Source organism: Malus sylvestris, chromosome 13, assembly GCF_916048215.2.
Source record: "Malus sylvestris chromosome 13, drMalSylv7.2, whole genome shotgun sequence".
Lineage (NCBI taxonomy): Eukaryota > Viridiplantae > Streptophyta > Magnoliopsida > Rosales > Rosaceae > Malus > Malus sylvestris.
The window spans coordinates 16,676,477-16,737,424 of record NC_062272.1 but is presented as its reverse complement, the minus strand read 5'-3'; the positions used below and the strand labels follow the sequence as shown (position 1 = coordinate 16,737,424).

General features: G+C 41.0%; 3 protein-coding genes and 1 long non-coding RNA gene across 6 annotated transcripts; 2 read left to right on the top strand and 2 right to left on the bottom strand.

The window, feature by feature from the left end:
* Positions 1-10,206: 10,206 nt before the first annotated feature.
* LOC126595926 (uncharacterized) lies at positions 10,207-38,660 on the top strand. Of its 3 annotated transcripts, none has more exons than XM_050262331.1 (2): positions 10,207-11,398; positions 38,245-38,660. In XM_050262331.1, the coding sequence occupies exons 1-2, from the start codon at positions 11,140-11,142 to the stop codon at positions 38,658-38,660; spliced, it is 675 nt and encodes a 224-aa protein (XP_050118288.1). In that variant the 5' UTR covers positions 10,207-11,139. The 3 variants fall into 3 exon arrangements, with proteins under 3 accessions (XP_050118288.1, XP_050118285.1, XP_050118287.1); XM_050262328.1 differs by lacking the exon at positions 10,207-11,398 and adding an exon at positions 23,011-23,269; XM_050262330.1 differs by lacking the exon at positions 10,207-11,398 and adding an exon at positions 23,011-23,463 and having other exon boundaries at positions 38,439-38,660.
* Positions 12,268-13,386, top strand: LOC126595937 (uncharacterized). Its single transcript, XR_007613766.1, has 3 exons — positions 12,268-12,695; positions 12,779-12,876; positions 13,052-13,386. It is a non-coding gene; the product is annotated as an uncharacterized LOC126595937 (long non-coding RNA).
* LOC126595927 (uncharacterized) lies at positions 18,437-26,618 on the bottom strand. Its single transcript, XM_050262332.1, has 6 exons — positions 26,351-26,618; positions 26,072-26,227; positions 19,638-19,721; positions 19,376-19,501; positions 19,175-19,270; positions 18,437-18,770 (listed from the first exon to the last, which is right to left on the bottom strand). Exons 1-6 carry the CDS (start codon positions 26,469-26,471, stop codon positions 18,694-18,696), a joined length of 660 nt encoding a protein of 219 aa, XP_050118289.1. The 5' UTR covers positions 26,472-26,618; the 3' UTR covers positions 18,437-18,693.
* LOC126595293 (uncharacterized) lies at positions 20,419-42,599 on the bottom strand. The gene is made up of 3 exons (XM_050261634.1): positions 42,418-42,599; positions 38,154-41,763; positions 20,419-23,178 (listed from the first exon to the last, which is right to left on the bottom strand). The coding sequence occupies exons 1-2, from the start codon at positions 42,597-42,599 to the stop codon at positions 41,001-41,003; spliced, it is 945 nt and encodes a 314-aa protein (XP_050117591.1). The 3' UTR covers positions 20,419-23,178; positions 38,154-41,000.
* Positions 42,600-60,948: the final 18,349 nt, after the last annotated feature.

Genomic DNA, 60,948 nt, shown 5'->3' with positions numbered 1-60,948 from the left:
AAATAAAACTTAAAATTTTTAAATTTGTATAGAATAGTAATACAATACATAATTTAATATACAATATATACATATACACTATGACTATTGTATTTTATAGTAAGTCTTTTTTAGTAGTTTAAAAAATTAAAATCATAAAAATAACTTTTCTTAACGTGTCAAAATGGATACCCATGTGTCACTTTCGTGTAAACTTGCAAACCCGTTATTAACGAGTTCTTATCGTGTAATCCGATAAAGACCTGATTAGTTATTGTCAGTCCAAACCCCATTATTTTTATGTCGTTTATATGTCGTGTTAACGAATCGTGTAAGAAATTACCGATGTGACCCGATAAAGACCTGATTAGTTATCCTGTTAGTCCAAAACCCATTATTTTTATGTCGTTTACATGTCGTGTTAACGAATCATGTAAGAAATTGCCGGGTCTAAGTAGATTCTCCGACTCATAGCTCCAAATGTGGACAACAATGTGAGTCTCCTCCTTTCCATATTTGTTGAATAACAAAAAAAAATGATGGGAAACGAACCTCCTATTTTCTTTATAAATAAGCTATCCATGAAGTCTTGGCAAACAGCAGTCGTTATCTTAGGGTTTTATTTTAGGGAACTTTAACGAAAAGCATCCGGTACTGTTCACTTTAACGAAAAATCACATTTTAACACTAAAAAGTCAATCCTGGTACTATTCACTTTACTCTTTATTTTGTCCTTATCATTAAAACTCAAAGTTTTCAAGCCATTTTCATTAGTTTTCCTTTTATTTTATCCATCTCACTATATGCTCGGCTATTAGTTATAATAAATGTTCGCCATTGATTTCGCCATTGATCGATACAACTACAATTTGTATCACGTCTGCACTTAATTATCTGAGACTTAATAGTCAAAGAAAATTACAACAAAAATTGATAGTTGAAAGAGTTGGGCAGGCTTCCCTTAAACCATACACATTTTTTTTTTTTGGTAAACAACCCATACACACTTGACTGGCTTTAGATAATAGTACCATTCTCCTACACTTGGAGGACATGCAAGGGGAACCGAGACTGGTATATGGAGAGAGAAGGAGTTTTTCACCTTTTTATGTTGCTTTCAATTGAATCTTTCTAATTCAAGTCATCAAGGAATAATGGAATCCTTGATTGGGATTTAGGAGCCATGTTTGCAGAAAATAGCCACACAGATCTTGCATTACGCATATTCTCTTTATTTAATTAATTAAAACATAATTAGTTATTTAGTTAAGATACGAGTTTGGCTCCTTAAGGTTGATGAGGAGTTCCTCCTTATAATACTTCATGGCATATTCACATAATTTAGTGTTTATGATGGAACCATTATATTATAAATAACTTTGTAAAGATTATCTCTTCAAATAGATAAATGGTTCATAATGTTTTTAGCGAATCCGTCGATCTGTGTTTATATAGTTCTATAACTAAACGATATTATCGAAAAAAACTAAACGATATTGATTTTAATTATTATTTTTATATAAATTTAAATTTACACAATGATTTATAAATAAGCCGTAAGATATTTAGAGGATTTTTTCCTCATTCTTTAAGGAGCCAAGTCTTTCTCTTTAGTTAAAGAGATTAAAAGAGGTGAGTTGACATATGTTTGCATAAACCCTCATCAAACATTGGCAAGAATTGATAATTTTGTACCAGATGCTCAACGAAATAGTCTAATAAAGTTTTTTTTAGGTCGAAAATGATCTTATTATTTGAAAATTCTAGCTGTGTAACTGATGCATGCATGAGGTTGGACGTTTCATCAAATTTGTGTTTGTTTTTCGTGTTATGTAATCAGTAAGAAAGTTCTAGCACATCGGTAGTAGATTCTGCGACTCATAGCTCCAATAGTAAATATGGACAACAATATGAGTCTTCTCCTTTCCATATTTGTTGAATAAAAAAAAAATTGATGGGAAACTCACCTCTTATTTTCTTTATAAATTAGCTATCCATGAAGTCTTGTCAAACAACGGTCGTTATCAGGCCTCGTTTGGCAGCTCGGACTGTACTGACTATTTCTGTCGGATAGGATAAATAGCCACCGGATAGTACTGACTAAATTAGTCGGGCGTTTGGTGCAGTATCGGATTAATGACCGTATTATTTATACTGTGTTTAGTTTTATACCGGATAGGCTAAATCAAACTTAAAATTAAATTAAACTTATAAAAATAAAAATAAAATCTGAAACCATCCCTTCTTCTTCCCTGTTCTCTCCGCCGAACCCCTCAAACGCCCTCCTTCTCTCTCCCTTCTTCTTCCCCGCCTGCCTGCACATTTGGTGAGCAACCATGAGTCATCAGATCCACATCAACCCAAATCAAGATGCAACAAACGAAACAAACTAACGATTTGTTGACAAGGTTACCTCCTGCACTGCAGCATCGCAAGTGGAATGGACTGGCGGCGGTTTGACAAAGAGAAGGAGAGTAGTTTGTTGGCGTTTTGAGAAGAGAGGTTTCCCAGACACCATGCCGGGCAAGAGAGTGCATGCTTCTTTGCAAGACCCAGTTGCAGGGGAGGACGACGACGTCAACGGGGAGGACGACGACGGCGACGGGGAGGACGACGATGGTGAGAGAAGGTGACGGGGGGGGGGGGGGAGGACAACGACGCCTAGAGAGAGAGAGAGAGAGAGAGAGAGAGAGAGAGAGAGAGAGAGAGAGAAGGCCGAGAGAAGGCGAGAGAGAGAGAGGGCCGACTAATAATCCGGGCCTTTTGGTTGGTTTTATTAGTCCGGTGTATACCGTACTAAATAAGCACACCGGTTAATTTAATCCGGCGCTTATTTAGTACGAGTGAATGCCAAACACCCGCGTCCGTATAATTAGTCCTATCCGATCCTCTATCCGATCTGCCAAACAGGACCTAAGGGTGTTATTTTATCCATCTCACTGTATGCTGGGCTATTAGTTGTAATAAATGTTCGCCATTGATCGATACAACTCCAATATTGTATCACGTCTGCACTTAATTATCTGAGACTTAATAGTCAAAGAAAATTACAACAAAAATTGATAGTTGAAAGAGTTGGGCAGGCTTGCCTAAACCATACATATTTGGCTGGCTTAGATAACAGTACCATTCTCCTACAATTGGAGGACATGCAGGGGAACCGAGCCTGGTATATGGAGAGAGAGGGAGTTTTCCACTCTTTTGTGTTGCTTTCAATTGAATCTTTCTAATTCAAGTCATCAAGGAATAATGGAATCCTTGATTGGTATTTAGGAGCCATGTTTGCAGAAAATAGCCACACGGATCTGGAGGCATTTTTGCTCACCACAATAAACTATGATGTATACTCACCATACACCTAATCAATTGACATGTATCATTTTACTTAACTCTAGTTAACTTTCATATTAAATGTTAGTTTTTCAATTTTGAAAAAAAAAAATCAAGATTAAGTGAAATGACACGTGTTAATTGATTAGGTGTATGGTGAGCATACACCATAATTTATGATGGTGAGCAAAAATGCTCCCATGGATCTTGCATTACGCATATTCTCTTAATTTAATTAATTAAAAACATAATTAGTTATTTAGTTAAGAGAAGAGTTTGTCTCCTTAAGGTTGATGAGGAGTTCCTCCTCATAATACTTTGTGGCATACACATAATTTAGTGTTTATGATGGAATAGTTATATTATAAATAAATTTGTAAAGATCATTTCTTCAAAAATTAATTATACTAAAATCGTTTAGTCAATCAATTGTAACAAATAGATAAACAGTTCATAATGTTTTTACCGAATCCATCAATTTGTGTTTATATAGCTCAATGACTAACAATATTATCGGAAAAAAAAGACTAAACGATATTGATTTTAATTATTTTTTTAATGTGAAATATACATTTATATAATAATTTATAATATAAATGAGTTACAATTATAAACACGAAATTTTATAAATAAGTCATAAGATATTTAGAGGATTTTTTGCTCAATCTTTGACAAGTTGTCTTTCTCTTTAGTTAAAGAGATTAATAGTGCATTTACATAAGGCTAATGGGAATAAAAAAACGGAATTGAATTTTGATTACGGATTATTCTGGTGTTTACTAAATGCCAGGGAATCAATAGTGTGGTGGACCCCACCCGAAACAAGGAATGCAATTCCTAAAATTGAAGGAGTGAGATTCTTTTGATAGATGAGGTATTTGAATTCCAGGAGGTTGAGGGAATCAGAAATGCAATTTTTCTTTCTATTATGCCCTCATTTACATTATGCACAACTCCATACATATGCCAAAGAGAAGAAACTACAATTTGAGCAATAAAATTTAAATATTAAAGTAAATACTTAAATTTATAAAAAAATAAAAAAAACATTTTAGTGTGTTTGTGAAATAAAAAAGCAATTTAATTTTTTTCTTACCATTATATATTATATCAAAATTTATTAAAAAAAAGTATTCAAATATTTGATTTGGGACAAGGGTATTTTAGTAATCATACTGGTTTATATTTTGATTTTGTTGAATTAGTAAATAGTTTTATGGAATCAGTATTATTTCTAGTTTGATTTCATAACATTTAAGTAAACATCTTCAACAATAATTTGATTTTGATTTCTCCTCATTTCAACTTCTCCTCAATTTAATTCCTCGTTAATTTAATACCTCATATTTTTATTACGGTTATGTAAACGCGCTATAAAAGAGATGAGTTGGATTGTCGAGGACATACGGGATGGAATGGGATTCTCTCTAGATCCTTTCCTCCTAAGCCATCAAATCAGAAGATCTGGATCATTGAAATTTGATCCAACAGTTAAAGTTATTATAACTTTTAAAATGAACTCTTATTTATAATCGTTGAATCAAATTTTAATGATCTGAATTTTTTAATTTGATTGATTAGGAGGAAAGAGTCCAGAAAAGATCTCTTTCCATACGGGATCTCATTTTCATCATTAAAATTCATATATTATACTACGTGTTCATCTGATACCCTATATTTGGGTGAAAGAACCTAGCTAGCTTGCTAGGTCTATTTCATTAGTACAATATCACAGGTAGCTTCGGATTACTCCCTTTTCATGAACTTCCACTTCAAACTTGAAGTTGTTGTATAAGGTAAGGACGAAACAGGATCATCTCTGTATCCTTTTATTGAGAAATCTAGAGATCTGTGAATTGTACATTATACGGTTAGTTTTTGTCAAGTACTGTTTATATTTATTTTTAGATGAAAATATTTAAAATAATTTTTAACAGCACGATGTACGATGAACAAACACAATTCACGGATCTTCGAGATCCTCATAAAAAGAATTCGGCGAGAATCTGGACTCATGACGAAGCATTAGTAGCCCCTTTATACGAGATTAGTGCTAGGTTTAGTCGCGCACTCTGTGTGTTAGTGATGTTAATGGTAGATGCTATAGCTTATCAATAATGTTTTTTTAGTATACTATTTAGCAATGTAAAATGTTATTTTTTATCTTAATATGTAGTTTTTATTTGTAATGTAACAATATATATAAGTCTCGCAAGAAAATATTTTCAGCTATTCTTAATCAGCTGTAAAGTTCTTTCTTTGGTTTTGTTCTAATTTTTGTTGGGTGAAAAATGTATTCATATGAAAGGTTTGTTCTACCTTCCGTCCCACCTCATAAATAGCCTCACTAACTCTTTTGTTGTTTATTGATGATGATTATTGAAATGCAATCTTGATGCTTGGAAATAAATTTGTAAACATTTTGATAGAATTTTAGAGTTGGTTTGAAATGCTTTTAAGATTACTAAAATCGTTTTTTAGAAAATATTTTTGAGTTTTAAAAGCACTTACATGTTTTTTGCAAGAAGCGTTAGTAATGTAGTTCTTTCAGAAAACACTTTAATTGCTTTTCTAGAATTTATTTGCATTTATTTTAAAGATTTGATTTTAAAAATATTTTTACCAAAAACGTTTTCAGTCATTTTGAAAAACCGTTAGCTTTTCTCTACATCTATACAAGATTAAGATATGCTTTTAAGATTCAACGTTATGGCGTGGTGTGATGGGACATGAATATGACTCAATGGAAGGATATGATTTTTATGGAAACATTAAAACCCACCACCAACTTACAAGAGAGTGGTCTATGTGTGGATGACAAGGACTCGTATAAGTAAGTGAGACCCCCAATATCCATATCATTGATCATCCCACGACACGAGCATCCCTAAGCGCTTGCAGCTTCAAATTCATTGGTTATCACCACCACCACCTTCTGATAGTAATACTAGTCAACAAAATTTCTCACTAATCATATTCTGATTTCACCGATTTGTGAGGGAGCACAATTGCGAGGACGTGAATTTAAAGTAGTACGTGGAGTTGGGGTAAGTTGGATATTCTCGCTTATTATTTATTAGATTGTCGAGTGAGCAAGAATATTAGTTCTTCAATTCAATTATGACGGTTTATTTATAGTGCTACTAAGTAGATCAAATTATTTAAAAAAAATTCAAGAGTTGAGTTACTCTTTCTAGCCAATTAGTTTTAAAATTCAACTTTCTTTATATTATCAAAATAGATCAACATACATATGAAGTTCAAGAATCATAGTATTACCACATACGAAAAGACATGTGAAGAAGATGTAAAGTTAAAGTCTGCACTCCCTGCATTAGAACTATTGTTATCAAGAGATTGACATATGAAGTGCTAAGTTGTCAATTGTCATATCGTTTATATATTGAATCTGCTTAGCAGAAAATTGGCTGTAATCATGGCATCTTGGTCCAGAAACGAATGGAATTGTGATTAAATAAGAGGCCAACCTCCACGCCATTTGCTAATTATTCCATTCTCTTTTTTTCCTCAAGTAGAACTTATTTGGCTAGTGGGAGCCTTACGCCCCCCCCACAAAGCCAATTCAATTTGCTAATGATGAAGTTTGCGCCTTTGCGGGATCAAGCTATATGCACTTCCTAGGTTCACAATGATTCTTTTCATTGTAATAGAACTATTAGCCTAATTTTCCAATCATGATATTTGCCGCATCGGTAAGACTTGGTTTGCTTTGATGACATGCAAACAAGTGATTTTCCGACCTTTTTTTTTTTTTAATATTAAAATATATTAAATCAAAATAAAAAACATAAAGATGAGTAAAAAATATTGAAGTGTGAAATCAATATTCTTAGAATAAATCCCATAATTTTATTTTTTCAATTCTTGGGGGTGAGAATGTAGTTGTGAATCTTAAATAAAAAGAGGCAGAGACATGATTGACAATGTTTGCGGCAGAGAAATAGACTGTTGGACATGACAAAAACCACCAGTCTTTTAGATCCAATTTCCAAAGGCCACTACCACCCACAGCAGAATCCAAAGATATGAATCTCACAATTTTCACTGATACAAGGACAAGGAGGAGGGGGAGGAGTTAATACTAACACTCACTTTAGGGGAATACCAAAGAGTTCAAAAAAGAGCAGAAATGCAGATACATGAAGGCCATGAAAATAATCTAAAAACAAGAAGGGAAAGTTTTGTGAGTCGGGAAAGCGGAAGAGGAGAGGACCAAAAGCCGAGAAATATTGAAAAAGCAGAGGCCAAGATATCAAGGGGGATGTCAACATGTCAAGGTTGAAGTAAAACCACCAATAATTCACACGACATTCCAAGAAAAATAAAAAAAGAGAGAGAGGACTGTCACTACTACTCAGTAGCTAGGTAAGCTGACTGCTATAGTTCAGATGGAAGTGAAGTGTTTAATATTATAGGATTTTTGTGGTTGCTCTGGCTCGAAACCCTACACTGTGGCATAAAGGGCTATTTGATGAACCAGGATTCTCTCCTGAGCATTTCTATAGGGATCCTAGGAATTCCGTAATCTTGTCCGTTCATTTTATATTGTACGGCCATTTTTTGTTAAGGACTATTCATATTTGAATTTTAAAATTTAAATTTTAAATAATTTCTAACCGCACGGTACACGATGAACGGATAAGATTGCGAGATCCTTAGGATTCCTAAGGAATGCTCAGGAGAGAATCCTGGTTCCTATTTGATGATGGAGGTGGCTGAAATGGTGGGCCGTACGCCGCCGGTTGAGAGAGGGTTTTGTACATTTGAGGATTGAGGTGATGCGGCTGAGATTGCAAAAGATTTAATGGGATGGGATGGCTTAGATTTTAGGTTTTTTATATGTTGTTTTTGTATCGGCTTGTAAGTCTACTCACTTTTTCAAGGGATTTGATGAGGGATTGATTGTTCAACTTTGAGCAAGTGTGAATTGAGGTGTGGTGCTCATATCTATAAAGTCTGCAGTAAAGCAAGAAATGTGACTACTGCCTATAAAACAAAAGTTTAGGATGTTTAAATTGCACTAATGGTTTATCTGAATTTTCATTTACATGTTGCATTTTGTATTATTCCGCTAACACTATTAGTGCAATTTGTCAGGCGAGCAATACCTTTTCGGTTGTACAAAATTGGGGGTTTTCATGCCAAATTCATGATTTAATTTCAAGCTTAGTTTTGATTCGTTAAAATAGGGATTTCAAGCTTGTAACTTACGTATAGTTTTCGAGTCGTGCAAAAAAACTGAGAATTAACAAAAACAAATCAAAATGGATTATACTAAAAAGATGAAAATGGAACGAAACTTCAAGAAGGAAAATCTTAGGAAAAAGGCTTCGAGCATGTTTGGATGTGCTTTTAAAATGACTGAAAGCGCTTCTGATGAAAATATTTTTAAAACCAATTCTTAGTAAAAATGCAAATAAATTCTGGAAAAACATTTAAAGTTCTTCTTGGAAGAAGCACCAACCCTTTAAGTGCTTTTAGAATAAAAAAAACATTTTCTCTAAAAACGCTTTTAGTCATTTTAAAAGCACATCTAAATGACCAATTCCTTAATCCTTTATGCAACTTCGGCTTTGTTGATGCACAAAATCAGCGAAGACTTTGGTACAACAGAAAGTGTCAGGTTTTATGACCTTCGCTTGGTTGCTTGGTTGCTTCAGTCACTAGTGAGGATAAGTACGTAAATGAATAGAGACAGAGAAGCAAACACAGGATGTACGTGGTTCACCCAGATTGGCTACGTCCACGGAGTAGAGGAGTTCTTATTAGTAGTGAAGGGCTTACACAAGTACAAAGGATCAAGCTCTCAATTTAGTGAGTTCTTGTGAATGATTTAACACAAATGGCATTAGGCAATATTGTGGGGGGATGACCCCTATTTATAGAAAAACTTGTAGCTTTGTCACATTGACATGTGTCATGTTATGATTGGTTCTTGATGTTGACACGTGCTGCGCTCTGATTGGCTTCTAATCTTGACACGTGTCGAGTAGTGATTGGCCTCCTGGTCGGAGGGGAACTCTTCTGGGTCCTTGACAGTATAGCGTTGGCCGGTGCTCGGTAGTTTCGGGATTGGTCAAGTATGGTACAAACAGTGCTCCCCTAAGTTCCCGAGTGAGGGAAACTCCTCGGTTGGGGACTTGCAAGATCCAATCCCTTGAGTAATCACGAAACTTCTAAGTACCAAAGTGTGGTCTGATCTTCATCTGCCCTTCTCTGGAAGTACCTTTCCTCCATCCGGGAATGGTGTATTTAGTTGATGTTGACGCACAAGGTAATGTATCAATTTCACTTGAAGCTTAGTTGTAGTTTCGGGCTTAGTCAAGTGTGATACAAACCCTATAGTAGAAGCCCCCCAAGTCGCCGAGCTAGGAGATCTGCCGAAAGAGGTGACAGACAAGGTAAGCAGTCAAACTTCCAAGTAAGCAACCCAGGATCAAAGGTTTGACTTCGGCTTCCGGTTGATTGTTCTCCTTCTCCTTGTCTCTCATTCAACTGCCAGGATAAGGAGAAGCAAATGGATAAGAGATGATATGAGATACTTTTGCTTTTGAAGAAGTAACTTTCCACAGGCTTATTCTTGAACTGTGCTGGAGGGTTTTCTGGTGCCCTTCAGAGTATAAGGCCGACTCAAAAATTTGAGGGTCAAAACAAGTCCATCAAATCTAGAGTATGTTCGACCTTGATGATATGGGATACTCTTGTTCTTGGTGTGGCTTATTTGCTGAGGCATTATCGGGGGGAAATAAAGCTGAGTATTTCGAGAGGTTATGTTGAGGGTGCCTTTTCGAATGCGAGAAAGGGTTGAGCATTTTTGCAGGTTTTTCTGTCCGTTGAGGAGGGAGGTCAATGTATATAGGGATTTCCCAATAACAAGTAGTAATGCTATTCCTTTACCCTTCTTGGTCACAGCAATGTAGTGGGAGCTGCCAGCTTCACGTGTTTTAATTTTGTCAGAGCACTTTGAAAAAGTGGTATGTGGTATCTGGAAAGCTGATGTTACGTGTGAAGATTACAGACAAGCTTTATCTAAGGAAATCTGGCTCTCGAAGTTCTGAGAGTTGTGCCTCTTCGGTTTTCGAACAAGCAATCCCGTCGAGGATCTGACTCTCGAGATTCGGAAAGCGGTGCTACTCCGGTTTTTTAGAAAGTAATTATGTTGGGAGTCTTTTCTCGAATGTGAGTAAAGGTTGGACGTTCTTGCCAACCTGTCTTGCCGCAAAACACGGAGGTCGACACACATAGGGACTTTCCAGTTGTCAAGCAGTGGTGCTGTTCCTTTACCCTTATGGGTAATAGTAGGGTAGCTGGAACTTCGAAATTCTCGTGCCTAAACTTTGTCAGAGATCTTTGACAAAGTTATATGTGGTACCCGAGGAGTTGATGGTGCATATGGAGAGCGGTGATTGAACAGTAAGATTCACGTGCTTTCTACTTCACTAGAAATCTTCGACAGATTGCCCGTAATTTCCGCAAAGCTGAGTGTGCATGTGACAGGTGCTGACGAGGCTGAAAAAGCAGGTGCTTCTTCGATTTCTGAGATCGGCCCTCGTGGTCTCTGAGCAGCCCAGCTTTTGAGAAAGCAAACGCCTCTTCGATTTCTGAGATCGGCCCTCGTGGTCTCTGAGCAGCCCAGCTTTTGAGAAAGCAAACACCTCTTCGATTTCTGAAGCTCCGTCGAGTGCAGATTTTTATAGAGGCTGGCATTAAGTTCCACAGCACACTTGAATCTCTACCAGTAGAAGCTCATTTCTTGCACTTCTAAGATCTTGATTTGTCTGACCTCTTCCTTCTTCAACACATTTGAAAATGTCTGGACCCTCCGACCGTCGTTTTGACTTGAACCTTGGAGAAGAGACAGCCACGCCTTCTCCAGACAACATATGGCGCCCATCCTTCATATCCCCTACTGGTCCTCTTACCGTTGGGGATTCTGTGATGAAGAATGATATGACCGCTGCAGTGGTGGCCAGGAACCTTCTCACTCCCAAAGATAACAGACTACTTTCCAAACGGTCTGATGAGTTGGCTGTTAAGGACTCTCTGGCTCTTAGTGTTCAGTGTGCAGGTTCTGTGTCTAATATGGCCCAACGCCTATTTGCTAGAACCCGCCAAGTTGAATCATTGGCTGCTGAAGTGATGAGTCTCAAACAGGAGATTAGAGGGCTCAAGCATGAGAATAAGCAGTTGCACCGGCTCGCCCATGACTATGCTACAAACATGAAGAGGAAGCTTGACCAGATGAAGGAATCTGATGGTAAGGTTTTACTTGATCATCAGCGGTTTGTGGGTTTGTTCCAAAGGCATTTATTGCCTTCGTCCTCTAGGGTTGTACCTGGTAATGAAGCTTCAAATGATGAACCTCCAATGCCTCATCCTTCTGGGGTTTTGTCAAGTACTGAGGCTCCGGATAACCATCCTCCGGTGCGTTCTCTTTCTGGGGCTTTACCGACTGCTGAGACTTCCCCTAAGCAACCTTTGTGAAGGCTCCCTTTTGTTTGTTTATTTTGACTCATGTATATGTACATATTTGTGGCTTATCGAAAATATTAATAAATAAGCTTTGCTTCATTTCAACATATTGTGTTAAATACACCAAAGCCTTCTTCATAAAGTTCTTTGAATTTTTGCTTTTGTTGAAACCTGTATTGTTGAAGCTTTGTGAGTGAAGCATGTAGTTTGAGGTAGTGTTCCCTTAATTTCCCGAGTGAGGAAAACTTCTCGGTTGGAGACTTGAAAAATCCAAGTCACTGAGTGGTTGTGAGACTGCCGAGTATCAAGGTGCAGTAGCATATGGTGGGAGTCCCCCAAATCTTCAGGCGAAGAGAGTTGCCGAATGAGGTGTCTCGCGTGTTACTAATTTGTCAAAGTAACGAATCCTTGTTTCGATGTCACACATTCGTATATGCTTTATCTAAAAATATTTCCAACTTTTGTGTGTTTGATGCTGCATGCTATTGACTAGACAAGATCAAGTGCAATTAGTAGCTTTTCTCTCTTTTTCATCTTTTCTTTGGTGGAATTGCTTTTCGTTTCCACTAATCAGCCTGAGTGGATGCAAGATAACACCTTTCTCTATAGCTCAGATTGCAAAGTCATCTTCATGAAAGTTTTTCCTTATCTTGTGAACTACAACATATCCAAATTTGAGATCCATCGGAGTAGTACAACTTCAGAAATTCAAGTATGATGAGTAACTGTTCATCAATGTTCTGTTAATCCGTCAGACTTGTTGTGAGCTTCGAAACTCCATTTTCTCTTGTTCAGATCAACATACTTTCTTCATCGAAGTTGTTCCTCAGCTTGTGAACTACAACATATCCAAATTTGAGATCCCTCGGAGCAGTATAACTCCAGAAATCCAGGTATGATGAATGACTGGTTATTATTTTTCTGTCAACCCGTCAGATTTGTTGTGAGCTTCGAAACTCCATTTTCTCTTGTTCAGATCGGTATGCTTTCTTCATTGAAGTTGTTCCTCAGCTCGTGAACTACAACATATCCAAATTTGAGATCCCTCGGAGCAGTATAACTCCAGAAATCCAGGTATGATGAATGACTGGTTATTATTTTTCTGTCAACCCGTCAGATTTGTTGTGAGCTTCGAAACTCCATTTTCTATTGTTCAGATCGGCATGCTTTCTTCATTGAAGTTGTTCCTCATCGTCTCTTTCATAACATATCAAAAATTCAGAATGAACTAATGGTTAAATATTTCCAGATCTTCGAAACATCACAGCAGCTTCGAAATCTGCAAGAATCCGACTGTCATGTTTGGAGCTTCAACACTTTAATTTCCGTCGCTCAAACAGAAATGGTTCCTTCTTGAAAGTTGTTCATATGCTCAAGAACTATAGGGTGTCCAAAATTCAGCTCCATTGGAGAAGAGCAGAGGTTGCAGAAATTTGATAGATGAAAGGAGGCGGAAGAGGGAGAGAGAGAAAAAGTCTCTTGGGTTGGATTTCTATTTTGGGGCAGATTCCAATTTTTGTAGCACCTTCATTATTGATGAATTGCTTGTACTTTTGTCCATTATGAAACTTGGGACTTTGGCTTGTTGTTGGATCTATTATAATATGTTTGGGAACATATATAAGTGAATAAATAAGAAGGAAAATTTTGGGCCCTTGTGGGTGTCAAACAAAAAATGTTTATGTTTACCCAAGTGTTTTTGTACAAGTTCAAGGGCATCTTGGGTTTTGTGAACAAAATTTGTTTATTTGGAGCAAGGTTTTGTGTTGAAGCTTTGTAGGTGAAGCTTTGGTGTTGAAGCTTTGAAGGTGAAAGTATGTAGAGGGAGCTTTCTAGGTGAAGCTTTTTTAGGTGAAGCTTTGTAGGTGAAGCTTTTTTAAGTGAAGCTTTTCGGGTGAAGTTTTTTGGGTGAAGCTTTGTGGGTGAAGCTTTTTAGGTGAAGCTTTGTGGGTGAAGCTTTTTGGGTGAAGCTTTTTGGAGGTGAAGTTTTTTTTTTTTTTGGGTGAAGCTTTGATGGTGAAGCTTTGATGGTGAAGCTTTTTTAAGTGAAGCTTTTCGGGTGAAGTTTTTTTTTTGTGAAGCTTTTTAGGTGAAGCTTTGTGGGTGAAGCTTTGGAGGTGAAGCTTTGTAGGTGAAGCTTTTCGGGTGAAGCTTTTTGGGTGAAGCTTTTTAGGTGAAGCTTTGTGGGTGAAGCTTTTCGGGTGAAGTTTTTTGGATGAAGCTGTTTTTTTTTTTTTTTTTTTTTTTTTTTTTTTTTTGGCGCTTGACACGGTCTTCATTTGCTTGTTTTGTAGTGACTGTGGAAGACGGATTGCTTTCTGATTGAGAAGGGTTCCGGCATCGCTTGCTATGAATGTAAAAGAGTGAGGGCTGAGTTGGCTAAATTACCTCTTTATTGAATTCATTGCCAAATGGCCTTCATTACATAGGATGCCGAACGGCTATAGCTCAACACTTGTACATCGTGAGTCTATTTGTAGTAGTACTTCAAGTGATCAGCGTTCCATGGATGGCCAAGGGTCTTGCCATCGGAGCTTCTAAGTGTGTAAGAGCCAGGGCGACTGATGCCAATGACTTCATACGGTCCATCCCAGTTTGGACTAAGTGTGCCTTCACTCGGGACTCTGTCGCAGAGTAATCTTTTCTTTAAGACCCAGTCTCCTATTTTGAAAGAACGAGGCTTGACCCTAGAGTCATAATAGTTGGAGATGCGCTGCTTGTAGGCGACATTCCTCAAGTGAGCTTGGTTTCTGTGTTCCTCGACTAAATCCAAGTTGAGGGTGAGTTGTTTGTCATTTTCACTTTGAATGTAGTTCTGGACTCGGAATGTTGCTTGCTCGAGCTCAACAGGGACAACCGCCTCTGTGCCAAAGGCAAGTGAGAATGGAGTTTCTCCTGTTGAAGTCCGATATGAAGTGCGATATGACCAAAGAACTTGGGGTACAAATTCTGGCCAACAGCCTTTAGCTTTGTCCAAGCTGGTTTTCAAAGTGCGCTTGATTATTTTGTTGATGGCCTCAACTTGTCCATTAGACTGGGGATGAGCTGGAGAGGCAAAGCATAAGTTGATGTTGAACTTAGAGCAGAACAACCTGAACTTCTTGTTGTCAAACTGTCGCCCATTGTCAGTGACTATCGCATTGGGAATGCCGAATCTACAAAGGATGTTCTTCCACACGAAGTCTTCTATCTTTGCCTCAGTAATGGTTGCCAAGGGTTCTACTTCGGCCCACTTTGTGAAGTAGTCCACTGCAACGACTGCGTAACAGACTTTGCCCTTCCCTGCCGGCATTGGGCCGATCAAATCAAGTCCCCACTGGGCGAAGGGCCAAGGGCTGATCATAGGAGTAAGAGGCTCTGGAGGGGAATGAGGAATAGTTGCATATCGTTGACATTTGTCACATGAGCGGGATACTTTGATGGCATCCTGGTGGAGTGTTGGCCAGTAATATCCTTGGCGAAAAGTCTTGTGTGCTAGGGACCGAGATCCAGCATGATCTCCACAGACTCCCTCATGTATTTCCCAAAGGACGATTTCCGCCTCGGCAGGCGTAAGACACCTTAAGTATGGCAGGCTAAAACCTCGCTTATAGAGTTGATCATTGATGATCAGGTAGCGGGTAGACTTGTATCGAATTTGCTTAGCCTGGACTTTATCATTTGGGGGACTCCTGATATGTCTTTGCCTCGGCGGAGGCATGGTTATAAGCCTGCGCCATCACCTCAGAGTAAGTCTTCCAAGTATTGGCATTGATCATGTATTTAAAGAAACAATCACGTAGGCCTGCCGTGAAGGCTTTGAGGGCAGTCTTGTCGTCTGCCTCGGCACACCGGGAGTATTTATGGCTGAAGCGGCCAGCATACATACGTAATGACTCGTCTGGCTTCTGGCGGATAGTGTACAAGTCATCTGCAGAGTGCAAGCGATCGGTTTGGAAAATGTGTTGGGAAACAAATAGTTTCCTCAATTCCTCAAATGAGTCTACCGTCTCAGGTGTAAGACGACAATACCAATTTAGAGCTCCACCAGAGAGGGTGGAGGGGAAGAGAAGACATCGCTCTTCGTCGGTGTGCATCCGGTATGCCATGGTGGACTCAAAGAGGTTAAGGTGCTCAATCGGGTCCTCTTTTCCAGTATAAAGTTGCAAGCCAAGCTTTTGCTTTGTCTTTGCTTGAAGGGGGGTGTTGAGAATCCTCCTTGTAAGAGGGCCAGGCCTGGGTTGGTTCCAGTCAGGTATTTCAGCCTGACGTTCAGCCTTCAACTTGTTTACTTCCTCAAGAAGTTGTAGGACAAGGGGGTCCTGAGCGGAGTTATGTGTCACTGGAGCTTTCTTTCGTAAATCTCCATCTCCTATTGGAATTAGGAAGGTTTGATCAAGGGCATGTGATTTTTCCCTGGACTCGTTGTACTGGCTTCCAGGGTATGTTTGTCGGAACACCTCTGAGTCCCCTGTACCCTCATGTCTCTCTAGGACTTGTTGCCCCTTCCCCAAATTGGTGGCCGGTTTGGGCCGTGGCAGGGGACCGAGTCTCTCAGAAATCCTTAGGTCATTAATCTTTGAGCTTATATGGATGGAATTCTCTCGACGTTGCTTCAGGAAATCCCGACAATCGCGAAAGACGGCTTTCGATCCTTCTGCCCCTTCAGCAAAGAGGTGTCTCCCTCCACTTCTTATGGTTCGGGTCGAAGCAACTGGGTTAAGAGAAGCCTCATGTTGATTATCAAGTCGAGGGGTAATATGTTCCCTATCAGGGATATCTATGTCGAATGCATGTGACCCTCCATGTTGGAGGGCACCCAGTTGATGGTTGACTTCCACGGGGGCAACAAGCTCGCGTGTCTGAGCTTGCCTAGCTTCGTGGAGTGTCTCGAAGAGCTTCTCATATTGCTCCTGGAGGACCTCATTCCTCATTGCTATCTTGTTGTTCTGAGCTTCCAACTCATCGACTTTAGCTTGAAGAAGAACTCGTTTTCCTTCCTTCTTTCGTTGTTTCGCACTATGTGCAAGGGGGGTGTCATTCTGTGTGCTGTGGCTTCCTTCGCTTCCCATGTTGGAGAGGGATGCCTGGTCAAAAGAAAGTGTACGAATGATAGAAACCAGCTTGACACAGCTGAAGAGAGTAGGAATAAGTGTCGTTTCCCACAGACGGCGCCAAATGTTGATGCACAAAATCAGCGAAGACTTTGGTACAACAGAAAGTGTCAGGTTTTGTGACCTTCGCTTGGTTGCTTGGTTGCTTCAGTCACTAGTGAGGATAAGTACGTAAATGAATAGAGACAGAGAAGCAAACACAGGATGTACGTGGTTCACCCAGATTGGCTACGTCCACGGAGTAGAGGAGTTCTTATTAGTAGTGAAGGGCTTACACAAGTACAAAGGATCAAGCTCTCAATTTAGTGAGTTCTTGTGAATGATTTAACACAAATGGCATTAGGCAATATTGTGGGGGGATGACCCCTATTTATAGAAAAACTTGTAGCTTTGTCACATTGACATGTGTCATGTTATGATTGGTTCTTGATGTTGACACGTGCTGCGCTCTGATTGGCTTCTAATCTTGACACGTGTCGAGTAGTGATTGGCCTCCTGGTCGGAGGGGAACTCTTCTGGGTCCTTGACAGTATAGCGTTGGCCGGTGCTCGGTAGTTTCGGGATTGGTCAAGTATGGTACAAACAGGCTTCTTAATTTCTTTTAGTCTATAGTGTTATAGGTTTGGTATGGACCATGGATTGGGAAAAAGAAACGGAGAGGGGATCATTACTTTTCTTTCCTTTCCCCTTGTTTGCCTTGTAACAAGGAAAAGTAAATCTAGTTGCATCAAAAAGTACCAAGTTTTAGATCTCAATTCTCAGCGAGTCAATGACTAATTGTGAAGAGGGAATACTTGAAATTTTACCTCCCAAACTTCCTTATCAGTACTGAGGCAGTCTATAAACTCTTTTTACCATTCCGTATCTATCTCAAGCGCCTTCTTTTTAACATATCTTGATCTAGGATAAAAGACGAGCCCCTCCTCCGTAGATGGATGTAAAACTATTTCCTTTACTTATCCTTATTAAGATTTTGATTGAATGTCACTTAAGGTACTTGTCCACCGAACACATCAATCCCTTTCCTCTCAGAGTGCTTCGTTTATCCTTCTTGATTTACTATAATTGAGTCTTTGGAGTACCTTGGGATTATATTCTGTGCCGAGGATTTGTGCTTGTGGTCTAGGGTGAATATTACATACCAACGAATCTTGGGCCTCCATCTAATGATTTGCTAAAGGTTATATCTTTTTCAAAGTCCCAACTAAAGTTCTTTCTAGAAAACCCTTATGCTCAAAAGTGCTTTCAGTAACAACACTTCTGTTGGAAGCACTACGGAATTTTTAATAAATATGCAAATCCTTCTTGAAATGACCACTGAAGTGCTATCTGTAAGAGCTTCTTTCAAAAAAAACACTTCATGTGATTTTTTGAACGTAAACACTTTTGACTTATGATGTCATGTCATACTTTTTTAATGTTAAAGATGGGCTTACTGTCGACAAAAAGATACAAACGTTACTTGGGCCTTAGTCTTCATGCCTCCAATGACAAGAGAAGCAGATCCAGAGAAAGAATAGTAGGAAGAGAGAGCAAAAACATGGTGAACAAGGTTACTAGAGCATTTTTATGTACAAATCAACCAAAAATCCTCTTCACTCTTTCTATTGGTGAAAAAACAAGTATAGGAATGCGATGAGCACCTCCGTGAATATATGCGGCAGCTTGCTCATCGCGCAGGAAAATATACGTGCAAATGTGAGAGTTAACGAAAGGTGGGAGCGTGATATCAAATAAATACTGCAGTGATCAACCACGTATTCAAAGATGTGCAAAAAATAAGCTGGAACAACTCATTTTATTTCCAATGAATCATAGCAGCAAACATCATCAGAATCACAAATGCAGCAGGGTTCACTTGGACCATCGAGCTAGCTGCAAACGAGACAAAAGGCAGAACAGATGGATTAAACATGTGGTCATCAATATGAAATCAAACAGCTATTTTAATTGAATTAGTGTAACTTGGAGGTCCGCATTCAACGGAAATTAAAGCGGATCAACTTATACAAATGTCGAATTCAAGTAAGAAAATGCTGTTTGTCAATGTTTTTAATCAAAATGATCTTTTTAGAATGCCGGTTTGTAAATACATCAGCAGAAAAACAGGATTCGGACATGTTGCTTTCTTTAAGAAAATTGTCGTTCTAAGGTTTTGGTATGTCCTAAATTGAGATTTATTGTACTGAATCATAGTTCTAATACAAATACCTTGAGGCAATTACCACCATTCAGTCAAAAAATACGTGCTGATGTGGTAATTGAGTCTCTAGCCTCACCTTGATTCTTACCACTGCCAGATGATGCTGGTGGTGAAGCAGTAGACTTATTCGACATTGAAATCCCAAGGTTTGCACAGTTCAGTCCAATTGCACCTTAACGCATGAAATGAAACTTAATCAGATACCATCTTCTGAAACGAAATTGGTGCGTGGTTCTTCATCATCATCAATATTAAAAAATTTCTAGGTAGTGCTTACATTCTTCAAAGCAAGGGAAAGTAGTGACATTAAGAAGATTAGAATAACCGTCAGCACATTTGCAGCTGTATGTGAATTTTGATGTCTTGTTGCACGAGCCGCCTCCACAATACGACCAAAAGCAAGCTGTAACACCAAAATCACAAAATGTATGAAGGCATGCTAGAAAAAAACTCCAACATTATGCAGTGCTAGTGCTGGAGATGGTATAATAGGTAAGAGTTAAACAGTTTATTTCTTATATAAATATGAGAGTTAATACGGTTAAAGATTGATGACTCGTTGGCTTTGCTCGCATTGTCTGAAATAGGGGCTGGAGCTTTTGTGCAGGAAAAATCCAGATTACCTACAACAACAACAACAACAACAAAGCCTTTTCCCACTAAGTGGGGTCGGCTATATGAATCCTAGAACGCCATTGCGCTCGGTTTTGTGTCATGTCCTCCGTTAGAACCAAGTACTCTAAGTCTTTTCTTAGAGTCTCTTCCAAAGTTTTCCTAGGTCTTCCTCTACCCCTTTGGCCCTGAACCTCTGTCCCGTAGTCACATCTTCGAACCGGAGCGTCAGTAGGCCTTCTTTGCACATGTCCAAATCACCGGAACCGATTTTCTCTCATCTTTCCTTCAATTTCGGCCACTCCTACTTTACCTCGAATATCCTCATTTCCAATCTTATCATTTCTTGTGTGCCCACACATCCCACGAAGCATCCTCGTCTCCGCCACACCCATTTTGTGTACGTGTTGATGCTTCACCGCCCAACATTCTGTGCCATACAACATCGTTGGCCTTATTGCCGTCCTATAAAATTTTCCCTTGAGCTTCAGTGGCCTACGACGGTTACACAACCCGCCGGATGCACTCTTACACTTCATCTATCCAACTTCTATTCTATGGTTGAGATCTCTCTAATTCTCCGTTCTCTTGCACGATATATCCTAGGTAGCGAAAACGGTCGCTTTTTGTGATCTTCGCTAGATTGCTCCGATCATTAGTGTGGATAAGTATATAAATGGATATAGATAGGAAAGCAAACACAAGATGTACGTGGTTCACCCAGATTGGCTACGTCCACGGAATAGAGGAGTTCTCATTAATTGTGAAGGGTTTACACAAGTACATAGGTTCAAGCTTTCCTTTAGTGAGTACAGGTGAATGATTTAGTACAAATGACATTAGGAAATATTGTGGGAGAATGATCTCGTAATCACGAAACTTCTAAGTATCGGAATGTGGTATCGTCTTGACTTGCCTTATCTGTCTCACAGGTAGATGTGGCATCTTCTCTGGAAGTACTCTTCCTCCATCCAGGGGTGGTATCTTTAACTGGTGGAGATGCACAAGGTAATGTATCAATTTCACTTGAAGCTTACTTGTAGTTTCAGGCTTGGTCAAGCGCGATACAAACCATGTAGTAGGAGTCCCTCAAGTTGCCGAGCTAGGGGATTTGCTGAAAGAGGTGACAGACAAGGTAAGCAATCAGAGCTCCGACTGATTGTTCACATTCTCCCTATCTTGCAGGCAGCATGAAGGATAAAGAGAAGAAAAATGAGAAGAGATGATATGGGATACTTTTGCTTTTGAAGAAGTAACTTTCCACAGGCTTATTCTTGAACTGAGCTGGAGGGTTTTCTGGTTTCCTCCAGAGTATAAGGCCGACTGAAGAATTTGAGGGTCAAAACAAGTCCATCAAATCTAGAGTACGTTCGACCCTACTGATATGGGGTACTTTTGCTTTGACAGAGTAATGGATGTATCGGCACGTGTGCTGTTACGCTTGTCTCCACATGCTTCCTTGTATCCTTCTCACTTGCCCTATCTGTTCCTCAGGCAGATGCGGTATCTTCCCTGGAAGCATAAGATGTTGAAGATGAGTACTCGAGAGCAATGCCAGGTAAGTAAGTTCCAGGCAGTCAGTTCCTGGCTGGAAGCTTGATTCCAAGTGCTGACTGATTGCTCTCTTTCTCCTTGTCTTGCAGGTAAGAACAAGGCCAAAGGAAAAGACAAGGAAAAAGCATGATATGGGATACTCTTGCTTTTAACCCTGATGATATGAGATATTCTTGCTCTAGTATAACTTGTTTGCAGAGGTATTATCGGGGGGAAAGAAAGCTGAATATTTCGAAAGGCTTCGTTGAGAGTGCCCTCTCATATATGAGGAAGGGTTGAGCATTTTTGCAGGTCTGTCTGTCCGTTGGGGATGGAGGTTGACATATATAGGAGTCTCCTTAACAACAAGTAGTAATGCTATTCCTTTACCCTGTCAGAGCACTTTGAAAAAGTGGTCTGTGGTATGTGGAAAGCTGATGTTGCGTGTGAAGATTACAGACAGCTTTATCCAAGGAGATCCGGCTCTTGTAGTTGGGAAAGTGTTGCCTCTTCGGTTTTCGAACAAGCAATCCTATCAGGGATCTGGCTCTCGAGATTCGGATAACGATGTCTCTTCGATTTTTGAGAAAGCAATCCTGCTGGGGGTCTGGCTCTCGAGATTCGGAGAGCGGTGTCTCTTCGATTTTTGAGAAGGTAATCATGTTGGGAGTCTGGCTCTCGAGATTCGGAGGGCGGTGCCTCTTCGATTTTGGAGCAAGCAATCTTGTTGGGAGTGTTTTCTCGAATGTGAGTAAAGGTTGGGCATGTTTGCTAGTCTACCTTGCCACGAAGCACAGAGGTTGACCCACAGGGACTTTCTAATTATCCAGCAATGGTACTGTTCTTTTACCCTCTCTTCGATTTTTGAGAAAGTAGTCATGTTGGGAGTCTGGCTCTCGAGATTCGGAGGACGGTGCCTCTTCGATTTTGGAGCAAGCAATCTTGTTGGGAGTGTTTTCTCGAATGTGAGTAAAGGTTGGGCATGTTTGCTAGTCTACCTTGCCACGAAGCACAGAGGTTGACACACAGGGACTTTCCAATTATCCAGCAGTGATACTGTTCCTTTACCCTTGTGGGTAATAATATGGGGTAGCTAGACCTTCAAAATTTATGTGTCTAAACTTTGTTAGTGCTGTTTCTTTGCTATTCTTTTACCCGTCTTGGTCAGAGCGATGTAGTGGAAGCTGCAAGCTTCACGTGCTCAACTTTGGCAGAGAACTTTGGCAAAGTTATCTGTGATACACATGAGCTACTATTGCGTGTGGGAAGTGGGTGATTGAACAGTAAGACTCATGTGCTTTCTACTTCACCAGAAGTCTTCGACAGAATGCCCATAATTTCCGCAAAGCTGAGTGTGCGTGTGACAGGTGCTGCCAAGGCTGGAAAAGTAGGTGCCTCTTCGATTTCTGAGATCGGCCCTCGTGGTCTCTGAGCAGCCCAACTTTTGAGAAAGCAAGCGCCTCTTCGATTTCTGAGATCGGCCTTCGTGGTCTTTGAGCAGCCCAACTTTTGAGAAAGCAGACGCCTCTTCGATTTCTGAGATCGACCCTCGTGGTCTCTGAGCAGCCCAGCTTTTGAGAAAGCAAACGCCTCTTCGATTTCTGAGCAGGCGCCTCTTCGATTTCTGAAGCTCCGTTGAGTGCAGATTTTTATAGGGGCTGGCATTAAGTTCCAAAGCACACTTGAATCTCCACCAGTAGAAGCTCCATTCTTACACTTCTAAGATCTTGATTTGTTCGACCTCTTCTCTCTTCAACACCTTTGAAAATGTCTGGCCCCTCCGACCGTCGTTTTGACTTGAACCTTGTTGAAGAGGCAGCCCCGCCTTCTCCAGACAACATATGGCGCCCATCCTTCGTCTCCCCTACTGGTCCTCTTACCGTTGGGGATTCCGTTATGAAGAATGATATGACCGCTGCGGTGGTGGCCAGGAACCTTCTCACTCCCAAAGATAACAGACTACTTTCCAAACGATCGGATGAGTTAGCTGTTAAGGATTCTCTGGCTCTCAGTGTTCAGTGTGCAGGTTCTGTGTCTAATATGGCCCAACGCCTATTTGCTCGAACCCGCCAAGTTGAATCATTGGCGGCTGAAGTGATGAGTCTCAGACAGGAGATTAGAGGGCTCAAGCATGAGAATAAACAGTTGCACCGTCTCGCACATGACTATGCTACAAACATGAAGAGGAAGCTGGACCAGATGAAGGAATCTGATGGTCAGGTTTTACTTGATCATCAGAGATTTGTGGGTTTGTTCCAAAGGCATTTATTGCCTTCGTCTTCTGGGGCTGTACCGCGTAATGAAGCTCCAAATGATCAACCTCTGATGCCTCCTCCTTCTAGGGTTCTGTCCAGTACTGAGGCTCCGAATGATCCCCCTCCGGTGCCTTCTCTTTCTGGGGCTCTACCGACTGCTGCGACTTCTCCTAAGCAACCTTTGTGAAGGCTCTCTCTTGTTTGTTTATTTTGACTCATGTATATGTACATATTTGTAGCTTATCGGGGATATCAATAAATAAGCTTTCCTTCATTTCAACGTATTGTGTTAAATACACCAAAGCCTTCTTCTCTAAGTTCTTTGAATTTTCTTTTGTTGGAGCTTTGTGAGTGGAGCATGTAGGTTGAGGTAGTGTTCCCTTAATTTCCTGAGTGAGGAAAACTTCTCGGTTGGAGACTTGGAAAATCCAAGTCACTGAGTGGGATCGGCTACATGAATCTTAGAACGCCATTGTGCTCGGTCCTGTGTCATGTCCTTCGTTAGATCCAAGTACTCTAAGTCTTTTCTTAGAGTCTCTTCCAAAGTTTTCTTAGGTCTTCCTCTACCCCTTCGGCCCTGAACCTCTGTCCCATAGTCGCATCTTCTAATCGGAGCGTCAGTAGGCCTTCTTTGCACATGTCCAAACCACCGTAACCGATTTTCTCTCATCTTTCCTTCAATTTCGGCTACTCCTACTTTACCCCGGATATCCTCATTCCTAATCTTATCCTTTCTCGTGTGCCCACACATCCAACGAAGCATCCTCATCTCCGCTACACCCATTTTGTGTACGTGTTGATGCTTCACCGCCCAACATTCTGTGCCATACAGCATCGCCGGCCTTATTGCCGTCCTATAAAATTTTCCCTTGAGCTTCAGTGGCATACGGCGGTCACACAACACGCCGGATGCACTCTTCCACTTCATCCATCCAGCTTGTATTCTATGGTTGAGATCTCCATCTAATTCTCCGTTCTTTTGCAAGATAGATCCTAGGTAACGAAAACGATCGCTCTTTGGTATTTCTTGATCACCGATCCTCACCCCTAACTCGTTTTGGCCTCCATTTGCACTGAACTTGCACTCCATATATTCTGTCTTTGATCGGCTTAGGCGAAGACCTTTAGATTCCAACACTTCTTTCCAAAGGTTAAGCTTTGCATTTACCCCTTCCTGAGTTTCATCTATCAACACTATATCGTCTGCGAAAAGCATACACCAAGGAATATCATCTTGAATATGTCCTGTTAACTCATCCATTACCAACGCAAAAAGGTAAGGACTTAAGGATGAGCCTTGATGTAATCCTACAGTTATGGGAAAGCTTTCAGTTTGTCCTTCATGAGTTCTTACGGCAGTCTTTGCTCCTTCATACATATCCTTTATAGCTTGGATATATGCTACTCGTACTCCTTTCTTCTCTAAAATCCTCCAAAGAATGTCTCTTGGGACCCTATCGTACGCTTTCTCCAAATCTATAAAGACCATGTGTAAATCCTTTTTCCCATCTCTATATCTTTCCATCAATCTTCGTAAGAGATAGATTGCCTCCATGGTTGAGCGCCCTGGCATGAACCCGAATTGGTTGTCCGAAACCCGTGTCTCTTGCCTCAATCTATGCTCAATCGTCTCAATGATTTTTATTAGCAAGTATCCAGGTAACGAAAGAAACAATTATCGGAAGACAAGGACATATATTGACCAATTAAAAGGAAGGATTATGATCCAATCTTTGACTTACAGGTAGGACATCCAAATCTCATCTTAAAGTGTAAGCTAATCTCCATAAACATTTCACCATAACTGTACTCCAAGAAAAGATCAGCGTGTGATTAACAAGCCCTACCAAATTGAATTAAATGCGCATTTGATTTAACAGTTTTTGCCTTTCGGCCTGCACTGCCTGTCATGGCTAGATACACTTCGACTTCATTTTTCTGTTCTGGTGTGTAAATCTCTAACTAGGTATCTTGCTCTGTTTTTTTTCCCCTACCATTGGGAGGTGATATCTGTATTCATCTCTAAACATTTTTTTTTTCCAGTTATGGACTTCTACGCTACTTTTTTTTTTTATCAACGGAGAGGGAAATTCGAACTTGGAATCATTCCAATTTTCAACATTGGCAACAGAATTACCACTATACTAAAAGCTAGTTGGGTTACCTCTAAACTACTTTATTCTGCCATGCCATCTACAGAAAGCAAGTATTTCCTTCCTGTCACATTCATATTAAGTAGCAGTGATCAACTAGCACAAACATTTTCCAAGCCAAATTAATAAGATCCTTCAACCACCTAATACTACTTTTTATAAAATAAAGGCTAATCAGTTACCACCAAACTATATCCCATGACCAAACATCTCTAAGAGTATAATCACCAACCAAGCTAACAGTCTAATTCTATTAAAAAAACAATAATTTTCTGTATCAAGATTTTCTCCATCTCTAGGAAGTAAGAGCTATTCAAAGTATTTGAATTCAACAACAAATTTTGAAAGATATTACTACACAAAATCCATAACCTACTTAAATAATTTTATAAGGGAGAAAGAGAGAGAGAGAGGACTTGCAATTGGGAATGACGCAAGGGAGGAATTTGAAGTGATCAGTGTGGTTAGAAGAAGTCTGCCTCCACCCAGGATCACATTCACATTCAAAAAAGAAAGTGCTATTACTTGAAGGCTTGCAAATTCCTTTTCCACATTCCACTTCTTTACACACATCATCTGCCATCACAAGAAAGTCACCGTTTTACAATAAACATAAAAAATAAAAGAAAACCCAGAAAGCAAAACCCAAAATTACTGAAAACTGACAGAATTTATAGAGTGAAGTGAAATGAAACAAACCCAAGATTGGAGAGAAGATAGGAGGAAGTAGGTTGCCTAATGGATCAGCAGTGACTGGTTGAAGAACAAGGATGGAAAATATGACAAGCAATGCAAAGACAAAGGTGGAAGAAGAAGCCATATCTGAAAAGTGCTTACACAGTGTCAGAGACAGAACTGATTAAGCTGATGAGATGGAATGGAAGGAGAGACATGTGGAGGGACGGTGAGGTAAAAGCTCCGTGATTGAATTGACTTTGTCATGGACTTTTCAAATTGGCAGGTTAGGCTCCTGCAGATAACATTGCAGACCGCTTTCACGTGGCTGAGCCAATAAAAAGGTTTACACTTTACATGGGCATCTTGGGTCGTCGGCGGTTGGGGTTTGGATCCTCTGCAGTACTTTTGTCTAAATTTCGTTCACTGTTAATTATACTGATATGGAATCATTCACTATACGTTGTATTTTTATTGTCAAGTTTCCAACATATCGGAACTTTACAATTTTTCAACAGATTCTTCCTCCTTAATTGTATTGGGGACATGTTAACTTACATTACATGGCATCTCGGAACTTTACAATCTTTCAACACATTCTTCCTCCTTAATTGTATTGAGGACATGGTAACTTACATTACATGGTATAGCCATATGAATGAAAGAAGATGTGAAAGATTGGGTAAAGGGATAAAACAACACCTTGATGTTAGTAGGGTACCTTTATTTTTCAGGCATCTCATATTCAAAATTGATGAGACTCACATATTTATGCATTTTTTAAGTGTGAGTAAACACAAAATTGAGAATCATACTCATTCATTCTAAATCTCATACATAGTAAATTAACATGTCATTGTTACATGTTGGTTTGATTTGGTTTTTTATTGTTTTTGGCTTGTCTTAGTGGGAGGTTTCGGGTTTGATGCTCCGAGCTGGTAAGTCTGCTTGACTGTGGCCACGGGTAGGGTGATTTCCCATAGCCTATTTGTGCACGGAAATAGTAGATAACCGTGGTTTGCCACCAGTTGTCATTTAAAAAAAAAAAAAAAGGAAAAAGAAACGGACATTCATCTTTGAAATATACGCCCACTATTAAAGAAGCTATGTTACTTATAGCTATATCAATCCTCAATGGCTTTACCGACCACCTAATTTTTACAGCGTCTACCACCAAATTCCAAACTCAAACCTCACACAAGGATGTGGTGGAACTCAAATGATGGTGATATTTGGATGCATCCATCTGTACGCTACTAAAGCTTAGTGCAATGTTTCTAAGCTTAGTAGAAGTAGAAAAATATTCAACATCGAATATGTGGTGCTAGTTGTAATGGTCTCATGTTATAACGCTGTTTGGATCCGGTTTTGTGTCATCGGTCCAAGTAATCAAAATCGTTGAGTGAACAAAAATGTTGAACGGAAAGTTGTTAAGATAATCTTGTTATTGTTGAGGAATAATATTATGATTTTTAATCGTACTAATAATCTTTAGAAAATGAATTATTTTGAAATTTTCTTATACGAGATAAATGAAATGCAAACTAGATCTTCAATACGAAAGCAGTACAGTTCAGTGTGATTTGGGATTCTTAGGCCATCTCCAACCGAAGGGTCTAGAGAGCCGAAAATAACCCGGAAACCGTCTCCAACTGAGGGCCAGGCCAAAGGGCTCGTGGACCCCACTGGACAAAAAGGGCCAAAGGGCCAACCGGTCGGCCCAAAGCAGCCAGCTAGCCGGCCCTGGGCCGAGCACATGTTGACGTAATATTTGATTTGATTTTTTTACAAAATTTAAAAACTCTTATTTTTTCCCTATAACTTTCTAAGTCATTAAACAACATTAAATAACATTAAGTAACATTAAACAACATAAAAAAAAAATTTAACAACATTTTTAAAAACATTTAACAACATGAAAATTATTGACAATCCATAACATAAAATTATTGAGGTAATTTAATTTAAGTAACCATAATAGTTCAATTAAAATAATAAATTATGTTTGACCCTATGATCATTTGGCCCTCGGTTGGAGATGATTTTTTTTTTTTCACAGGGCTATGTTTGGCCTATGGCTCTTTGGCCCCTCGGTTGGAGATGGTAAACAATATGGTCATGCACTGTTCATTAAAATATTAATTTCTTGGAGGGCCAGAGGGCTAAAACGAGTCATCTGGCCAGTCTTCGGTTGGAGATGGCTTTAGCATTTAGGCGTGTGGATTGGAGCACCAGAGCATTATGTGAAGAGTTCCAATACATGGTTCCATATTATCCGTCACGTCAACATGTGTTCTTTATCTGGGACATGGATCCTCTTCGGATCTAGTTGTCCTAATTCACCTAGTCAAATCATCCGGGCCATTGAAATTTGATCCAACGACTACAAATAGAGACTCACTTTAAAAGTTATAATAACTTTAGCCGTTGGATCAAAATTCAATGGTTTGGATGATTTGACTAGGTGGATTAGGACAACTGGATCCAGAGAGGATCCATGTCCTTTTATCCGAAGATGTGTACATGTACTTGACTTCTAGGACATGTGCGAGAAGTCTACATCCATCAGTTGGCAGTGGGATGATATGACTCTTCTTGCTTTGAAATAATATTCATAGGAATATTATTTAGCATGAGAATTCTTTCCCCATCTAATCTCTTTTCTCTTCTTTCTCCTCCTACTTGAACGGTTACGATTAAGCTACTTTAACATCTTATATTGATTTTTATATAGAGACAATAAGACAAAAATGAGTGTGTGAGAGGTGAGGAGGGAATGAGATGGGAATAGGAGGGGAGATAATCCTACTCCTATTATTTAATGACATATTGGGTACTTACAGGTCATGGCAGCAAATTCACAGTGTGTTCATCAAAGTACGTTCACATTATAAATACAAGTGCTCCTCTAACACAAAGAGATCTTCAACTCACCACACAAATTTGTCCTACGAAATTCTCATTCTATGTGAACTACTCTTAAAACTTTGAGAAAAAAACTGACATCCGAACTTTGCCAACACACCTTCAATTAGAATAAACAGCATTGTAGAGACAACCGGCGACATTTTCAGTTTGGATAAATAGCACTAGCTGAGTTTCGAGTTTGGTTAATTATCTATCCAAGTCTCTGTCAACAAGGAATTCATGAGTCTTTGTTGGAAGAGGTCATCCCATTAGCCTCTTGACGAGTTGGGGTGTTACCAGGCTACCTAGAGTTCGACACATTGAAAGCCGAACCTTTTTATGATTGGATATTCTAAAGTACACTTCAAAGTTCGGCATTCTGACGGCCGAACCATGTTCACAATCAAGACACTTATCTCTTTTGAGTATTTGTGTCTATAAAGTTCTTTACCGATTCAATGCATTTATATTCTTACAAATATAGTTGAGGCAGCTGAACCCGGTGCAAGAGATCATAAGCTTCATAGTGAACTAAGCAACCTTATATTCAGGTTCTAGAACCCAGAGGCCGATATGTGTATCTTCCTCAGCCGCAGTTGCCTAGATATAGAAGTTGAGCGCATTCACCACCACCACATTCATTTTACTCACCGACCAAGCTTGATCTTCGAGTTGGCACACCCTGCATTGAACCGAAGGATGTAGCTAGCCCATTAGCTATTCAGCTTGTGCGCCAGGTAGGCTAAGTAGTTTCTAAGGTCAACAAATGCATATATATAAATTCGTGAATTATTATGTGAGCACGATAATCTTTCATATATAATTTCATGCGACCTACATATTATTTGTGAGTAGCAAACTTTTTTTTTTTGATAAAATGATATTATCATCTTTCATATATAATTTCGTGCGTCCTATATATTATTTGTGAGTAGCACAATTTTAAAATTTTTTTTTTTAAGGATATTATCTACACTAAGGGAGTGAGGGAGTGGGTTAAGTCTCATAATGGGTTAGTAATAACGTGGTTCATATTCTTCTGTGGCGAGAATCGAACCTAAGACCTCTCACTTACAAATAAAGAGGAATACCACTAAATTGTAGTATTGAGTAGCGCCTCACAACAATTAGAATCTACTAGATAATGTGTGTTGTGCCATTGTAGAGGTATCCATTTGAAATTAAGAGAAATGCTGACAAAAACGATGTGATCTTTAGCTTTGTAAACATCTTAGACCATCTCCAAAGAAAATGCCAATTTTAAACATAAAACTTAGAATTGAAGGCTTATGTGGCACATTGATCTTTTGATAAAAAAATTTCTCCACTCGATACGTCAAATTTAAACTATTATTTACTTTTCATAAGTGAAATTAGTATTTTTAAAACAAAAGATAATAAAAAAAAATTATAAAAAAAACATTTATTACTCCCTAAATATAGATTTGAAGCTCCCTTAGTTGCCATTCCATGTCATGTCACATAAAAATTGGCAATTTGGTTGGAAAACCCCATTGTTGTCTTTTTTTATCGTTGTTGCTGATGTGGAGTTTTTGACATCTCATTCAGAGATGTGCTTAACTTTTTAAAGGCCATTAATTTTTTTTATTTTCTTTAACCATGTAGTAATTATCATATGTCCTTGTAACAAAATTGATTTGGTGATTTTGTAGGGTGACAAATTTTAACATGACAAAATGAATTTTTTTTTTGATGAAAATAACTATAATTAAATTGGATTGAATTATCAAGTTATCAACTAGTTATTGACTTAGCGATATTTTTCTTATCAATATTTCAAATTCGAATTCTCTGCAATCACGCATGGAAGTCTATGCACAATGCTTTCATGATTTTTGTTGTTTAATTGATTATCAAATCAAATCCTTCTTCTTCTTTTGATTACCGCCAGACAAAGGCCAAATCTCCATATATAAAGCAAACACTACTGTGAACAGTGTTTTTGGGGTCACAAGCTTCACAAAAAATAAGTGGACAGAAATGCCCCCCAAACAAAAAGTTCAAAAGCAATCTAAAATAATGCACCAAATAATGCAGGGGTATTTTCGTTATATAAACAGTATTTTTAATAATTAATTCTTTTTGTACAATTTTTTTTATATATTTATAATTAGTACCTCACAATAATGTAATTCAATCAGTTATTTATTAAACATTATTTTCTCTATTTTTAAACATGTTCAAAACATCTTAAGAGGCATGTAGTGCCGGTTATAAAAAAGATCTTTTGCACACTCATAATAATGTGATTCAATTAGTTGTCAAATGAATTTTTTTTCTTTTTTTTTTCGAATAAACGATTTTATCTACACTAAGGTGAAGAGAGTGGGCTTAGCCTCACAATGGGCTAGCAATATTGTGATTCAATCAGTTGTTTATCAAATATTATTTTCTCTATTTTTAAACACGTTCAAAACATATTAAGAGGCGTGTAGTGCCAGTTATAAAAAATGTCTTTCGCACGCGCATAATAATGGGATTCAATTAGTTGTGAAATGATTATTTATTTCGAACAAATGATATTATCTACACTAAGGGGAAGGAGGTGGGCTTAGCGTTACAATAGGCTAGTAATAATATGATTCAATTAGTTGTTTATAAAATATTATTTTCTCTATTTTTAAACACATTCAAAACATCTTAAGAGGTGCGTAGTGCTTATTATAAAAAAAGGTCTTCTGCACACACATAATAATGTGATTCGATTAGTTGTCAAATTCGAACAAACGATATTATCTATACTAAGGGTGAGTAAACGGGTCCTGGACCTGCGGGTCTGGGTGAATTCATGCAGTTTGGGGTGGGTCTAAAAATTATAAATACAAAATGAGGTGGGGCGGGACGTGTCCAGGTAAATAACAGGGCGAGGCGGTTTTACAAATTGGAGAAAACGGGCCCCCGGTCCGGACCGTTGATTTCCTAATTGATTAAATCTCTACCATCTATCACCTTTCTTATTCTTATTTGGTTGTCTCGTCCCAAGACTCCTAACTTCGTGTTCTTAAACCCAATTCACTCAACTTTCTCCTCTCTAGAATTCGAGCCTCGACCTCGAGGTCTCTATCCCGACTTAGACACCACATCTACTCTCCTCAATGCAACCACCACCATTTTCTCTCCTCAACGCCTACACACTTTCTCTCCCTCGAATTCCCAACTAGAGTAGTTGCAGTGGGCGGCAACTCTCTCCTCTCTGAATCTCTTTTCCTCTCTCATCTCAGACCTCAATCTCAAGCCCAGGCTTCCATCTCCGTCCATTGACTTTCCACACTTTCTCATTCTCCCTCCCACCTGTAGTGACTAAGCTAACCTCGATTGTGTCAACATCAAGCAGCCAACCACCATCACCATCGTGGCATCCTCTCCTGATTCTCCATCGATCCTCCCAATCACGAGTTTCGACCACCACTACATCATCCTCGTCGTAGAGAACACCACCATCATCCTACAAATCCTTAGGTAATTTTATGAATTAGGGTTTTTGATTTAGGAATTTAGGATTTTTGCATAAGCTTTTCTATTGATTTAGGAATTATGTGGGTTTTTTTATTTAGGAATTATGTGGGCCTGGCCCGTGCCCACCCCTAATCTACACTAAGGAGGAAGGGATGGGCTTAGCCTCACATTGAGTTATCAATAATTTGATTCAATAGTTGTTTATTAAATATTATTTTCTCTATTTCTATATACGTTCAAAACATCTTAAGAGCCGTGTATCACTGGTGATAAAAAAGGTCTTTCACACACACACAATAATGTGATTCAATCAGTTGTATTATTTTCTCTATTTTGTAAACACTTAAGAGGCACGTAGTGCCAATTATAAAAAAAGTCTTTTGCACGTGCATAATAATGTGATTCAAATAGTTGTCAAATGATTTTTTTTTTGACACACAATGTTTTTTACACTAAGGGAGAGGGGGTGAGCTTAGCCTCACAATGGGCTAGCAATAATGTAATTCAATAAGTTGTTTATTAAATATTATTTTCTCTATTCTTAATGTAAATTCAACAGAATTTAGATGCAAATTGAAAGACAGATTTTATTATGTGGATTCAGCTGCTTTGATTGGTTTATGAGGAGTTTCTTCTAGCATGTTCAAATATTACTCATTTACTTCAAATATTTGACTTCCTTTTTGTCATAAAAAAAAATATTGAAGCAATTAATGCATATAAATACATTTAAAACGTGTAAGTCAAGCGTAGCACACCGTGATTCAAAAAATGCCTCACTCTCTCTTAATTTCTATGTGTTGTTGTCATCCATTTCCGACGCCGTTATTCACAAACCACCTTGAAACTACCGTGACAGTTCATACAACTCGATAAACCGCCCAACCCACCTGCATATTCACAAGTTGGCCGGCTCGATCTTTCTTTATGTTAGCTGACAATAGTTTGAAGAAACTAGAACCTGATCACCTCGAATCAGTCAACGAGTAAAGGCTTAACCCGCACCGCTCTTCTCTCACTCTCTTAATTTCTTTGTACTGTTGTTGTCCATTTTCGACGCTGTTACTCACAAACCACCTTGAAACTACCGTGACAGTTGTGGAGCCTAAAATAATCCCAAAAATTCTAGAGGCGGCATGTGGACTTTTACTCAAGAAAGATAAGATTGCCCTCAATAAATGGGCATGCTTCTCAGGTGTTCCCACATGCAGCTCACATCCCTAGAGGTCTCAGTAGCTGAATACGACTGCCCATAGCTCGCTTGCCCTTGGCGAGGAATTAAAGATAAGGACTAATTATCCAAATACTATCTTTAATACATTCTCAATTGAAGATTGAATCCAATCAAGTAAGTAATCCCAATTTAAATCAATTAGGGATAATTACTCCATTATCTCAAGATATTATTTCCTATTAAATATGTTGATGTTGCAGTCCTATTAGATTAGGAATGTGATTGTGTAAATCTTAGTATATATTGGAATATCTCTTATATTCCTATTAGGAGTTGATTACCTATTAAATGTTGTAATCCTAAAGGGAAAGGTTTTTACCTATCCTAGTACTATAAATAAAGGCACAATGGGTGGAATAGAACACATCCACAATTACACATCTCTCTTCTCCCTATATGCTACACCCTCTCTCTCTAAGGCCTCCATAATTGTTCAGTATATTATGCCTACAACACGTTAACAGTACGCTCTTGACGTTGCGCTAACAAGAGAGTTTTATCTTCCATCAGGGGAGTATTACGTTTTAATCATTCTTTTTATGATTAATTTATTATTTTATTGAATTGATGTACATGTTATTGATTCAATTTAATTTTTCTTTGTTGAACATGATACAACGCATTGGAGATGCAATTCCGGCTTTCTGCGAAGGATCTTCTACAAATTCAAAGGCTTTTGTTGGTTTTTGCCAATCAGGTATGCTTAAAATAAAGTAAGATATTTGAAACGACCTTGAAGCATGAAAACATTCCCCATGATGCATGAACCCCCTATGTTTATATTTTCCTTCTGTTATATATATTGTATATGTTCATATATTTGTCAATATATATATATATATATATATATATATTTGTTTCATGCATTGCACAATTAAATTGTTATGTGGAACATGTGAGTCAACAACAACAACAACAACAACAACAACAAAGCCTTTTCCCACTAAGTGGGGTCGGCTATATGAATCCTAGAACGCCATTGCGCTCGGTTTTGTGTCATGTCCTCCGTTAGATCCAAGTACTCAAGTCTTTTCTTAGGGTCTCTTCCAAAGTTTTCCTAGGTCTTCCTCTACCCCTTCAGCCCTGAACCTCTGTCCCGTAGTCACATTTTCGAACCGGAGCGTCAGTAGGCCTTCTTTGCACATGTCCAAACCACCGGAACCGATTTTCTCTCATATTTCCTTCAATTTTGGCTACTCCTACTTTACCTCGGATATCCTCATTCCCAATCTTATCCTTTATCGTGTGCCCATACATCCCACGAAGCATCCTCATCTCCGCTACACCCATTTTGTGTACGTGTTGATGCTTCACCGCCCAACATTCTGTGCCATACAACATCGCTGGCCTTATTGCCGTCCTATAAAATTTTTCCTTGAGCTTCAGTGGCCTACGACGGTCACACAACACGCCGGATGCACTCTTACACTTTATCCATCCAGCTTGTATTCTATGGTTGAGATCTCCATCTAATTCTCCGTTCTCTTGCAAGATAGATCCTAGGTAGCGAAAACGGTCACTTTTTGTGATCTTCGCTAGATTGCTCCGGTCATTAGTGTGGATAAGTATATAAATGAATAAGGATAGGAAAGCAAACACAAGATGTACGTGGTTCACCCAGATTGGCTACGTCCACGGAATAGAGGAGTTCTCATTAATTGTGAAGGGTTTACACAAGTACATAGGTTCAAGCTCTCCTTTAGTGAGTACAAGTGAATGATTTAGTACAAATGACATTAGGAAATATTGTGGGAGAATGATCTCGTAACCACCAAACTTCTAAGTACCGGAGTGTGGTATCGTCTTGACTTGCCTTATCTGTCTCATAAGTAGATGTGGCATCTTCTCTGGAAGTACTCTTCCTCCATCCAGGGGTGGTATCTGTAACTGGTGGAGATGCACAAGGTAATGTATCAATTTCACTTGAAGCTTACTTGTAGTTTCAGGCTTGGTCAAGCGCGATACAAACCATGTAGTAGGAGTCCCCCAAGTCGCCGGGCTAGGGGATCTGCTGAAAGAGGTGACAGACAAGGTAAGCAATCAGAGCTCCGGCTGATTGTTCACATTCTCCCTATCTTGCAGGCAGCATGAAGGATAAAGAGAAGAAAAATGAGAAGAGATGATATGGGATACTTTTGCTTTTGAAGAAGTAACTTTCCACAGGCTTATTCTTGAACCGGGCTGGAGGGTTTTCTGGTTTCCTCCAGAGTATAAGGCCGATTGAAGAATTTGAGGGTCAAAACAAGTCCATCAAATCTAGAGTACGTTCGACCCTGCTGATATGGGATACTTTTGCTTTTGACAGAGTAGTGGATGTATCGGCACGTGTGCTGTTACGCTTGTCTCCACATGCTTCCTTGTATCCTTCTCACTTACCCTATCTGTTCCTCAGGCAGATGCGGTATCTTCCCTGGAAGCATAAGATGTTGAAGATGAGTACTCGAGAGCAATGCCAGGTAAGTAATCAGGTAAGGGGTTCCAGGCAGTAAGTTCCTGGCTGGAAGCTTAATTCCAAGTGCTGACTGATTGCTCTCTTTCTCCTTGTCTTGCAGGTAAGAACAAGGCCAAAGGAAAAGACAGGGAAAAAGCATGATATGGGATACTCTTGCTTTTAACCCTGATGATATGAGATATTCTTGCTCTAGTATAGCTTGTTTACAGAGGTATTATCGGGGGGAAAGAAAGCTGAATATTTCGAAAGGCTTCGTTGGGAGTGCCCTCTCAGATAAGAGAAAGGGTTGAGCATTTTTGCAGGTCTGCCTGTCCGTTAGGGATGGAGGTCGACATATATAGGAGTCTCCCTAACATCAAGTAATAATGCTATTCCTTTACCCTGCTTGGTCATAGCACGGTAGTGGGAGCTGCCAGCTTCACATGTTTTAACTCTGTCAGAGCACTTTGAAAAAGTGGTCTGTGGTATCTGGAAAGCTGATGTTGCGTGTGAAGATTACAGACAAGCTTTATCCAAGGAGATCCAGCTCTTGAAGTTGGGAAAGTGGTGCCTCTTCGGTTTTCGAACAAGCAATCCTGTCGGGGATCTGGCTCTCGAGATTCGGAGAACGATGCCTCTTCGATTTTTGAGAAAGCAATCCTGCTGGGGGTCTGGCTCTCGAGATTCGGAGAGCGGTGTCTCTTCGATTTTTGAGAAAGTAATCATGTTGGGAGTCTGGCTCTTGAGATTCGGAGGGCGGTGCCTCTTCGATTTTGGAGCAAGCAATCCTGTTGGGAGTGTTTTCTCGAATGTGAGTAAAGGTTGGGCATGTTTGCTAGTCTACCTTGCCACGAAGCACAAAGGTTGACACACCGGGACTTTCCAATTATCCAGCAGTGGTACTGTTCCTTTACCCTTGTGGGTAATAATATGGTAGCTAGACCTTCAAAATTTATGTGTCTAAACTTTGTTAGTGTTGTTTCTTTGCAATTCTTTTACCCTTCTTGGTCAGAGCGATGTAGCGGGAGCTGCAAGCTTCACGTGTCTCAACTTTGTCAGAGAACTTTGGCAAAGTTATCTGTGGTACCCATGAGTTACTGTTGCGTGTGGGAAGTGGGTGATTGAACAGTACGATTCATATGCTTTCTACTTCGCCAGAAATCTTCGACAGAATGCCTATAATTTCCGCAAAGCTGAGTGTGCGTGTGACAGGTGTTGACAAGGCTGGAAAAGTAGGTGCCTCTTCGATTTCTGAGATCGGCCCTCGTGGTCTCTGAGCAGCCCAGCTTTTGAGAAAGTAAGCCTCTTCGATTTCTGAGATCGGCCTTCGTGGTCTTTGAGCAGCTCAGCTTTTGAGAAAGCAAACGCCTCTTCGATTTCTGAGATCGACCCTCGTGGTCTCTGAGCAGCCCAGCTTTTGAGAAAGCAAACGCCTCTTCGATTTCTGAGCAGACGCCTCTTTGATTTCTGAAGCTTCGTCGAGTGTAGATTTTTATAGGGGCTGACATTAAGTTCCAAAGCACACTTGAATATCCACCAGTAGAAGCTCCATTCTTGCACTTCTAAGATCTTGATTTGTCCGACCTCTTCTCTCTTCAACACCTTTGAAAATGTCTGGCCCCTCCGACCGTCGTTTTGACTTGAACCTTGTTGAAGAGGCAGCCTCGCCTTCTCCAGTAAACATATGACGCCCATCATTCGTCTCCCCTACTGATCCTCTTACCGTTGGGGATTCCGTGATGAAGAATGATATGACCGCTGCGGTAGTGGCCAAGAACCTTCTCACTCCCAAAGATAACAGACTACTTTCCAAACGGTCTGATGAGTTGGCTGTTAAGGATTCTCTGGCTCTCAATGTTCAGTGTGCAGGTTCTGTGTCTAATATGGCCCAACGCCTATTTGCTCGAACCCGCCAAGTTGAATCATTGGCGGCTGAAGTGATGAGTCTCAAACAGGAGATTAGAGGGCTCAAGCATGAGAATAAACAGTTGCACCGGCTCGCACATGACTATGCTACAAACATGAAGAGGAAGCTTGACCAGATGAAGGAATCTGATAGTCAGGTTTTACTTGATCATCAGAGATTTGTGGGTTTGTTCCAAAGGCATTTATTGCCTTTGTCTTCTGGGGCTGTACCGCGTAATGAAGCTCCAAATGATCAACCTCTGATGCCTCCTTCTTCTAGGGTTTTGTCCAGTACTGAGGCTCCGAATGATCCCCCTCCGGTGCCTTCTCTTTCTGGGGCTCTACCGACTGCTGAGACATCTCCTAAGCAACCTTTATGAAGGCTCCCTCTTGTTTGTTTATTTTGACTCAAGTATATGTACATATTTGTAACTTATTGGGGATATCAATAAATAAGCTTTCCTTCATTTCAACGTATTGTGTTAAATACACCAAAGCCTTCTTCGCTAAGTTCTTTGAATTTTCTTTTGTTGAAGCTTGTATGTTGAAGCTTTGTGAGTGGAGCATGTAGGTTGAGGTAGTGTTCCCTTAATTTCCCGAGTGAGGAAAACTTCTCGGTTGGAGACTTGGAAAATCCAAGTCACTGAGTGGGATCGGCTATATGAATCTTAGAACGCCATTGTGTTCTGTCCTGTGTCATGTCCTCCGTTAGATCCAAGTACTCTAAGTCTTTTCTTAGGGTCTCTTCCAAAGTTTTCCTAGGTCTTCCTCTACCCCTTCGGCCCTGAACCTCTGTCCTATAGTCGCATCTTCTAATCGGAGCGTCAGTAGGCCTTCTTTGCACATGTCCAAACCACCGTAACCAATTTTCTCTCATCTTTCCTTCAATTTCGGCTACTCCTACTTTACCCCGGATATCCTCATTCCTAATCTTATCCTTTCTCGTGTGCCCACACATCCAACGAAGCATCCTCATCTCCGCTACACCCATTTTGTGTACGTGTTGATGCTTCACCGCCCAACATTCTGTGCCATACAACATCGCTGGCCTTATTACCGTCCTATAAAATTTTCCCTTGAGCTTCAGTGGCATACGGCGGTCACACAACACGCCGGATGCACTCTTCCACTTCATCCATCCAACTTGTATTCTATGGTTGAGATCTCCATCTAATTCTCCGTTCTTTTGCAAGATAGATCCTAGGTAACGAAAACGGTCGCTCTTTGGTATTTCTTGATCTCCGATCCTCACCCTTAACTCGTTTTGGCCTCCATTTGCACTGAACTTGCACTCCATATATTCTGTCTTTGATCGGCTTAGGCGAAGACCTTTAGATTCCAACACTTCTCTCCAAAGGTTAAGCTTTGCATTTACCCCTTCCTAAGTTTCATCTATCAACATTATATCGTCTGCGAAAAGCATACACCAAGGAATATCATCTTGAATATGTCCTGTTAACTCATCTATTACCAACGCAAAAAGGTAAGGACTTAAGGATGAGCCTTGATGTAATCCTACAGTTATGGGAAAGCTTTCGGTTTGTCCTTCATGAGTTCTTACGGCAGTCTTTGCTCCTTCATACATATCCTGTATAGCTTGGATATATGCTACTCGTACTCCTTTCTTCTCTAAAATCCTCCAAAGAATGTCTCTTGGGACCCTATCATACGCTTTTTCCAAATCTATAAAGACCATGTGTAAATCCTTTTTCCCAGCTCTATATCTTTCCATCAATCTTCGTAAGAGATAGATTGCCTCCATGGTTGAGCGCCCTGGCATGAACCCGAATTGGTTGTTCCAAACCCGTGTCTCTTGCCTCAATCTATGCTTAATGACTCTCTCCCAAAGCTTCATTGTATGACTCATTAGCTTAATACCTCTATAGTTCATGCAATTTTGTACATCGCCCTTATTCTTGTAGATAGGCACCAAAGTGCTCATTCGCCACTCATTTGGCATCTTCTTCGTTTTCAAAATCCTATTGAAAAGGTCAGTGAGCCATGTTATACCTGTCTCTCCCAAAACTTTCCACACTTCGATTGGTATATCGTCTGGGCCTACTGCTTTTCTATGCTTCATCTTCTTCAAAGCTACAACCACTTCTTCCTTCCGGATTCTAGGATAAAAAGAGTAGTTTCTACACTCTTCTGAGTTACTCAACTCCCCTAAAGAAGCACTCCTTTCATGTCCTTCATTGAAAAGATTATGAAAATAACCTTTCCATCTGTCTTTAACCGCGTTCTTTGTAGCAAGAACCTTTCCATCCTCATCCTTGATGCACCTCACTTGGTTTAGGTCTCTTGTCTTCTTTTCCCTTGCTCTAGCTAGTTTATAGATATCCAACTCTCCTTCTTTGGTATCTAGTCGCTTATACATATCGTCATAAGCCGCTAACTTAGCTTCTCTCACAGCTTTCTTCGCCTCTTGCTTCGCTTTTCTATACCTTTCACCATTTTCATCGGTCCTATCCTTGTATAAGGCTTTACAACATTCCTTCTTAGCCTTCACCTTTGTTTGTACCTCCTCATTCCACCACCAAGATTCCTTTTGGTGTGGGGCAAAGCCCTTGGACTCTCCTAATACCTCTTTTGCTACTTTTCGGATACAACTAGCCATGGAATCCCACATTTGGTTAGCTTCCCCCTCTCTATCCCACACACACTGGGTGATTACTTTCTCTTTGAAAATGGCTTGTTTTTCTTCTTTTAGATTCCACCATCTAGTCCTTGGGCACTTCCAAGTCTTGTTCTTTTTTTCTCACTCTTTTGATATGTACATCCATCACCAACAAGCGATGTTGATTAGCCACGCTCTTTCCTGGTATAACTTTGCAATCCTTACAAGTTATACGATCCCCTTTCCTCATTAGAAGAAAATCTATTTGTGTTTTTGACGACCCACTCTTGTAGGTGATCACATGTTCTTCTCTCTTCTTAAAGAAGGTGTTGGCTAAGAAGAGATCATATGCCATTGCAAAATCCAAGATAGCTTCCCCATCCTCGTTTCTCTCCCCAAAACCATGGCCACCATGAAAACCTCCATAGTTGCCTGTCTCCCTGCCCACGTGTCCATTTAAATCTCCTCCTATAAATAACTTCTCCGTCTGAGCAATTCCTTGCACCAAGTCTCCAAGGTCTTCCCAAAATTTCTCCTTCGAACTCGTATCCAACCCTACTTGAGGTGCGTACGCACTAATCACATTGATAAGTTCTTGTCCTATTACAATCTTGATTGCCATGATTCTATCTCCTACCCTCTTGACATCTACAACATCTTGTGTCAAGGTCTTGTCCACGATGATGCCAACACCGTTTCTCGTTCTATTTGTGCTCGAATACCATAGTTTAAACCTTGAGTTTTCTAGATCCTTTGCCTTACGACCAACCCACTTAGTTTCTTGTAGGCACATAATATTTATCCTTCTCCTCACCATAACTTCTACTACTTCCATAGATTTTCCCGTCAAGGTTCCTATATTCCACGTTCCTAAACGGACTTTGCTCTCTTGAACTCTACCCTTCTTTCCTAGCTTCTTCACCCTTCCCCGTCTAATATGATCAAAGTACTTCTTTTGTGTGTCCCGTGTAAAGTTGATAGGAGCATATGCTCCCAAACAACTTTGAGTGGAGTCGTTTGAAAAGAAGTTTCTATAGCCCCCTTGCTCATTTAACACTGCATCTGGGTGCCGATGGAGATACAGCGACCCTTGCTCACTTATCACTGTGCTCGGGCCACACAGCGCGCCACTTACGGGTGACGCCCTAGCTTTAGCGCGATTTCGTTCTGGATTCATTTTCATAAGGATTCGACGTGATCATGGAGTGACGGTTGTCGACTACCTGACGCCCTCCCCCTCCTCCTTTATCCGGGCTTGAGACCGGCAATGTAAGATAAACTTACACGACGGAGTTTGGAACATGTGAGTCAATGTATAAAATTAAATTAGAAGCAATTTTAGGGTTCCCTAAACCCTAAGGGATTTTTGAAAGACAGGAGAATGGGATATGGTGCAGCACACCACCGCACCATCACTATGGACACAACAACCAGGCCCCGGCCTGGACTTCACCTCAACAGGGCCTGAAACCCCGAGCCCAAAACGCTGAAACCAGTCTCGTTTGGCTGAGTCCACTCACCCACATGCCACAACCTTATTGTTGCTGGGCTTGTGCAGCAGCAAAGGGCCTGTAGCCCTGGCCTTTAGTCTATGCCAGTAAGCCGCAAAGCTTGCTGGGCCTTGCAGCACCCCGGCCCGCTTTGTATGACAGCCAGCCCATTGCGGTTGGGCTTCCTCACGCCAAACCCAAGGCCAGCTCATGCTGGGCTTTGTCTCGTACCCTCTCTTGGTCTAAAATTGAAACCCAACTGTGGCTGGGGTTTCTCCCTCACCCCGTGACCTGAAGTTCACACCCGAGGCCTTTTTTGGGCCATGCCTTTTACTCAAGGCACCCAACCCGTGCCCAATTTTTTTTTGGGCAATTTTTCTACCCAATGCTATTATTTTAGCATTCTAAATAATTTTAACCTGTCTGTTAGTATTATTTTGCTTCTACAATCGACCTTGTATGACTCGATTTATTGAATTAATTAAAAGTGACATGCAGTTCATTAATTTGATAATGAATCCAAAATTATTGACCTGAAGATCACTTTTGGACATTAACGATTTAATAATTTATTTTTATACTTTGAACCGTTGACATACTTTCGTAGTCCCGAAGCACTCACACTTGAGTTCTTGAAGCAACCCAAATCCACTACACTTAGTTGTATATTGCATTCTGTGTTCTTACAGGAACCTCTCTTTTATGAACTAAACGTTCATAAACTAAATAGAAACTGTAGTTTCAAATTTAGTGCCTTTGAAACCCGAAGTTTTCATAAAACAATACACCCATGAAAACCCGACGTTTTTCATGAAAACCATGTCTTAGAACTCGAATATTCTAACTTTGATGCTTATGGATGATTCATTCCCATATCACAAATCACAATCTTGTTCCCTCCAATTCAGTGGATTGTCGAGCCGTCATAAGTTTGATTTTCATGATTTGGACGTTTCTAATAGAAACCACTTTATGTGCGGTACAAGAAGTGAAATCCATTTGACTATCAAGAAGCTGAGAAACCATTGAAGCCAACAATGGCAAGGAAGAGCTGAATAAGCCTCTGCCATGATCTTCATTTGAAGACTTATGCCCAAAGCATTACAAATGGAAATACCTCCCGAACGAGGATTTCATGGCTCTTTGACTCTTTTATATGGACCACTTAATCATGAAAAACATTGCCTGAAGTACATCATGATTACGTCCATGAATGAGTACAATTCTAAAGTTTATCAATCCAATCGAATTTTAACTAGAGAATACTTTTCTCGTTCTTCCTTGTTTCTAACTCCCTCCTGAAGCAGTAGTGTAGATAGCGGAAGTTTATCAAATTCTCGAATTTGATTACTACCACAAAAGTGAGAGAACGATATGGACTCAATTCGACTGGAGTCTACCGAATAGCTCGACCTAGTTCGGTTAAAGCCTACCGAATGGTGATGCACTGCTTCGGCAGGGATGCATCAAATGACATATTCTCTCACAATCCAATTTCGAGTTTCTTTTTACAACATATGGTAGAATCAGGGCCTGCCAAGGTGTGGCATAATGCCCAAAGCATGATCCTTGGTACCTAAGACCTAAAAACTTCAAGAATAAGGGAAAATATTCCCGAACCTTAACCCTGCATAATCTATTTCTGTCTTGATGGAATAGACCATTAGTTATGCACCTGTTTGTGCCCTTACCAATGTTGTTAAGGAGTACCATTCTAGTAGTCAAGATGTGAGACTAATTTTGCTCCACCAAACACCGTTGGAAGAACAAAATTTTGACATGGATGGCCTTGTTGGCTGAATCCCCTTAGTAAACCATTTACTTTGTGAACATTTTTCCATGTTCTTAGATCCATGTTTGGTGTATGTTTTACTTATGGATAATCTTATTGATATTGTCCTCGAATACGAGTTAATTGAATCATGTTTCTTAATACATGTGACCCAATTCAATTAACCACATGATTAGGTAGGAATGTGGGAAAGTTAGTTGTTTGGATGAATGCGTACTACGCACACTAACTTTACACCTAAATCACATCTCTAAAAATGACTTCAGGCTTATCCAACCTGAATAAGAGCATTGGCACGCTCCTCATTATATGAATGGTACTGAATCACCATTTAAGGGACCTTAAATTTTCCTTGACGTTGAGTTTTTAAGGATATTCGAGATGACAATGATCATAAATGAACCACTGAAGAAAATAGAGTGGAATATCTTTGCACCACCTCCAAAAATGAGCCTGAAGCTTTGATTTGGGGCCAATGGGTTGTCTCCCAACTGGAAACATGTCACATGTGGCCGGCCTAGAGCTGGGTGATTGAGCAGTTTACTTGTTTTGGCACGACCTTTTAGGACACTTAGGTCGAACAATGATGCTACGACGCATCTCCTTACCCGAAGTAAGGATCTTGTGCCTACAAGCACACTTTGCCATAACCCGCTCGTTTTGGAAATGTTGATTTCTAAATCATCCCTAGCAAAGATACAAAACGACTATCTTTTCACAGTGGATTCAAGGGAATATATGTGGACTAATCCAACCAAAATGCGGACCATATAAATACTTATGGTTTTGGTTGATGAATTGACAAACTGGTCACATGTTTGTTCACTTGTTCACAAACATTACTGCTAAACCTCATGGCCTATTAAGGGTTCACCACCCTACTTATCCCATAAGGTTTGGGAGATTGGATAATGTCAGAGAGTTTATATCGACAATTTTCGATAAAGTATTGCATGTCGTTTTGGGTTTATAATTGAACATCAAATTCCCATGATTCACCCCAATAGCCTTGCCTAGCGATCATAAAGTGCAATTTAAATGATCGCCCGAATTTTGGTAAATGTACCAAGTTTTTGGTTTCTGCCTAGGGCTATGCAATCCTTGTACATAGTTATGTTGGTCCGCCTTGAGGCCCATTGCCACCTAACCTATATGACGTTATAGTTGGTTACTGGGTATGAACCTGACGACTTTTGTATTGACGCATTTGGGTATGCATTCCATGTGCCAAGTTGCGCCGCCGCAACGTACCACCATGGGTCCTCAACGAATGATGCATATCTTTTGTCGATCATGATTCTCCTTCACACTATCTCTCTTCGAGCCTTTGCACGCGATCTCTTTACCACTCATTTGCGAGTTGTCATTTTAAAGAGACAGTCTTCCCACCGTTAGAGGGAGATAAGAACGTCAACGTTCCTGGAGAATGGCGTGAATTTGCTTGGACATTGCCCACTATGTCTCATCTCGATCCCCATACCGCACAAGTGTGATAAGCAAGTGCGATAAATTCTAGATTTCAGAATGTTGCTCCAGGCACATTCCTCTGATCTAGATAAAGTGACGAGATCATATACCAGTTGCAAATATGCTTGCAAGGATATACGTACTTAACAGACGTCAAGTCAACATCCCTGGAGGGTGTGCCGCCCCTGTTGGACGGTTTGGATGCCCCTGTTTGACGGTCCGGTACACCGACGGATAACCAATTAATCTGTCTTGGCCTGGAGCATGACAGCTCATTCGGTTCGTATGATTTATTTCCTTGGAAGAGGAAGACACGACATAACAATGAATCTAAACTCGATTGCTGTCTCAAATCATTTCCATCTCATGAGATTAATCTGGATTTCTACCGAGACTTAAAGTTCTTGGTCCAGTATACTAGTTTGGATGAGCCAAATGGAATTGAAATGAGATTATCATCTATGATGTTTTTACTTATATGGTAGCTACCGACATAAATGAAAAACGACGATATCGAATCGTGTTTCGTTGATTAAGTGACAATGTAGAACTGATTGTACAACTAAAGTTACAATCCAGGTCAAATTCCTTACCAACGTGTGTATTGGACATGTCGTTCCTACACTGCCCAAGGTAACCCTATTGTGTTACAAATGGGAAAAGAAGCGTTATGAGATGAATGAAATAGTGCTATATGATGCATGCCTTACGGCGCAAGGTTTCTCTCAAAACGTCATGTGATTGACAGCAGCATTATGAAATGTGGTTAGTCTTTCCTCCATGGGGATATAGATACAGAGATTTACATGTAAGTTCTCGAAGAATTACATGGACTGGTTCAAATAGTTCCAAAACCATGAAACACCCTCTTAACTTGTTTTGAGGCGTTCACTACAATCCGATAGATGTGGTATACTCGTCTACGTGATTATTTAATTAATCAGGGATATGAATTATGCCCTTGCGTGTTAAACTATGAAATCTTATTCCAAATTGCTAGAGTTACAGTTTATATCATTGACACGAATCTCGATAAGACTTCGGAAGAGCTTGAGAAAACTGCCTTGCACCTGAAGATGGAATTTGAGATGAAGGATCTTTGGAAAACTCGTTTACACTTTAACCCAAAGTTGGAGCATTGTTCTGACGGTATTTTGGTTTACCAGTCGAACTACACCCTGAATGTGTCACCCTTGAGTATACATTTGATCGTCCATACATTATATGCAAATGAGACCCTTGAAGAGGTTATGGAATCCGAAATTCCATATCTAAGTTCAACTTTGTGCTTCGTTGTAGTTAGCTCATTGTATTTAGATAGAACATTTCATTCGCTGTTGATTTTGGTAAAGATGCAGCACTACGCCTACACACATCCACTGAATTGGTATTAAAGACATACCCTGAAGGTACTACATGGGCAAATCCCTACGCATCTCGAGCGGATCCAACCCCCTGATCTTCGAAATGATGTTTGCCTTGTTTGTTATGCTGACGCAGGTTACTTATCAAACTCATACAGGGAAAAATCCTCAAATGGTTATGTCTTTACCGTTAGGGATATCGCAATATCTTGGAGGTTTACGATATGACCTTAGTTGCGAAATCTTCGAATCGTTCCAAGACTCACCTCACTTCACTACGCCATAGTGTATACACTCCTGATTGGGCCTCCAAGATAATGTATACTCCCGTCTTAGAGCGCGAAAGAGTGTGCACTCTCGACTAAGCCTACAAACGAGCATACATTCACGGTTGGGGTCACATTCCGATAGTCAACATGAGCAACTTTCCAAGTGAAGTGTTCATTCACGGCTAAGCTCGCAAGGAGCATTATCCATCTCACATCAGAGTAGGCAGCATGATGGACGGAGAGAAATAGTCACTCAATACGGCTCAAGTTTAACTGGCAGCCTGCGATAAACTCGCTCGCCTGCTAGGAACGCGCTACAAGCACTGCATTCGCGACATAGACGAGCCAAACACATGGAAGAGTAGCCTAGACCATCAAGTCATGGTTGGGGGCAGCTAAGAGCTCAACTACCTCAACAAAGGTAAATTCAAGAAGAAGTAGAGAGACTCTTGACCAAGCGATTGTGCACATTTTAATGCAACGAGGTCATCAACGAGGTATTACGACGGAACATGACCAACATAAGCAGGTCACCCTTCATGGACGAGATCGAGCAGGCAGAGCCTTAACACGAGTTCAACATGCCATATTTCACATATTTCAAAGGGGATGAAGACCCGAAGAGACACTTAAAGCATTACTGAAGAGCAATGATCATCTATCAAAACAACGATGATCTCATGTGCAAGATATTCACCACCACTTTATAAGGTGAGGCGCAAGATTGGTTCTATACCCTGCCGCCACAATCCATCCGGAATTTCGACGAACTTTCTTTGGTTTTCACCAAAGAATATCATTCTGTCGCTCGATCAAAAAGAAGTCCGACCATTTGTTTGACGTCAAGAAGAACCGAAAGGAGTCGCTTCACGACTATGTGAGGAGGTTCAAAGTAAAGAATGCAAGGATAGTCGGATGCAACGACCCGAAAGCTAGAGCAGCCTTCCAAAAAGGGCTTCCAGCAGACTACGTACTGTTCGAAAAACTGATAATGAAAGAAGATCTAACTTTGGCAGACTCTTTCACTCTGGCAGAAAAGCATGCACTTTGGGATGAAGTTCGCCGATGCCCATTCAAGGCAAATCCGAGTGATCTTGAATATGAAGTTCCTCACTACTTTGAAGGAGATTCAAAGTCTGATTGGACGAGTAGTCACATCTGAAGCAGCAATAAGCTCTACCATCATACGAGTATAGTTGGAGGCCCAACTACCTGTATTCCACAGTTTAAAAGCTCTCATCGATGCTATCAATTGTATTCCACAGTTTAAAAGCTCTCGTTGATGTTATCAGAAATTCAAAAACTAACTTTGGCGATAGTTGTTGCAACCTGGAAGCTCAAGTTTTACTTTCAAACGCATGTAGTCATTCTCATGATGTACTATTCCGCCTAATCCAGACGTGCGACGATAAAGGCGTAGACCATGGTAAATGCAAAGTTTTCTGACGAACGCAACAACTTGGCCTAAAAGACATGCCAAGGGTAGATGAACACTGGAAGGACACACTTGGAAGCAAGTTTTGTCCTCGTCACCCTAAAAGATTGTACATAGGAGCAACATGTACCGGCAGTTGAGTACCACCTCCTGCTGCGCACCGCACGGCCCTAGCCGACCCTTGCTCAATGATTCAACTCTAGATTGGCCCAATACCGGCAGTTGAGCATCTCATGCTGCGTGTGACATGGCCCCATCTCCAAAGCTCTTTACTGCGCCTTCACGCTGATCCTAGGTGACGCAATAGAGCGGCTCAACGATGCCCCAGAAGTAACCAAACACCCTCTAGCCGCGCTTGCTCCACCCGATGGAGACTTCTGGCATTTACATGTCGACGACGCATCAAACTATAAAGATTCAGGAACAGACGTGGTCATTGTCACTCTAGGTGGTTTGATGCCCGGGCAGGCGATCATTCTAGGTTTCAAAGTATCTAACAACGAAGCAGAGTACGAAGCCCCACTAGCAGGCCTTCGAATGACAAAAGATTTGGCGGTGACAAAGATTTCAATTCATTTCGATTCCCAGCTAATCACCAGCCAGACTACTAGGGTCAAAGGCATAATGATCGTGGCTACCGACTACTTCACCAAATGAGTAGAAGCAGAGCCCATGACGATCACGATTCAGACGGACATAAAGCGCTTCATATGGAGGAACATCATTTGCCGATTTGGCATCCTTTAATCCATCGTCACCGACAACGGCCCGTAATTCGTGGGCAAAGATTTGGCAAAGTTCTTCCAAAAATATGGCATCAAGAAGCACATGTCTATGCCAAGATATCCTCAAGGCAATAGGCGGGCCAAAGCATCCACCAAGATGATCCTCAACTGCCACAAGAAATCCCCCAACAACAAGAAAAGAAAATGGCCACACGAACTCCCTGGATGTCTATGAGCATATCGCACCACCAAAAGACGAGCAACCGGTGAGACTCTTTTCTATTTGGCATTTGGCTCAGAAGTAATCATTCATCCCAATGTCATCAAGCTAAGTATCACTACTTTACTACCAAGCATTGAGCATAAAAGAGATGGCCACAAGCTTAGATTAAGCAGAGGATAAGTGTGAGCAGACTATCACCTGCATCGTAGCCTACCAGCAGCAGTTCTTCTCCAGCTACAACAAAAGGGCCAAGATCCGGCAGTTCCAGCCTGAAGATCTAGTCCTAAGAAAAGCCTTCATCACTGCCTGCAGAGAAGGCTCCAAAAAGATGAATCCCATCTGGGAAGGTCCGTATAAGATTAGTAGAGTAGGCTGCAAGAGTAATTACACCCTTGCCGCCATGAAACGATAAAAAGATCAAAAAGCAGTGGAGCGCCTACAATCTGAAGAAGTACCATGTGTGACCTCAAACTACATCAAAGCTTGAAAACTCATGAAGCTCGACGGGCACCACCTCACAAGCCGAAGACTATCTAGTTGTTATGCAGTTCCTACCTTACAGTTAAGTTCTCATTCGTTTCACTCGTTTTTCAATGAGGAATTCAGAAGTAATCATAACTTGGCTCGGCTGCATGCTTACAACAACTGATCACTCCTGCACTTCAAAATAAGACTACACCTTTCTTAGGGACTCATCGCAGGAATTGCGCCCCCTGAGGGACCAACCATGCTCTCCAGTGCGAGAGGGTAAACCAATTCCCTGACACCTATATGGGTCAGCTCTCCAAGATGAGAGGATAAACTTTACACTTCGAATATCCAGATGTGGATGAGCCTGGCTGCCCTAGTATAACTAGATGCACGATGGCTTACGTCGGGATTTCTAGAAGTAGCCATAATGGTGTTTTTCAAGGCTTAGCTAACTGAAGGATTTTGAGTCTCTTGGCCTAATCTGCGGGGAACCGAGCCCTAGAGACAGAGGGGGCACATTATGTAGTACGCCCTACAGACGGCTGCCCTGGAACCTTAAAGTTGCTACCGAATGCACTAAGGTAGCTTACAGTTTTAGGAAACCTGCTTACGGCTTGTCCTTCGAGTAGTAAAGTCGCGCTAGACTTATATAACCGCACATTCTTGTGAAAGGTTAAACAAGCTAGCACACATATATGAAGCTTTATCCACTACCGACATGCTATGTAGTCGATAAGTTTCACCTCTGCCAAGCACGAAACAACCTACACCAAGTCTTAAAGTGTTGTGATACTTGCTACGAAACCTACGGAATTGGAGAAAGTCAAGGTTAACAGCCTAATGGTTATGCGGACTTGTCTATTTCTGTAAGTAAGGCATCCGGCTGCCAACCCTATGGCTAACAACTTTGCAAAGTTCTACACCAACACATATGGCTGCATAGGCTACGCGAGCTTTTCTGCTTATAAAAAAGTAGCATGCCTGTCACTGGTCTATCAAGTCTAAAGGTTAGGGCATGAACAAAAGAAGCGAATATGAAGAAAAACGAAGGAAAACATGTTTATAAACGATTAGCAAAGGCCGAAGGAGTTCAAGCAAAACAAGAGCTACAAGGAAAAACAAATAAAATCCTAAAAACTATGTAGAAGACTACAGTAGCTTGGACATCCCACGACTACTCAGTTGCCATACCTTCAATAGCCGTAACATTCTTAGCAGCGGCATTATCAGGCGCTTCACCCCGGCTGCCCCAGCTTGGGCACTAACTTCTCCAACTACTTCACTAATGGAAGCCTTAAAAGTAAAAGCAAGCAAGTCTTCCAGAGAAATAGAGAAGGTCTCGAAACCTTAAGCCAATCCTTCTCACCCTTCAGCTGCTCATTCTGCTCAAGTAGACTAACACAGATGCACTGCAGCTCATCCACTCAATTCTTCAAACTTTCGTTGATCTTCAGTACATCTTGAAGTTCCAACACTTGGGTTCAAGCCTATCGACGATTCTTTTGAAGTGGATCACTTGATTATAAGCAACAATCAACTTTTCATCCCTTGCATAAGCAGCGAAAAGAAGCTCAGAAACTGCAAACTCAAGATCTTGAATCTGAGGTATGTAACATCCAATCTCTTTCTCTGTACTTTCATACTTAATTTGGATCGCGTCAAGTCTAGTTTTCAAGTCAATGATCTCGTGGTGAGCGGTCTCAAGCTGCAGAGAAGTGGGGGTAGAAATATTAGACCCCTTCAAAGCAACAAGCTCAGAATCCAACCTCTTGATCTCATCGGCTGAGGAATAAGCTTCAGCTTTCATAGTCTTCGCTACCTCCTTGGTAACCTTGCTATATATACATCATAGCAAGCAGAGTAGTCCTTCTATATTGGGTCATATGCTTCGCAAAGGAACTTGGGCAAACAACATTTCAACCGTTATCAACAAACTTGGCACAAACGTCCATGTCTTCAAGCAGATCTAGTTTCAAAAGCACACAGATCTCAGCAGCCTTCCCAGAAGTAGGCTTAGTGGATTTCTCACAGCTGCCCACGCGAGCAGTTTCTTCCTTTCTAGTAGGATCAATCTCAGCAGCAAAGGGAATGGGCCTTGGCGCCACTTTAGCAGCAGAGTCCACCTTATCGCTATTCATAGTAGCAAGCCTCTCCAAAGGTGAACCAGACTTAGCTCCCAACAGACATCTTGATACAGACTTCGGCATTGGGGGCATGACAAGACCTTTACGCTGAGCAATCCTATCAGCAATTGTACTAGCCATTCTCGACATGGCAGGCGCCACAGGCTCAAATTTAGCAGCCTCATTTTTTCTTCCCATTGGAAGAAGTTATGTCAATCACAAGCATCTCGACAACAGGTAGGCCCTTATGAGCAACAGAGGAAGTCTTCAGTCGTTATCAACTAGCATCTCTTGAGCAAGCCGGGAATATCTCTTATTTCCACCATCATTCATAGTAGGCTCCACGACAGTGATCAGATGAGCCAATGTATCTTCCTTGATCCTCTTTACCTCATATTTCGAGAGCAGTCCACCTTACTTCCGACGAAGAGAACTAAGCAGCCAACGCCATTCATGGTACTCAGCAGAGGAGATCAACCTAACATTCTAGCAGGCAGGAGGCCTGCATGCCCAGCATTCCAGCAACCCATGAGGCCCACGACCTCCTCATTTCTTTCAGTCGCCAGCCTGGCCCGAGTAAGGTCTAAGAGCCCAAAGGACATGAGCCATATGGCTTGCCTAGCACTGCGCCCCAGCGCCATAATCCGCGACCTTGGTCGCACAAGTTGCCTTTAGCTCTAGCCAAGCCAAACAACCCAAGCAGTGGCCCCTACCACGACGCCTCATCGGTCCATGCCGAGCTGACTCTTGGCCCTTACCAGCAGACGTGCCACACCACCCTGACGGCTGCCCCGCAAAAGCACTATCCAAGAAGAAGACAAGAAAAAATTAAATTTTTCTCACATCAGTACAGCACAGAGAAGACGAAAAAATCAACGAAAGACAGTCCTTTGCACGGGCAAAATGTAGAAGATTGCTAGAGGAGGGGGAACAAATATCCTCTAAAGTCTTTCTCTCTTGTAGGGTAGAATAAATCGCTATCCAAAATTGATTTAATAACCCACTTAAGGTGGACTTAAATAGGTTTTGAGAGAAATTTATTTCCCTTTCCTAGAAGGACCTAATTTCCTATTAAAGAGGGAATCTACATCAACTTTACCCGGGACACACAAAAGAAGTACTTTGATCCTATTAGACGGGGGAAGGTGAAGAAGCTAGGACAGAAGGGTAGAGTTCAAGAGAGCAAAATGCGTTTAGGAACGTGGAATATAGGAACCTTAACGGGAAAATCTATGGAAGTAGTGGAAGTTATGGTGAGGAGAAGGATAAATATTATGTGCCTACAAGAAACTAAGTGGGTTGGTAGTAAGGCAAAGGATCTAGAAAACTCAGGGTTTAAACTTTGGTATTCGGGCACAAATAGAACGAGAAACGGTGTTGGCATCATCGTGGACAAGACCTTGGTACAAGATGTTGTAGATGTCAAGAGGGTAGGAGATAGAATCATGGCAATCAAGATTGTAATAGGACAAGAACTTATCAATGTGATTAGTGCGTACGCACCTCAAGTAGGGTTGGATATGAGTTCGAAGGAGAAATTTTGGGAAGATCTTGGAGACTTGGTGCAAGGAATTGCTCAGACGGAGAAGTTATTTATAGGAGGAGATTTAAATGGACACGTGGGCAGGGAGACAGGCAACTATGGAGGTTTTCATGGTGGCCATGGTTTTGGGGAGAGAAACGAGGATGGGGAAGCTATCTTGGATTTTGCAATGGCATATGATCTCTTCTTAGCCAACATCTTCTTTAAGAAGAGAGAAGAACATGTGATCACCTACAAGAGTGGGTCGTCAAAAACACAAATAGATTTTCTTCTAATGAGGAAAGGGGATCGTATAACTTGTAAGGATTGCAAAGTTATACCAGGAGAGAGCGTGGCTAATCAACATCGCTTGTTGGTGATGGATGTACATATCAAAAGAGTAAGACAAAAGAACAAGACTTGGAAGTGCCTAAGGACTAGATGGTGGAATCTAAAAGAAGAAAAACAAGCCATTTTCAAAGAGAAGGTAATCACCCAATGTGTGTGGGATAGAGAGGGGGAAGCTAGCCAAATGTGGGATTCCATGGCTAGTTGTATCCGAAAAGTAGCAAAAGAGGTATTAGGAGAGTCCAAGGGCTTTGCCCCACACCAAAAGGAATCTTGGTGGTGGAATGAGGAGGTACAAACAAAGGTGAAGGCTAAGAAGGAATGTTGTAAAGCCTTATACAAGGAGATGACTGATGAAAATGGTGAAAGGTATAGAAAAGCGAAGCAAGAGGCGAAGAAAGCTGTCAGAGAAGCTAAGTTAGCGGCTTACGACGATATGTATAAACGACTAGATACCAAAGAAGGAGAGTTGGATATCTATAAACTATCTAGAGCAAGGGAAAAGAAGACAAGGGACCTAAACCAAGTGAGGTGCATCAAGGATGAGGATGGAAAGGTTCTTGCTACAGAGAACGCGGTTAAAGACAGATGGAGAGGTTATTTTCATAATCTTTTCAATGAAGGACATGAAATGAGTGCTTCTTTAGGGGAGTTGAGTAACTCAGAAGAGTGTAGAAACTACTCTTTTTATCGTCGAATCCGGAAGGAAGAAGTGGTTGTAGCTTTGAAGAAGATGAAGCATAAAAAAGCAATAGGCCCAGACGATATACCAATCGAAGTGTGGAAACTTTTGGGAGAGACAGGTATAACATGGCTCACTGACCTTTTCAATAGGATTTTGAAAACGAAGAAGATGCCAAATGAGTGGCGAATGAGCACTTTGGTGCCTATCTACAAGAATAAGTGCGACGTACAAAATTGCATGAACTATAGAGGTATTAAGCTAATGAGTCATACAATGAAGCTCTGGGATAGAGTCATTGAGCATAGATTGAGGCAAGAGACACGGGTTTCGGACAACCAATTCGGGTTCATGCCAGGGCGCTCAACCATGGAGGCAATCTATCTCTTACGAAGATTGATGGAAAGATATAGAGATGGGAAAAAGGATTTACACATGGTCTTTATAGATTTGGAAAAAGCGTATGATAGGGTCCCAAGAGACATTCTTTGGAGGATTTTAGAGAAGAAAAGAGTTCGAGTAGCATATATCCAAGCTATAAAGGATATGTATGAAGGAGCAAAGACTGCCGTAAGAACTCATGAAGGACAAACCGAAAGCTTTCCCATAACTGTAGGATTACATCAAGGCTCATCCTTAAGTCCTTACCTTTTTGCGTTGGTAATGGATGAGTTAACACGACATATTCAAGATGATATTCCTTGGTGTATGCTTTTCGCAGACGATATAGTGTTGATAGATGAAACTCAGGAAGGGGTAAATGCAAAGCTTAACCTTTGGAGAGAAGTGTTGGAATCTAAAGGTCTTCGCCTAAGCCGATCAAAGACAGAATATATGGAGTGCAAGTTCAGTGCAAATGGAGGCCAAAACGAGTTAGGGGTGAGGATCGGAGATCAAGAAATACCAAAGAGCGACCGTTTTCGTTACCTAGGATCTATCTTGCAAAAGAACGGAGAATTAGATGGAGATCTCAACCATAGAATACAAGCTGGATGGATGAAGTGGAAGAGTGCATCCGGTGTGTTGTGTGACCGCCGTATGCCACTGAAGCTCAAGGGAAAATTTTATAGGACGGCAATAAGGCCGGCGATGCTGTATGGCACAGAATGTTGGGCGGTGAAACATCAACACGTACACAAAATGGGTGTAGCGGAGATGAGGATGCTTCGTTGGATGTGTGGGCACACGAGAAAGGATAAGATTAGGAATGAGGATATCCGGGGTAAAGTAGGAGTAGCCGAAATTGAAGGAAAGATGAGAGAAAATCGGTTACGGTGGTTTGGACATGTGCAAAGAAGGCCTACTGACGTTCCGATTAGAAGATGCGACTATGGGACAGAGGTTCAGGGCCGAAGGGGTAGAGGAAGACCTAGGAAAACTTTGGAAGAGACTTTAAGAAAAGACTTAGAGTACTTGGATCTAACGAAGGACATGACACAGGATCGAGCACAATGGCGTTCTAAGATTCATATAGCCGATCCCACTCAGTGACTTGGATTTTCCAAGTCTCGAACCGAGAAGTTTTCCTCACTCGGGAAATTAAGGGAACACTACCCCAACCTACATGCTCCACTCAGAAAGCTTCAACATACAAGCTTTAACAAAAGAAAATTCAAAGAACTTAGCGAAGAAGGCTTTGGTGTATTTAACACAATACGTTGAAATGAAGGAAAGCTTATTTATTGATATCCCCGATAAGCTACAAATATGTACATATACATGAGTCAAAATAAGCACACAAGAGGGAGCCTTCACAAAGGTTGCTTAGGAGAAGTCTCAGCAGTCGGTAGAGCCTCAGAAAGAGAAGGCACCGGAGGGGGATCATTTGGAGCCTCAGTACTGGACAGAACCCTAGAAGGAGGAGGCATCAGAGGTTGATCATTTGGAGCTTCATTACGCGGTACAGCCCCAGAAGACGAAGGCAATAAATGCCTTTGGAACAAACCCACAAATCTCTGATGATCAAGTAAAACCTGACCATCAGTTTCCTTCATCTGGTCAAGCTTCCTCTTCATGTTTGTAGCATAGTCATGTGCGAGCCGGTGCAACTGTTTATTCTCATGCTTGAGCCCTCTAATCTCCTGTTTGAGACTCATCACTTCAGCCGCCAATGATTCAACTTGGCGGGTTCGAGCAAATAGGCGTTGGGCCATATTAGACACAGAACCTGCACACTGAACACTGAGAGCCAGCGAATCCTTAACAGCTAACTCATCAGACCGTTTGGAAAGTAGTCTGTTATCTTTGGGAGTGAGAAGGTTCCTGGCCACCACCGCAGCGGTCATATCATTCTTCATCACGGAATCCCCAACGGTAAGAGGACCAGTAGGGGAGACGAAGGATGGGCGCCATATGTTGTCTGGAGAAGGCGGGGCTGCCTCTTCAACAAGGTTCAAGTCAAAACGACGGTCGGAGGGGCCAGACATTTTCAAAGGTGTTGAAGAGAGAAGAGGTCGGACAAATCAAGATCTTAGAAGTGCAAGAATGAAGCTTCTACTGGTGGAGATTCAAGTGTGCTTTGGAACTTAATGCCAGCCCCTATAAAAATCTGCACTCGACGAAGCTTCAGAAATCGAAGAGGCGCCTGCTCAGAAATCGAAGAGGCGTTTGCTTTCTCAAAAGCTGGGCTGCTTAGAGATCACAAGGGTTGATCTCAGAAATCGAAGAGGCGTTTGCTTTCTCAAAAGTTGGGCTGCTCAAAGACCACGAAGGCCGATCTCAAAAATCGAAGAGGCGCTCGCTTTCTCAAAAGCTGGGCTCCCCAGAGACCACGAGGGCCGATATCAGAAATAGAAGAGGCACCTACTTTTCCAGCCTTTTCCAGCCTTGTCAGCACCTGTCACACGCACACTCAGTTTTGCGGAAATTATGGGCATTCTGTCAAAGACTTCTGGGGAAGTAGAAAACACATGAATCTTACTGTTCAATCACCCACTTCCCACACGCAACAATAGCTCATGGGTACCACAGATAACTTTGCCAAAGTTCTCTGCCAAAGTTGAGCACGTGAAGCTTGCAGCTCCCACTACATCGCTCTGACCAAGAAGGGTAAAAGAATAGCAAAGAAACAGCACTAACAAAGTTTAGACCCATAAATTTTGAAGGTCTAGCTACCATATTATTACCCACAAGGGTAAAGGAACAGTACCACTGCTGGATAATTGGAAAGTCCCTGTGTGTCAACCTCTGTGCTTCGTGGCAAGGTAGACTAGCAAACATGCCCAACCTTTACTCACATTCGAGAAAACACTCCCAATAAGATTGCTTGCTCCAAAATCGAAGAGGCACCGTCCTCCGAATCTCGAGAGCCAGACTCCCAACATGACTACTTTCTTAAAAATCGAAGAGAGGGTAAAGGAACAGTACCATTGCTGGATAATTGGAAAGTCCCTGTGTGTCAACCTCTGTGCTTCGTGGCAAGGTAGACTAGCAAACATGCCCAACCTTTACTCACATTCGAGAAAACACTCCCAACAAGATTGCTTGCTCCAAAATCGAAGAGGCACCGCCCTCCGAATCTCGAGAGCCAGACTCCCAACATGATTACTTTCTAAAAAATCGAAGAGACACTGCTCCCCGAATCTCGAGAGCCAGACCCCCAGCATGATTGCTTTTTCAAAAATCGATGAGGCATCGTTCTCCGAATCAATCGAAGAGGCGCTCGCTTTCTCAAAAGCTGGGCTGCTCAGAGACCACGAGGGCCGATCTTAGAAATCGAAGAGGCACCTACTTTTCTAGCCTTGTCAGCACCTGTCACACGCACACTCAGCTTTGCAGAAATTATGGGCATTCTGTCGAAGACTTCTGGTGAAGTAGAAAGCACATGAATCTTACTGTTCAATCACCCACTTCCCACACGCAACAATAGCTCATGGGTACCACAAATAACTTTGCCAAAGTTCTCTGCCAAAGTTGAGCACGTGAAGCTTGCAGCTCCCACTACATCGCTCTGACCAAGAAAGGTAAAAGAATAGCAAAGAAACAGCACTAACAAAAGTTTAGACACATAAATTTTGAAGGTCTAGCTACCATATTATTACCCACAACTGTAAAGGAACAGTACCACTGCTGGATAATTGGAAAGTCCTTGTGTGTCAACCTCTGTGCTTCGTGGCAAGGTAGACTAGCAAACATGCCCAACCTTTACTCACATTCGAGAAAACACTCCCAATAAGATTGCTTGCTCCAAAATCGAAGAGGCACCGTCCTCCGAATCTCGAGAGCCAGACTCCCAACATGACTACTTTCTCAAAATCGAAGAGAGGGTAAAGGAACAGTACCATTGCTGGATAATTGGAAAGTCCCTGTGTGTCAACCTTTGTGCTTCGTGGCAAGGTAGACTAGCAAACATGCCCAACCTTTACTCACATTCGAGACAACACTCCCAACAAGATTGCTTGCTCCAAAATCGAAGAGGCACCGCCCTCCGAATCTCGAGAGCCAGACTCCCAACATGATTACTTCCTCAAAAATCGAAGAGACACTGCTCTCCGAATCTCGAGAGTCATACCCCCAGCATGATTGCTTTCTCAAAAATCGAAGAGGCATCGTTCTCCGAATCTCGAGAGCCAGATACCACAGACCACTTTTTCAAAGTGCTCTGACAGAGTTAAAACATGTGAAACTGGCAGCTCCCACTACCGTGCTATGACCAAGCAGGGTAAAGGAATAGCATTACTACTTGTTGTTAGGGAGACTCCTATATATGTCGACCTCCATCCCCAACGGACAGGCAGACCTGCAAAAATGCTCAACCCTTCATCATATCTGAGAGGGCACTCCCAACGAAGCCTTTCGAAATATTCAGCTTTCTTTCCCCCCGATAATACCTCTACAAACAAGCTATACTAGAGCAAGAATATCTCATATCATCAGGGTTAAAAGCAAGAGTATCCCATATCATGCTTTTTCCCTGTCTTTTCTTTTGGCCTTGTTTTTACCTGCAAGACAAGGAGAAAGAGAGCAATCAGTCAGCACTTGGAATCAAGCTTCCAGCCAGGAACTGACTGCCTGGAACCCCTTACCTGATTACTTACCTGGCATTGCTCTTGAGTACTCATCTTCAACATCTTATGTTTCCAGGGAAGATTCCGCATCTGCTTGAGGAACAAATAGGGCAAGTGCGAAGGATACAAGGAAGCATGTGGAGACAAGCGTAACAGCACACGTGCCGATACATTCATTACTCTGTCAAAAGCAAAAGTATCCCATATCAGCAGGGTGGAACGTACTCTAGATTTGATGGACTTGTTTTGACCCTCAAATTCTTCAGTCGGCCTTATACTCTGGAGAAAACCAGAAAACCCTCCAGCTCAGTTCAAGAATAAGCCTGTGGAAAGTTACTTCTTCAAAAGCAAAAGTATCTCATATCATCTCTTCTCATTTTTCTTCTCTTTATCCTTCATGCTGCTGCAAGATGGGGAGAAGGTGAACAATCAGTCGGAGCTCTGATTGCTTACCTTGTCTGTCACCTCTTTCAGCAGACCCCCTAGCTCGGCGACTTGGGGGACTCCTACTACATGGTTTGTATCGCGCTTGACCAAGCCTGAAACTACAAGTAAGCTTCAAGTGAAATTGATACATTACCTTGTGCATCTCCACCAGTTAAAGATACCACCCCTGGATGGAGGAAGAGTACTTCCAGAGAAGATGCCACATCTACCTATGAGACAGATAAGGCAAGTCAAGACGACACCACACTCCGATACTTAGAAGTTTCGTGATTACGAGATCATTCTCCCACAATATTTCCTAATGTCATTTGTACTAAATCATTCACTTGTACTCACTAAATGAGAGCTTAAACCTATGTACTTGTGTAAACCCTTCACAATTAATGAGAACTCTTCTATTCCGTGGACGTAGCCAATCTGGGTGAACCACGTACATCTTGTGTTTGCTTTCCTATCTCTATCCATTTATATACTTATCCACACTAATGACCGGAGCAATCTAGCGAAGATCACAAAAAGCGATCGTTTTCGCTACCTAGGATCTATCTTGCAAGAGAACGGAGAATTAGATGGAGATCTCAACCATAGAATACGAGCTGGATGGAAAGAGTGCATCCGGCATGTTGTGTGACCGTCGTAGGCCACTGAAGCTCAAGGGAAAATTTTATAGGACGGCAATAAGGCTAG

Coding starts and splice junctions, on each gene's coding strand:
- LOC126595926 (XM_050262331.1), top strand. CDS start 11,140: ATGTCTGGACCCTCCGACCGTCGTTTTGACTTGAACCTTGGAGAAGAG. Junction 11,399..38,244: donor TCTTAGTGTTCAGTGTGCAG/GTTCTGTGTCTA, acceptor TTCAGTGTGCAG/GTTCTGTGTCTAATATGGCC.
- LOC126595927 (XM_050262332.1), bottom strand. CDS start 26,471: ATGGCTTCTTCTTCCACCTTTGTCTTTGCATTGCTTGTCATATTTTCC. Junction 19,722..26,071: donor CCCTTGCGTCATTCCCAATT/GCAAGTCCTCTC, acceptor TTGTTGTTGTAG/GTAATCTGGATTTTTCCTGC. Junction 19,502..19,637: donor CGAGTCATCAATCTTTAACC/GTATTAACTCTC, acceptor TTGGTGTTACAG/CTTGCTTTTGGTCGTATTGT.
- LOC126595293 (XM_050261634.1), bottom strand. CDS start 42,599: ATGAGCTGGCCTTGGGTTTGGCGTGAGGAAGCCCAACCGCAATGGGCT. Junction 41,764..42,417: donor AATAAGGTTGTGGCATGTGG/GTGAGTGGACTC, acceptor CCGTTTAGGAAC/GTGGAATATAGGAACCTTGA.